General features: G+C 43.6%; 1 protein-coding gene across 2 annotated transcripts; it reads left to right on the forward strand.

Annotated features, from left to right (window-relative positions):
- The first annotated feature begins 20,444 nt into the window (after window positions 1-20,444).
- On the forward strand, window positions 20,445-54,495 carry LOC148027503 (uncharacterized). Of its 2 annotated transcripts, none has more exons than XM_087689233.1 (9): window positions 20,445-20,673; window positions 21,184-21,618; window positions 42,815-42,986; window positions 43,070-43,249; window positions 50,248-50,328; window positions 50,440-50,603; window positions 53,173-53,309; window positions 53,532-53,647; window positions 53,950-54,495. In XM_087689233.1, the coding sequence occupies exons 2-9, from the start codon at window positions 21,260-21,262 to the stop codon at window positions 54,199-54,201; spliced, it is 1,461 nt and encodes a 486-aa protein (XP_087545359.1). In that variant the 5' UTR covers window positions 20,445-20,673; window positions 21,184-21,259; the 3' UTR covers window positions 54,202-54,495. The 2 variants fall into 2 exon arrangements, with proteins under 2 accessions (XP_087545359.1, XP_087545358.1); XM_087689232.1 differs by having other exon boundaries at window positions 20,446-20,679.
- Window positions 54,496-72,089: the final 17,594 nt, after the last annotated feature.

Genomic DNA, 72,089 nt, shown 5'->3' on the forward strand with positions numbered 1-72,089 from the left:
GGGAAGGAGGATAGTATTTTTTAATGTGGCTGCCATTGAAAAAGCTGATTCCTTCGCCTTCGAGCGTCTCTAATTCAACGTTGCCCGTTTGACTAATTGCACGTACTCGGAAAGGTCCCAGTCCACGGAATTTCATTTTCTGTTTGTGACCCTTCACAAAGTATAGCAGAACGAGATCCCCCTAATCAAAGTCGTATTGTTTGACATGCTTGTCAAACCACATTTTCCTCTGTGATTTCTCACAAATCAGCGCATGGGTGGCTAAGAGGTGGGTTTCCGTGAGATATTCTAGCTCTATTGGTGAACATTCTAGCACAAGAAAAAAAAAAGCATCAAAAGACATTGACTAGGATTTTATTGGTGGATTCTGCTTGTCCGTTAGCCTAAGGGTAATAGGGCGAGGATTTTCTGTGAATGATTAGAAAAGTAGAGAGCAGATGCGATATCACCTCATTAATGAAGTGTGTGCCCTGATCACTGACTAATTCTATTGGACACCCAAACCGTGAAATGATCTGCTTCCACAAGAACTTTTCTAGCATCATTCTTCCTTGTAGCTCTTGCCTCTGCCCACTTTGTTAGGTAATCGGTTACCACTATGATGTAGCGAGCCTGAGAGTACTGTGCTGCGGAACTGATAGGTCCAATGAAGTCGATGCCCCATTTTTCAAAGGGTTGTCGAGCTATGACAGGGGTCAACTCCATTTTATCTTTGTGCACGGGCACCTTGGTTCTTTGGCATTCGTCGCAGTGCTTCACAAATTTAGCAGCATCACGGAATAGGGTGGGCCACCATAGTTGGAATTGCAGCACCTTTCGGGCTGTTGTATCCTCGCTAAAGTGTCCTCCAACGATTCCGCCATGTGCTTCTTTCAATGCATCGTGCATCTCGTGCTCACACACGCATCTGCGCAACAAACCATCTTGTCCTAACCTATAGAGTTGGCCGGCTATCAATTGGTATGGTTGGATTTTCAAAATAAGTCTCCTGAGCCTGGCCTTCTCAATTGGTCTCTCAGGTAATCCGTTCTCCAGCACCACCTGAACTACATCATCGGCCCAATATGGCATCAAATCAACTTTAAACAATTCTCTCTCACTAGACAGGTTAAAGAGATAAGCATTCGGTAAATCGTCAGGTATGCCTTGTCCAGTGGCTTCTCCTGTGGGTATGCGGGACATATGGTCAATCATGTAATGCTACTTTCCTTTGCGTACAACCACAGAGAAGTAAAATTCCAATAGGAGAAGTAACCATCTAGCTATGAGTCCTGTAGCGCAAGGCTTGTTCACAAGATAGAGTAAGGCTTGATGGTCAACAAAGAAGACAAAGGGAGAGGCCAACAGATAATGTCTAAATTTCTTTACAACAAATACCATGGCCAACCCCTCCCTTTCTGTGGTGGAATAATTCATCTCGATCTCTGTAAGTTGCCTACTGGCAAAACCCACCGGATAGTCTAAGTTATGTTCACTAGACTGGCATAGCACGGCCCCAATAGCAAACTTAGAGGAGTCTATGTGCACATGAAATGTTATGTTCCAGTCTGGGGTTCGTAAGATTGGTGTAGTGGTAAGATCCTTCTTCAACTCTTCATATGCGCGCTGGCATTCCTCAGTCCACTCGAACACAATCAATAGCTTGTACAATGGTCTAGCAATCAGTGCATAATTTAGTACAAAGCGGCGATAATATCCAGTATGTCCTAAGAAACACAGAACTCCCTTGTAGTTATTGGGTGGCGGAAGGTCGACAATGACTCTGACTTTTGAAAAGTCCGTGGCGATGTCGTTCTTTGACACCACGTGCCCTAGGATACATCCATGGCACTTCAAGGGGTTCAACGAGAGGTTGTATAACCGACACCGTTCAAAGACAGCTCTCAATTTCTCTAAGTGTTCGGCCCAACTAGAGTGTACGCATAAGTCGTCTACAAACACCTCTAGTTCGTGCCTAAGCATATCTTTGAAGATAGTGCACATTAAGCATTGGAAAGTCGCAGGCGCATTCATCAGCCCAAAGGGCATGGCAATGTAGGCGAATGCACCCCATTCCGTGGCGAAGGCAGTCTTGTGCCTGTCATCGAGGTGCACTTGCACTTGATTGTAGCCCGAGAAGCCGTCTAGAAAACTGTAGGCCTCTTTACCTGCTACCCTCTCAAGCATGTGCTCGGTGTATGGCAAAGGGTAGTTATCCCTCTTCGTAGCGGCATTAACTTTCTTGTAATTAATGCACACTCGGATTTTTCCATTCTTCTTCATCACGATCACAATTGTGACCCAGTCCGTGTGCTCAATCTCATATATGAATCCCGCCTTCATGAGCTTATCAATCTCCTCTTTTACTGCATGGGCGTGTTTGGGATTCATGGGGTAAGGTCGTTGCTTTGTTGGCACTGCATCAGGGACCATTGGGATATTATGAGTCACAACCCTAGGGTTGACCCCTTTAAGTTCTTCCAATGTCCAGGCAAATACGTCAATATACTCTTGCAAGACTGCAACAAGTTTGGCCTCCTCATCCTCAGTCAAATCGTCTGCAATGAATACAGGTCTTGGCTTTTCGCCCTCCCCAACCAAGTTGACTTCCTTGACTTTGGCGGGTCCCTCAATCAGTTCACTAGTTTGGCCGTGCCTCTTCGCACCTAGCAAAATCACTACTCTGTCACCCTTTTTAAATTTTGTAAACCGTTTGGGTAGATCCTGCAGTTTCTTTTGCCTCTCTGCTTCTGAGTCCTTCGCTTGCGTCCTGGCCTCCTCTTTTAATCTCCTGTGCCTTAGGTGGACTGGCAAGTCCCCTTTTGTATGTTTGACCTTAGAGGGTTGGGGTATCTCGGGATCACTCTTAGTGCTGACTTCCGACTCCGAGTTAAACTCGCATCCCTCACTCGAGGAAGGAGTTTCCCTAGGGGGTCGTAGTTTAGTAGGTGCATCCGTTTTGAGCACTTGGGATCATCCATGGTCGTGCTACTCCGGCTTGCTTGTAATCCACGGCTCCTATGTGTTCAAGCCAGGATCTATCGCACTCCATCCGCATGACTCCTTTTTCACTCCGATTCATCTTTTCCTTCCTGGGTCTCGAGTCTGCCTTGATTTGTTCTATCGTTCTCCCTTCTATGTCATACTCTACTGTATCTATCCCTTCCTCACTTTCATCTCCTGTGGAGCGGCAGTCCTCATATTCCTCGTCGTCAGAGTCTTGCTCTTCAGACTGTTCATCATCGCCTAAGCTTTCCTCTTCAACCTCCTTGTCGTCAGTAAACTAAAGCCCAATTGTATAACAAATTCAGATCGTGGACCTTGGTCCATTTCCATTCTGGCTTAGTCAACAGATCACGTAGAGGCTTTAGGTTGGCAGCCAAGTTTCCCTTCAGTGTGTCTGTTAGATACTCCACGATTTCCTGAAGCTCTAGCTTATTGCTGGGGATATGGAACGAGACAGGTTTCCTTGGGTTGAGTGAGCTTCCTGCCATCATGCAAAGTGGCACAGTTGGCTCCTCTATTGGCATGGTTGTAGCAGCCTACCGATATAGTTCTTCCTCATCTGAGAATGGTAGGTCAATGGTTTCCAAGACGTGCATCCAATCCTTCTCATCCTCAAGGCAGGGAATATATTTAGTGAGTGATCCATAGGGTTTAGTCATTTGAGTATCACCTTTTAGCATGGCTGAGATGGCATTTCGGTCAACGGGGGTCGTTTTCCAATTGTCCATCTCTACCCTTACTGCTTCAGTTCTACTCCCTAGGAAGATCAAACCATTCCCCCAATCTTTAATGACTCGAGTGTTTCTCATCCAAGGTCGGCCTAGCAGTATGTCGTAGTCCACTCCTTTCATGACGATGAAGTTCACGGAAAACTACACACCTGCAATCTTTACTAGCCAGTTCTTTAAGACTCCGAATTACCTTACCTTCATTCCATTTGCTAACGTGACATTGAACCTGGCAGTCTCTACAGGAGGGTTTCCCCATGCCTCTAAAACTGCATGGCTCAGTACGCTAATACCGGCGCCTATGTCTACAATTCCTTTCCGCGTCATATCTCCTAAGGCTAGAACAGGTAGGACTGCATGCATTTCAGTGCCTTCCCAGAAAGCATTGATGTGCAATGGAGTTGAGTGTAGAGTTAGACTTGGGATTTACGTAACTGCATCATGATCTTGCTGATCAGCACCCGTAAGTCCTGTGTGTCCCTCCACCAAATCTTTTAACTCCTGCCATAAAGAAGGATTCTGCCTAAGCAGGTCTTCTACGCTTAGAGTTACTGGGGTGGACAACAAGGTTGCAAGGAGATTGCTGTGGGCTCTTGTCTTCCCCTAAGGCTAGCACTCCTGGGCCATGCATTCTGTCTGCCCTGGTAAGTCCCCCTTTGGCCTTGCTGCTGAGTTGCCCCCTGTGGCATGGATACACTTTTAGCTTGTGGTTTTGTGGGTGAGACTGGTGTGCTCACGCTAGAAAAATCGTCCATGGGATCTTCTAGTATGGGTTCAGCATCCTTGAGGTGCTCTTGGGAATCCTTGACCCACTCCTTGACTTTGGCTATAGCTTCGAGTTGCCGTTTGGGATGGGGATATTCCCCTACCTTGGCACTCCCTAGCTCAACTATCTTCGGGGCTCAAGTCTCTGCCTATGCATCCGTGACTTTCTTTCCTGTCACTAACGTCGTGGCTTCCTCGGTTTTAAGGGTTATCTTCGCGTCTGTTCTCTTTTTCCTTCTCCTTCGGCTTTTTTTTCCTATTGAGGCTGCGTCAAGGTTACTTGGTTCAGGCAAGGAGATACCTGCCTGCCTTGTTTGAGCTCGTGTCATAACCTGTAGTGGGATAGGTGTGTCCTCACTATCAAAGGTTTCCACTCCAAACAGCCCCAGAGGTACTGACGGTACGTTGGCAGAGCTAGCTGATGGTTTCCGCCTAAGACAATCAGGAAACAGGTGAGTGATCCCACATTCTGTGCATTGGAGATCCGCTTTGTCCTTGTTAGCGTGTTCCTTCTCTGGGAAACGTGATGAAATGTGGCCTAGATGGCCGACCGCAGGTCCAGCATGCAATCGGATCTTGGCTTGGCCCTCCAAAGCCTCTGCCTCTTCCTCTACCTAATGCCATCACCGGCACCGGCTGATAGTCCATCAGGACTGGGTTGCCCTCCTCGTCATAGGATATATACGGGTTGACATATGTCTCCTCTTCACTAGGCTCTTCCACATAGTGAACTGGAGCATCGCTCAGTGGGTGGGTTACAAAAGGCCCTGGTGGTCTTGGTATACCTGTTGGGTTCATCTCCAGCCTAGGTAGTATGGCAGGTCTTGAGTCATTTGATGCAGGGAGTGCCAATTGGGCTCCCCTCCCAGAGAGATTGGGTGGTCTATTACCTAAGTACGGAGGATTGTATTGTTGTGCGTATGGGAATCTCCTTGGCATCCAGCAATGCAATGCATCATGCCCGAATCTACCACAATTTGAGTATGGCCTAGATCTAGGATCTTGGCATTCAGCTGGGAGGTGATTGTTGCCACAGTATATACACTATACATGCGATCACGCAAGCTTCCTTATCAGTTCCTGCAGTCGTGCAATCTCCATTCTCATCTCCGCCATCTCGTGGCCTTGGTTCATACTCTTTCCCTTTTCCTGCACACTAGCGGTTGCTTTTTCTCCCGAAATAGTTGCTCTCTCTGGATCCCTTTGATTTACACTTTTTCGGCTGGTAGTCCTCATGCTTCGTTCCCTAAGCTAATCATCTACATGTATTGCCTCTTCGAAAACTCTAGCTAGCACGTCTTGTTGCAAGGTAGAGTTACTAGCCAAAGTCTTGTAGAGCTCCTCACTCCGAATTCCGTTCATGAATGCTGTAGACACTGCCCTCTCAGTAGGTCGTTCATTGGCAGGGATCCTTTTGAAGAGGCTACGCACATGAGTGACGTAGTCCCTGACGTCTTCCTTCTCCCTTTGGCTGATATTCATCAACCGGACGATGAGGTTGTCAGAATACCCTGTCTCTGAGAATCTCTTGATGAAGAGGCCCTTAAGGTGAGCAAAGTTTGTACGTTCTGCATCATCGAGGCTAGAATACCAGATCCTCCCCTTATCGCATAAGCACAGGCCAAAAGCTTGAGAGTGTTGCGCAAGGTCAGTAAGACCGTTTGCTTCGCATACTTGCTCGAACTACTCCATGAAGCTATATGGGTCACTGCTAGGCTCATACTTCGCTAGCTCTTTTGCTACGATAGGGATTCTAGCCTGCCCTTTAGCCCCTTGCGTGACTCGCTTACCGAGAGTAATGCGGTGGCTAGAGCTGTAGCACTCTGCTCATCAGACGTATTGTCCATGAGTCGCTTGGCTACAAGTTCGCTCAATGTCATGTCAGCCTCTGATGCCCATTCCCTCTCTTCATTTGGTCCAGATTTGGCTGCCCCAGCTAGGTCTAGCACCCTTCTAGCCTCGTACATATCTATGTCTTGCTGTAGCTTTCTAGCCCTTTGCTCGTGGTTGTAGGCAATTATGCCTTCTAGTGCTCTCCTGATTGTTTTTCTCTCTTCTTCGAGGCTTGCTACCACTTCTTCTACAGGTCTGCCCTAGATCACGGTCCTAGTAAGTAAATCATAGTCATGGACTAGTTCCTGTACTGAGACTAGGAATTCTCCTAGGTCTAGCTGGTCCTCTCCTCAGTTGCCTCTTGATCCTGACATTGTTTCTGCCTCCAATTCCACAAGGCCGTCGATCAATTCGAGTAGTTCTAGCAGCGCCCGATCCTCTATGTTGTCATCTTCTGGATCCTCGCATCCACTTAACGTCCTCCTGGGTCCTAACCCTGTTTGTTTGCTAATTCTTGGGGTTCACTCCTATTGGTGGGTTCCTTGAATGATTATGTTTGAGTGTATTCCTTGTTATTACAACCAATCCTCAAATTATGTACACTCAATGTGGTATCTGTGCGTTTGGTGCGAAATCAGGCTTTCTGCTCTTCTAGTGCACAACCAATGTGGCCTACTGTGTGTGCGGGGTTATGGCACTCAAGTGCGATGTCAATGCTACCTTTAGCTCTTGGCCACTAGGTATGGCACTCAAGTGCGATGTCAATGCTACCTTTAGCTCTTGGCCACTAGGTATGAGGTCAGCACACGGCTGCCTGGTTAAAATTTGGGTCTCTGCTACGTCTCTCAGGTATGTGGGGGTCTGATGTCTGGTTTGTTGTTGTGACTAGGTTGCGACAATACACTCTGCTAGGTTTCCTAGCCACACGGCCAAGTTTTCTATGATTTTCTCGCACCTACAGGGTCGCACTAGTATTGGCAACGCAAGTCTGGGATTAAATTATTAAAATAATGTCAAAAAATGCATTCGGCCAGAATTGGCCCGAATGGCAAGGTCCGAATCCCAGAATCGGTGTCCGAACCGCCGAAGTCCGAATGTCTCGTTCAGCCAGGCCGGGCCGAAGCCCGAATGTCTTGTTCGGCAGGGCCGAAGCCCGAATGGCCGAGTTCGAGGGTCGAACTCGAGTTGGGCCGAATGGCCAAGTTCGGGCGGGCCGATTCGACCGTCCGAACACCGAATGGCCGAATCCTGAATTCGAAGGGGCTGAACCACCGAAGCCCGAACGGCACGTGGCCGAATGCCCGAAGGCCGAACGCTGAACCCTAGGTTCGGGGCAGCCAACTGCCCAATTCTGGGTTTCAAACATCCGAACGTGTCGGGGTCGGTGCACTTTCGACAAGGAAAATGGTGACGAATCTAGTGTTGTGCTGATGATTAGCTATTCTAGGCTATTAAATACACACAAGGACATGCCAGGAAAGAGATTTATATACCTGTATCACCCCGGAAGTGTGATCAAAGGGCGTTCGCTCCTCTCCTGTGCCTGTAGCTCTCTCACTCTCTCTCAACTAAGTCAGAATGCAAATGAGCTCTTCTCCCCTTACCCTAGCCTTACATAGCATTGCCCAACCACTCTCTAACTTTAGAGCCTTTCCCTGTTGCGATTTTCCCCTTAAAAGACACGATTTTTGCCTTCTTTTTCTTATTGCAACCAGATTTACAACAGCAAAAACCCTACCATTTCAATTTCGAATCTTAATCCTATCCTACCTAATGCTACCAGAAAAATCGCAAAACCAAGAATGGGTTGTACTTATCTACTCAAGCACTCATCAAAAAACTCAAAATACTTACTTATTCCAATTATTAAACCTCCTAAATCTCCTATCTATCTCAAGCACCATTTCGGGCAAAGGCCCTACTCCTATGCTCGATTTGATGTGCGCAGTGCTCAAGGCTCGATTCCGTCGGTCTCGGCAACGGAACCAAAATGAAGGGGAGCTACGAGCTCTACCCCGAGACCTACGGACCGCTTATTGATCAAGCGTTTCAAGCCGGGTGGCCATGGCTACCTCTCACATAGCCCACGCGCCATGCCTACCTTACGAGTGTAGTGAGCTTACCTTGATGCTCGATCGAGTACCCTCCTCTCTCTTGCACACCGGTAGCTCCACGATCCTTGTGGCAAGCTCAAGCAACCTCAATCCCTCTCCCATGAGCTCCATCCTCCATAGCCACGCGCGAGACAAGGGAAGAGAAGAGAAGAGAAGAAGATGGAGAGAGGAGATGGAGAGCTTCTTCTCCACGATCCCTCACTCTCACACACTCACTCCCTCACCCTCTCACACTCCCTCACTCCCTTTCTCAAGCACAAGCAAGAAGGCAAGAAACAAGAGAAGAAGAAGAAGAAGCTTTAGCCACACACAAGAATGAACTTCTCATTCACTTTTGAACTTTATATACATGCCCTCCCTTCTTTGGGCAATCATCCCCTTTTTTACATGGCCGGCCATTGGCCTACTAAGCCCATTTCTCATTTCCCACCATTCTAATTTATCATATTCCCAACTAATGCATACAATTTGCACGAGAGCAAGCATGGCACTCTTTTACAAGGATTCGGGAGTGCTTCCACATTTAATGGTGCGCTTTTTACTCTTTTGCTTTCTCGGGGCGACACTAAGACTTTCTAGGGGTCATGCCCGAACATTTAAAATTTTCAGGGTCTGGTTGCTGGTCAAGGCGCCTTTTCCTTCTTTTATCCTACGCCTTTTTTGCTTTTTCCTTTTTTCCATTTTCCCGCTCCTCTGCTTCATTTTCCCGCTCCTCTGTGCTGCGATAAACACGGTAAACAGAATCATAAGCCATTGACTATCATTTATGGATAGACCAATTATTCATATTTTGGGACAATAAGCAATTAAATATTTATGCTCCATTGATGCTTATTTACAAAGATTTAATACTGTGGTGATGTATTGATGCTTGGGGATGCTCTACGAATTGATTAGAGCTCATGTTGCTGAACCATTTAAAGGATCTTTGCTATCATAAATAGTGGACAACAAGTATATGATTTGAATGTTAGTGCAATCTATCCTTTCATGCCATTTTGGGAATGCTCTTGGATCATATGTATGCTTGACATTGTTGGTAATGTATGGATATGCTCTCTTTTGAACCTTGAACTTTGATTCTAAGCTCTCTTATATCCATATTTGCAAAGGTTGCCTAATTCAATGATCTCATATTTACAAGCTTAGATGATTATGTTGTTTGTATGCTCTTGGATGTATTATTTCAGCTTCTAGATGTTATTTAGTACCTTTGGGCTTCTAAATGTTATGACATACATGAATTGATCTTTCTTTGTTCTTAGATACTTTGGTTGCTTCTAATGGGAGTACTTTCAATACTATTGAAGAGCTTGGCTTTTGGAGATTGTGGGATGTCGCATATATGATCATTGGTTTATGCAAACACTATCTTTGCAGTTATTCACCACTATGTGCTAATATTTATTTGATTTTTTAGTTACTCAATACTTCCTCCTGTCAATTATGGATACATGTTTTGTTATATACTGAGCTTCATTATTCATGAGCAGTGAGTTGGTTGCAACTTGATAGATCCCTCTATTGCTTGGAGATCTATTATGCATAATTATCTTATGTCCTTTGTTAGCCCTTGGTTCAAGATTCATCTATCTACCTAACACTTTTGGTTCTTTGACAATATTTGATACTTGGAGTTGTGTGCCCTTCATTGGTCAATCACTGCTGGCTGCATTGTAAACCCAATTGTGGACTTTCTTAGCAGCAGTGGGAGCATTTTGTTTTGGACATTTTCCTATAGTTGAATTCTCATTTACTATAGTTTTATGGATATCATTGATGTACTTCATCTGTGAGCTATTTTATTAAGGGTAGACAGTTGTTTCAGGTACTTTAGTGCTTTCATTTTGTGGATACTAGTACATTGCTTCATACTCTTCCTTTTGCATACACTTTTGCCTCCGTTTTGGGGTTTTTTATTGAAATTATAGCAAACCATACTCTCTTATTTTGTAGCCATTATGGTAGGCACTTCTAGTGCTTCTAGTGTTAATGCTATCGTTAACATTAATATGTTGAATGCCAATAACTTTAACTACTAGAAGACACAAATTTGGCAAGTATTGATACAAAGAAAGCACGTTAAGCCATTGAGATGCAAATCCAAAAAACAAGAAGACTTTGATATTAACACTTGGGATAACCTTGATGAGATATGGAAGTCCATGATTATTTTATCTTTGTCTAAGTAAGTCTATTTTAATGTCATTGAGACTCTTGGTGGTGGCAATTATGGGAAAAGGTATGTGATCTTTACAATAGGTAGAGTCTAGCTTCACAACTATACTAGCTCAAGAAGCTTGTGGACCTTTATATGAAGGAAGGCACTCCTATGTCTACTCATTTGAATGAGTTCCATTCTATTTACAACTAGCTTACAATACCACAAAATATTGTTTTTTATGACAATATTGAGTCTATGTTCTTGCTTGTTAATCTCCCCCAGTCATGGGACACATTTCATACTACCATTAGCGCTAATGCTTCTGAGAGTGGTTTACATGCTTAGATATAGAGGGAATTTTACTCACTAAAGAGATTAACAGAAGAATATTGATGTAGAATATATCTAAGTCTAGATATCATGAACATGTTTGTAGTAGATCTCTAGGTCTTGAGTTTTCACTTAAATGTCATTATTGTGGGTAGTAGGGACACATATGGCCACAATTCCATAAGATATGCTAGGATAGGTATGATAAAGGCAAAGCAAAAGTATGGGATAGTGCTAAATCAACATATTTCTCAATGCATCACTAAATCCACTGTCAATATTGAAGAGATTAATGTATTGGAGTATAGTTATAACATATTAGGTGCTTCTTCACTTGGTACTACACATTGACTAATGGTTAGTTGTCATTTTCTCATTGTTGATTACTTGATTTGAGGGCTTACTTTCATGTGACCCCACATCGTAGTTGGTTTTACATCTACCATATGGTTTCATATTCAATATGCCTAGGGAATGATCATATATGTGATATTATTGGTATTGATGATATTTGTTTGTAGTTTGCTATAGGTACTTCTTTTATTTTATATAGTGTACATCATATCTCAACTTTAACCAAAAGCCTTATCTATGTTGGACAATTGGATGACGCTGGCTCTATCATGTCTATCTTGGTGATTTTGCTTTGAGATTACTCATGGCAACCTCATTTTTGCTAGAGATGCCAAAGCTGGAAGACTTTATCTCTTACTTGTTTCACGATCTGCAGATCATATGTTGGCCTCACCGATCTTCATCATGTATCTCTATGGCATCATTACCTTGGTCACACTTAGTCCTTTTTGGCTCCTTACCCTCTAATGTAGATGTCACTTAAAGGAAATAAAGTTTTGACTCATTTGTAGTATCTTCCACCCCTAGACTATTCATGTTTTGATTATTGTGATCATGCTTATATAGCAGGTAGACTCATAATGCTCATTATACACTCATGGCTAAGTTGTTGGCTTTTGTGTGTTCTAATATATGCGGTCCCATGCCTTGTCAATTTTTGGGTGGTGCTAAGTATTTTGTTACAATCATTGATGATTTTTTACATAAAATCTTGGCCTATCCCATAAAGTAGAAATTAGAGGTTTTAGCTACATTTCAGTGCTTTGTTACTTTGGTTTAGAAGCAATATGGAAATAAGCTGAAATGCCTATGATCAAATAATGGGGGTGAGTATGTATCACATACTTTTGAGTAGTTTTATAATGAACAAGACATTAAGTGTCTATTGACCGCTTCTTATATCCCACCCTACAATGGTGTTGTTCAATGCATACATAGGGTCATTCAAGAGAGGGTCTATAGTATGATTAGTTATGCAAGATTACCTATACATTTTGGGCAGAGGAAACTAGTACTACTATTCATTTGATTAACAAATCACCTCTTGGTTTTAGAGTTGCAAAGAAGGTATGATATGGTAAATCTTCTTTACATGCACTCTTGAGAGTCTTTGGATATGAGGCATTTTGCTATATTTCCAAAGACAAGCACAACAAGTTAGATTCAAAGTTTGTCAAATCTATATTTCTTGGATATGGTAATGCAAGTGAGATGGGCTATCATCTTTAGGATCCATAGGCTAGGAAAGTTATTCTGCAGCCATGATGTCGTGTTCCATGAGAATACGATGCATTAAAAACTTGAGCATATGATTGAGGTGCGCAAGGCAATCATTCAAGAGGAACCTCTTGTTACCAACCAACTAGCCCTTGTTAGTGAGCTTGCACTTGTTGTTGTTGCTCTAATGGCCTAGGATCCACTTATTATGTAGGACTGCATTGATGTTGGATAGAGAGGACACAATGCACTAGCTCCCAAGCTAGTTTTGCAATGCTCTACTAGAGCCTTGCATCCTTCTTGATCATTGTGAGCCCTCTATGGATTATGTCATGGAGATAAGATTCTAATAAGCCCCTTACTTATGAAGAGTCTATGCACAGAGGTGATAGTTCTCCTTGGGAGAGGGGTATGCGGTCTAAGTTTAACTTATTACAAAAAACCATATGTGGGATTTGGTTTCCTTACCTTGCAAAAAACATGCATTGCCATGCAAGTGGGTATATAAGTTGAAGAACATTCGTGGTCACCCTAAGCCAGCATATGTAAGGCCCATTTGATGTTGGATAGAGAGGACACGATGCATTGGCTCCTGAGCCAATTGTACGATGCTCTACTAGAGCCTAAATCCTCCTAATGGTTATGAGCCCTCTATGGATTATGTCATGGCGACAGATTCTACTAAGCTCATTACTTATAAAGAGGCTATGCATAGAGGTGACAATTCTCCTTGGGATAGGGGTATGCAATCTGAGTTTAACTCATTATAGAAAACCATATATGGGATTTGGTTTCCTCACCTACTAGAAAACATGCATTGCCATGCAAGTGGGTAGTTGAAGAGCACCCAAAGCCAAGCCTATATAAGGTCCATTTAGTTGCAAAGGGTTTCAAATAGGAAAAAGGAATTGACTTTGATGAGATATTTTCTCGCATGTTGAAAATGACTATCCTTTGCTTGGTTTTGGTTGCGCAATTAGATGTAAACTTGTATCATATGGATGTTAAGATGACTTTTCTACATGGGGACCTACATGAGGACATTTATATGTAGCAACCTAATGGCTTTGGAAAAGGGTAGGGAACACTTAGTGTACAAGTTGAGAAAGAGTCTCTATGGACTTAACTAGGCACCTAAGGAATAGTATCATGAGTTTGATGCCTTTATGCATTCATAGTCTTGCTCCCACAATGCTATTGATCTATGTCTCTACACAAAGAAGGCATGTAATGATAGCCTTATTACTTTGTTGATGATGTTTTGATTAATGGGAGTGTTTATAATGAACTAGATGCTTTAAAGACTTAGCTCAAGAGAAGCTTTGAGACCTCATATACTTGGTATGTGTATTATGCATGATCGCTCTAAGGAACTCCTCCACTTGACGTAAGAGAAGTACATTCACAAATACTTGAGCTGTTCCATATGCAAGGTGGTAAGCCCATTGACACCCCTTTACCTTCTCAAATGAAGGTCAATCATGCAGAGATGATGAGAAGACGGAGATGGCCAAGATTCTACATGCATCTACAGTGCAGCTTAATGTATTACATGAGAGCCACTAGACATGACATAACATTTGTAGTGGGAGTTGTGGCTTGTTGTAGGTAACATGGTTGTTGACATTCGGATAGCATGAAGGGGCATCATGAGATACCTTAAGGGCACCATAGAGTTGTGCCTTTTTTATGGAAACCAAGACTAGAGTTGTGGTTTATATTGAATCAAATTATGCAAGATATAAAAATAGTAGGAAGTCCATCTCTGATTATGTCATTCCCTTTGTTGGAGGTTTTGTTTCTTGGATGTCTAGGGTGAAGAAGTGCACTATCTTGTCTATTATTGAAATTGAGTATATTGTAGCTATTAAGGCTTGCAAGGAGGCCCTATGGTCAGGTTGTCTAGTTTTAAACCTCGGTATTACTTCTACGAGTCCTACCTTGTATTCGCATTCTGTGAGTGCCATCTAGTTGGCTTGCAAAAAAATCTTTCACGTGAAGGCCAAGCACATTGAGGTGCATTATCACTTCATCGGAGAGGCAATTGAGAACAAGCACATAAATCTTGTCAAGCTCTCTACAGATCTGCTCACTAAAAGTCTCCCAGTAGAATGTTATGCCTTTCTTAGAAAGATTAATGGGGTGTAGGACGAGATTACATTTTTCCTCATCGAATTGTACTCATATGTACAATTTGTATTTTTCTCCTCATTTCTATCACACTCACCTTTAAGTGGGAGGTTATTAGGGGTTGAAGCTCCCTAGCGCTTAGCCACTTATATTTACCTTGCACTCAATGCTCGCACATTTGTATATTGTAGGTGACAACCATCCATCATTGTCATCTTTATTCTTTATTGTTAAATGTACCAAAATATAATAAAGGGAGAGCATGTCACACATTGTGACTGTTGGAGCTTCCCCCACACTACTCTTGCTCTCTTGAGTTCAAACCTCCATAGCTCTTGCTTCTTTCTTCTGCTTGTGCTCTTCTCTCTCACTCCTACTCAACCTCTCACCTATTGTTGCATAAGTAGATGAGTTTGTTGACCAACCTCATGTACCTCCCAGTGTTTACAATTGCTAATGTATCCTTGATGGATAACTTCAGATTGACCTCCATAAGTGCATCTATCGCCTTGTAATTAGTCATGCCAAATGCTTTCAAGATCTTCCCACTCCCCTCCCCTCAGAAGAAAAACTCTACCCCATTCTAGTGACCCCAAAAACCCCACTTCACCCCTCAAACAAGATGATGGAGATGATCAATCACATCCTTGTAGTTGCCATGTTGTCTATGCCCTTTGACTTCTATGATTGTTTTGATTTCACTCTTGATTTGGAAGTAGTTGCCACTAGTTCAGTGGGTGATGAGTAGTGTTAGTAATCAAGGATGATTGCTTACTCAGATCCTTGCATGTATTGAATGTAGTTGTTTGTTTAGAAGTCTCAGATGTGGATTTGATAGCAATCTTGAATTCCTTTTATTGAATTTTTGGTATTTCCATTGCTTTCCCTTTGAAATTTGATGTCTTGTTTTAAGCAATAGTGTAGAGCTATCATTGTTGCATTTTCTACTTTTGCTTTGGCATTGCAAGTTCTTCAGATACCTTTGGTTGTTCACATGAACTTGCAATTGTCGTGGGCTATTTCACTTTTGTGTTGGATGGGCCTATTGTCTTCCCCCTAGAATCTAGCCTTTTGGATTGAGTAGCAGGATGATGTTCCTATTGTTCTATTTTCTACTTCAAGGGTGATGGTGGAAGCGTTTGAGATACTTTTGTCTGTCTATTTGAACAAGTGACTACCTTAGGATGCTGTGCTTCGATGTTGGGTGGTTCTACTGTCTCCTTCTAATAGAGAAGCACAAGCTTTTTGGCTTCTAGCTTGCCTAATTCTTGCAATGTTGGTTCTTGAGTTAGCTTAGTCATTGGTGTCAATACACATTTAGATTTAACTTTCTTGCTCTTTGATTTTGAAGGATCTTATGTTGATGTGGAGAGATTAGAATGAGCATGGATATGGGAGAAGTCAACATAGATAATCTAGGCAACCAAATATGTTGTTTACCAACATAAAAGCCTTGAGTGCGAGATAAGGTATTGGGAACCAATTGCAATGTCAAAGTTAACCCTCCCTAAACACTTATAGTGAAAAGAGAAAAGCTCTAGGTCTTGCCAATTTCATAAGTGGGGCCATTTGGTATTTTCCTTTGATAGGCTTGGGAGCCATCACATCATTGTTAGTGGCCTTAGGCACCCACTTAGTGCTCACATATTTCTTATCCAAGAGAGCTTGATTGAGTAGCTTCCTTTTCTCGCTTTGAGCCTCAACCACTTTCTTATTTGCCTCAATTAGAGGTTGTGGTCAATCCTCATTCAATTCCCTTTCCTTTCCCTGGAGGATAAACAAGGTTGCCTTTATTGAAAGCCAAATGATTTTAACATTTGGAAGGCTAAAGTGCATGCATTGTGTATCAAAATTGATGTCACACTCGACCACCCTCTTGAAAGTCCTTCCAAGTAGGATTTCCTTCCAAGATGCTCGTGGTTTGGGAGGAGATCAGTGGCATGCTTTGAATTTCTATTGACATATCTTGCTAAGAAGTATGGAGCTCCCTCATATGGGTTTGATAGGTGCATTTACTAGCACAAGTTCAGGTTGTCCAATTTGAGTCCATACATGAATATTGAAATCGGAATCTTCATGTCGATGAGAGCATTTGTGATATGCTCCCGTTTTGCTATTAGTTTGATCCTAAGATATGTAGGTGGTACTAGCTTATCATCATTAGGGTCAATTCCAATGGCCTTGACCTTTCTTGTCGAAATATTAGGGCGTATAGACCCAATGATGCTGTTATTGGATGCCTTACATTTGGGAAAATCTTGACATATAATAGTGAAATCACACCCATTGCATCTTTGGTTAGCCTTCTCTTCTTGGATGGATTCTTGCTTTTGAGAACATTTTGCTTGCATGCACCGAGGTTGACCGTAGTTCTAGCATTCTACTATTGCAGGGTTTGCATCACTCCTCTTCCTTGACCGTGTCCTAACATCATTACTTGAATGGGGTGGTAGTCCATAAGGAAAAAATTTTCCTTTGTCACATTTAACACCTGGGTTTGTGCACTCTTCTTCTTCTAGTGGTTCTTCAATATAATGGATAGGAGCATTGCTTGATGGATGTGAGTCATGATTGGACGCAGAGGTCTTGGTATCCTTGAAAAATTGATGTCTGCTTTAGGTATAATTGGTCTTTGGTCAAGGGTGTGGTTGGTAAGACCCATTGTTGAGGTCTTCTATGGAAGGGCCCTCCATTTTGTTGTTGGTATCCAACATGAGAGTACAATGTAGCAGCTTCGTGGCCAAAGCAATCACAAATAGTGCAAGCTTGACTCAGATGGTATCTATCACATTATATACACTACATATTTTGTCTAAAGGTGCTTGGTTGCTTTACGGTTTCCATGAGCCATGAGAGCTCTTGATGTTGTTGCTTAAAGGTAGCTAGAAAGGCTTGGGTAGTGCTGAGCTCTGGATTGCTTTTGCTCGGCTTAGAATCTCCCTCCCCCCTGCCCGCCTTATCTTTGCTCCTTTCCCTATGGAGTTTGTCTACTCTAGCAACCAATGCCTTTAACATTGCTTTAAGATAGTCTTTGCTAAGAAAGTACATAGCATTAATGCTAAATAAATAAGAGACTTGCCGACATGAAGACCATAGCTTGTGCCCTTTATTGCACAAAATTGTGGGTTAAAGTGGTCCAAGTTTACCATAGTAGTGGTCTTCTATGGCAGTGGTTTACCATTATAGAAGTCCACCATGGTAGCAATCTTAATCTACCATAGTTTTGGTTTGCCATGTTAGTAGCCTACCACGATAATGGTCTTAGTCTACTATAATATGGGTGGTGGACACATTGTGATCCCCTTTCCTTAATTTGTGAGAGAGAGAGAGAGAGAGAGAGAGAGAGAGAGAGAGAGAGAGAGCTAACCAAGAAAATGAATCCAAAGGAATGTAGGTCCTACACCTTTGGATTCTCAAGATGTGGAAATACAACTTGCATAATCCTTTTTGGAAGTGTGGGAGAGGAAGGGTGGCAGCCTAGATGGAGCACGTAAGTTATTTTGTGCACTAGGGCAGCCATCCTATCTTACCAAGTGGGATACGTTTCACTCAAACCTTTCTTTCTCCTCTCTTTGCCATGTTAATCAAAAACTTGAGAGCACTTTTATGTAGCCCTTTGTCCCAATGGCACGACACATGCTACCCACATGTTCCCAGTCATCAAATGATGCCAAGATGTGAAAGGAGCGGGAATAGTGGGGTAACTTTTGCAAATAAATTGCAATAGAGTTTCGCACACAGAAAGCTAGGCCGCTTCGTGGTAGCTTCGTGCCCTAAAGCGGCAAGCAAAGTTGCTGTGTTATCGCACGACAACTTTGCTCAACAATCCATTTTTCATCTTTCTTTCTCCTCTTTTCCCTCTTCGTTTCTATTTTTTTTACCCCCTCTCTCTCTCTCTCTCCCCCAATTCCCTATGTCTGATTCTCTCTCTCTCTCTGTCTCTCTTTCTTTGCCTTCTATTTTAGTTTATTTTTTCTCCTCTCCTAGTTATCTCTCTCTCCCCCTCTCTCCTCTCTTTTCCTTCTCTCTCCCTCTCCTCTTTTTTCTTTTTTTAAATTATTATTATTATCTCTCTCTCTTCTTTTCTTCTCTTTACACTTTTCTTCTCTCTCTCTCTCTCTCTCTCTCTCTTTCCTTTTTCTTCTTCTTTCACTTTCTTCCCCCTGTAAATTTACTTTTTCCTATATATAATTCTCCGTCTTTTTCTCCTCCCCTTTCTTCTGATTTTTTTAATTCTCTCTCTCTCTCTCTTTTAAATTTTATCTTTCCTCTCTCCATGTTCTCTCTCTCTGTCTCTCTGTCTCTCTCTTCTTATTTTTCTTCTCCTCCTTCTTCTTTCACTTTCTCCCCCTCCTCCCTCAATCTCTCTTAAAGTATGTAAATTTTATCTTTTTCCTATATATAATTATCTCTTTATGTTCATATTCTCTCTCTTCTTCTCATCTCTTTCCTTTTATTCTCTCTCTCTACTCCCTTTTCTTCTCCTCCCCTTTCTCTAAATTTCCTTTTTTTATTCTCTCCCTCTCTTTTAAATTTTATATTCTCTCTCTCTCTCTCTCTCTCTCTCTCTCTTTCCCTTGTTTCCTTTTCTCTCCCTTCCCACCTCTCTCAAAAAATATTTAAATAAAAAACTTTTCTTTTTTTTCCCATCGCTCTTCCTATTTTCCTCTCTCTCCGTCCTCCGTCCTCTCTTCTTTGTTTATTTTTTTCTTCTCTCTCTTCATTCTCTCTCTCTCTTTAATTTTTTTATTTTCTAATTCTTTTAAAATTTATATTTTCTCTCTCTATAATTCTCTTTGTGTGTTCAAATTCTCTATTCTTCTTTTCCTTTTTTCTCTCTATCTCTCCCCCTCCCTTTTCTTCTCCCTGTTCTCCCCCAGAGAGGGGGGGAAGGGAAAAAAAATGTTTAATAAAAAAACTCTCTTTTCTCTTTCCTTCCTCTTCGTCTTTTTCTTCTTCTCCCTCCCTCTCTCTCTCTTTCTTCTCCTTTTATCTCCCTCTCAAAATGCGTAAAAAACTATGTTTGAAAAAATTTAAATTAAAAATATTTAATTAAAATAATTAAAATTAAAAAGTTTAATTTGAGAGAGAGAGAAAAAGAAAGTTTTAATTTAAAAGGGGGGAAGAGAAAGGGGGAGAGACTTTTAATTTAAAAGGGGGGAAGAGAAAAGGAGAGATTACAAGTGAGAGAGAGAAGAGGAGAGAGGATTTTAATTAAAAAAGGAGGTTTGGTAAAAGGATAGTAGGTTCTGAAAGCCTTTTAGAGGTTCGGGGCTTTTTGCATATTGCATTTGATACACGGGCTTAGCTTTAGATCATTTCGCAATAGAAAATTGACCAAATATCTCATTGGAGAACCAGCTAAGAAGAGAATTTCTAAAGATTCTAAATAAAATTCTGGTGGTAGAAGAACCCGCACGGCGCTAAGAATATTTCCAAAAATTAATCAAAAGCCAATTCTGGTGGCAGACGACCCGCAAGCGTAAGTATAGTTTTTTGTGATATTTTTTTATTTGTTATTTTTCTCCCCGTGCGGTAAAAGAAGAAAGGCGCTACAAAACGTGTATTCCGTTTTCTTGATTTATGGAGGGAAACAAGTCTAGCATTTCGAGCGGAGTATAAATATTTGTTTGTGAATTGCTTCTGAAATTGAATAAATGGAAAAGCTTTGGACGGACTCTTTCTTGCTGGAGGAACGATGAATGAGAGGAGCTGGTCACCAAAACTCAGCTGCTCTCATTATTAATAATTACACAAAAAACGCAGTACCCATCACCCCCTCTCTCGTCCGTATCTCTCTCTCTCTCTCTCTCTCTCTCTCTCTCTTTCTCTCTCGTCCGTGACATATACGTGCCACACACAGCCTTGACTGTTCTCACCTTCTCTCTATTGCGGAAGAGAGCTTTGATCGCGGTTGCAAGCGACCAAAGCTCTCTCTCTCTCTCTCTCTCTCTCTCTCTAGCGTTCGTTTGTAACACAGTTGCCAAACAGAGCTCTGTCTGTTCTCATAAGCTCGGTCGCTTAGTTCGTTTGATTACGATATCCCCGCTTGGTATTGGTAATCCATTGCTCTCTGTCAGTCACACACACACACACACACACACACACACACACACACACAGACAGATTCCGTGTAGAAAATGATCGTGAACTTCACAAATCGCCGATGAATCCTACACGTAAAAGAAAGAGGAACCTACAGAGAGAGAGAGAGAGAGAGAGAGAGAGAGAGAGAGAGAGAGAGAGAGAGAGATTCTTGATTCCTCACAGATATTATCGAGAAGATGAATGGAATTTACCTGTTATCACGATACTATTCTCTCTTAAATCACAGATGAATTTTCACAAATGATAAGAGGAATCTACTCTCTTTCTTTCCCTCCTCCTCTCTCAATCAGGGAATTTCACCCATCTGTTCTTCCAGTTCGTGCTAGCCTATGATCTCATTTAACATCAATGCATAATAATCAATTCAGCACAGTTCATTAACAAGCTTTCTTCATTTAACGTTGTCATCATACGTGATAGAGGATTTACTAGCCGTGTGATGATTGTGCAACAGAACCCATTGGCAGCAGCCCCTGGTCCGAAGGTAAACCGGCTCTGATAAACAAAAAACCGTGCAGTTCCCGAAGTGAATGCTGGTTTCCAAGGGTGGGCTAAGGTTGTTCAGGCCACAGCTTTGCTGCTCTGACCCAGTTTTTAAGGTCCAGAGCATTGTGCAGAGATCCAAGATGTCTAGCCTCGAGGAGCCTATGATTTTTGAGCGCATTGGAAGAGATTCACGCATTGGAAAGGCGATGACACGCCGTCATACTGTGGACAGATCGAGCTTCCTCGATAATGGGATTATGGATGCTTCTACAAGAAGAGCAGATGTTGATAGGCTTATGTCTTCTCCTGTTGACAGGTGTACTCCGAGTTATGACGACAGAGAACACAGTAGATTTTCAATTTCTGGAAAGGCATGTAACCCTTGTGAGGGATTGGGTGATAGGTCAGTAAAACTTACGGGTTTGTTAGCTTTTGTGGCTAGTTCATTATGTTTTTGCTGTCCTACTTAAATTTAAATCTTGAATAACAATTGCTATTTGCTTTCATTTGTAATGCTGTGCTGTACCCTTTGATGGCGCTGTGTAGAACTATGGCATACTTTTTACAGATTAGAATTATGGGTTCGTTACACATAGTGGCTAGTTATACAGGATTGAAATTGTAGAATCATGGCATCCCATTGGATATAGTTAAATTTGGCATTATTGGTGCCAGAAAGAAAAAATATATGTGTGCTAACACAAATTATATAATGATGGCAGACAAGCTAAGTTTCGTACCATTTTGCTTGTGGCCTTCTCCCTCTTGTTAGGCCCAAAAGAACTCCAGTTTGCGCTGCCCAGGAAAGCAGCTATCCCAATTTTCATGTTTTCAATGTAAGTATCAGCTCTCAGACTGCAAGGCTTTAGTGTCATGTAAGGTTGGCGCTTCACCCTCTTGTGCTTCTACACTGTTGAAATTTCATCCGAGTACAACAAAAATCCAAGAGGTCATGCCAATATGCTGCAAAGTCAGTTTTTACTAATCTCTAGTGTGATAGCCCCCAAATCGTCTGCCTTTTCCTTTTTAATGATATTTTCTATGTTTAACAATGTTCCAAACATTCTAGAGTCCTAGGCACAGGTGCCAGATCAGAGAATATACGTGGAAGTGTATATTATCTTTGTTCCACCCAAGTGCACGTGTCCACCATGATACGTGAGCCTACTTTTTGGATGCCAGTTTTTAATGCAGCATCCTACATGAACATTTTTCAAGCCCAAAGGAAATCAGGCTCAATCAATTAAACAAGTATCCGATTTTTATCGAAGGCTACAACAATTTCTTTAATTGAGTTGTGATAGCCCTTGGGTTTTTATACTGTTTTCCTCAGCTGAAGAGCTTATTTATATTACTGAAGGTTATTGCAGGAAGCCCTTATTTTCCTTATTGTATCACTTGGCATTGAACAAGGTAAATCTTTAGAAAGAAAGTTTGAAGGGCCACTTTTTGAGGTTTATCCTTGTGAAGCAAAATCTGATTTAGCTCAAATACTCATTCCATTTTTTACCCTCACATTGGGATCTTAATAGTCATCTCTATACATGGTCTTATGTTGGGTTTTGTTCCACAATATTCATATTCCTTGTTAGTAATATGATCACCACTAATAAAATAATATCAAGGGAAATCTTTTATGGGGACTGGGGCTAGATTGCATCACCTCCAAATTGAATTCCATGTCATTTGTATGCTACAGCCTCCCCACCAATCGTTTTTCTTGAGAAAAGAAAATTCTATTAGTGACTCCTCCAACAAATTCCCCCTGAGGTAAATAACAAAGTACAAAGAATGCCAGAATTACAATATGAGGGCTAGGTGTGAGAGGAGTCCGTTCCTTATCTATATGAAAGCACCTGTCCTCCTCCTCCTCCTCCTCTTCCTCCTCTCAAAATTGCCTTGCTAGGTGTCAGGATTTCATATCCACATGAATCTTTGTAGTGGGAATATCTTGGAGGTCAATGGCATGCCTGCATCTTGTAGTTGAAATGTATCAAATGATGATACTAGCAATTTGCTCCCATCTAGGATTGCCTCAAAGACCATTGTGCTCGCTAGCAATTTGGAGAGGGGATTATCCTCAATTGCTAGCTAATGATGAGAAAAGAGTGGCTTCCTTGAAAATCCTCAGAGTTTCATACTAGACCATTGCATGTGACAAAAGCTATTGTAAGATTTCCTAGTAAAAAGGATAGTGAACATGGAGTGAATAGAGAAGAAGACAAGAGAGATGTAGTGAAATGAAGAAACACAATCGATAATAGATCAAATGATACAAGATTGCAACAATCAACCCCCATATGCAACTTGGAGCTTTAGTGTGGGCGTGAGACGGTTGTAGGAGGATGGGATAGAAGGATGAGGAGGGCTGGCTGGAAATGAATAGAGGTGAGGATTATTATTTAGGTGATGATGTGGATGTGAACTCATTAACTTGATTTTCTAAACTTAATATTTGAAATTGAAATTTGGACGATGATGGAAAAGAAGAATGAGATGTTTCACCATCTTCAAATTGACCTTGAGAAACAATACTACAAGGAAACGAAGGAGAAGGAAAACTTACAAAAGGTCTTAAAGAGTTTTTCAATAGGTATACTTGACACAAGAGTAGATGGAGAAAAAAAGATGGGTTTACACTTTGTGCTAGTTTCTCCAATAGAATGGCAAGTCCAATGTGGTGTACTCGTTCTTCTTGCAAGAACCATAGATTTGTGCACCAAATCTAAAGGGGATAAAACATGTTTACCTTTTAGTAATTGCTAAGTCTGCTGCATAGGAATAAGTTAGTACTCGGTTATGCGATCTCATAAGGTCAATGGGCTCCATGGTAGTCCGATTTCTCTCCACCTATGTAGGATCCTTGCAGAGCAAGTTGTGAGGCCCACTCTTGTTTGGGTCTTTTCATGGTGAGTTCAAGAGACTCGAGTGGTGAGGAAGTGTTTGAAGTCATCTTTCTTCCGTGAACTTATTTCTAATGACAAGCTTTTTGATCAAAAGCCTAGGTTTCTCGAGTGAGTACCTCACTCTAATATCATGTAAAGTAATACTCATCTATAGATAATAAACACAATTGTACGATGAAGGAGAGATTGATAAAAACCACAGTTAGGGTTAGGGTAACTCATAGAGAAAATGAATGTTGAAGATGAGTAATGTGAATGCTGAATATATACGATGCTCAATGCAGCAAACATACTATGCACAATGAATATTGACCCCAAACTCTGTGTCTAGTACTAGGGTAGAGATTATGAGGTAGAGAATGACATGTATGGTAAGAGCAAACAGAGCCCTGAGGAGGCTGGATTAGTGTTTGAGTAGGTGAATGGAAGCAAAAATAGTAAAATGCTTGCTGAGTGATGATGTGGTACACTAGCGATGATCGTAGATAGCGAAATGCAATGTATTTACATACATTGCAATATAAGGGACAATAGGACTAAATGAACATAGGTCTGTAGATGATGTCAACAGTTGGAGGCTGAAGTGGAAGACCAAACGCAGGCTGGAATAGAGTGTATAGTAATGAGTGCAGCAGTCCAAGTGATGGCAGTAAGATGGAATTGATCGCCAACAAGTGGAAGAGGTTGGGCAGTAGAAAACGACAGCTTGAATTGAGATATCCTCTTTAAATTGGGTGTGGACAATAGAGACATCACAACCATTTGCAACACAAGATTACGGCTATGTAACGTGCCCGCCTATTGGTTGTCCAGGCACGTTTTTAGTAGTTCATCGAGAGACAAATTTAAGCGACGCTGCTCGGCACTCCCATGGAATGTTACGGGGTTTGTTGCCTAGGGTTTCTCGAGTCCGTCTCGCAATGGAATGTTTGCGGCCGAACCCAACAGGATCGACCTGAAATCTGGGTTCGTAGTAGTCAAGGTCTCCTGATAGCATTCTAGCATCGGGTCGAGGACATCCTACTTTACGCAAAGATATCCAAGCCGAACCAGATCCATGCCGTACTTGGTTCAAAGAGAATGGGAAATGGGAGGGATGCACCACTCAACCTCCCTACCCATAGGTCATAGTCCCATTCCGGTCCCCTAAAACAGCATGACTCGGGGTTCTAACCTAACAATACCTCACAGTCGGACGTTGGTAAAACCTTGTAAAAAGCCTCCCAGTTCTCTGGGACCACCCTATCGCAGGACGGACCTGTTGGGGGTCCCGCCCACCCGCTTTCCTCAATAGGTGTTCTTTAGTTATCTAATTAGGTCCTATCATATTTATGTGTGACATTTAAAATTAGGTTCCTTAATTAAGCCTTTTAGGGAACAGGGTTCATTCACATAATTTGTAGTACAGACACGAAAACAGAGCAAGCAATCTTTTTGACAAATAAGTTCCTTAACTTATCTTCAAGTTAATCTTTATCTTTTGTCCATACAGAAGAAATTATATTTTTTTCCTGTAAAATGTGGCTGATTATATTTCTCAAAAAAATTGATTACAATAGAGTACTCATGCTCAACAGACCAAGCTGGAGCTGATGAAAGTCACAGATACATCATATATATAAGCCTCTCAAGGTTGTCTGGGGGAGATAGGGGTAAGAAGCCATGGATGGGGGGAGGGGTGTATTGCCATCTGGGGCTGCCTGCCTGCATCACGAAGAACAGGTCCTGGCCGCCCCAAGTGCGCATGAAATGACATCGGAGCTCCTGACGAGCCTTGGACTTGCCCTTCACTTGATCGCATCGGCCTCGAAGGGAGTGGATGATGGAGCTCTAGAGCTCTGCTAAGGTCGCCTGTACTGAAAGTCTCTTCGCCGAAAGCCACCTGACACCGTGCCTTTTAGATATGCCAACCAATAAGACTCCCTATGATTTCCCATACCTTAGAGCTGTCTGTTGTGGGCTCCAATACCTGGCGGATGGGTAGAGTCTCTAAACCCACCACTGCGCACGACCCTGCCTCGATAATGAATATCGTATCTTGTATCCAGGTCTCATACAGAAGGTGACGGCCTTGGCTGACTGCCTGCTAGCAGAAAGCTCCCCAAGAGATACATCCAAGGCTGGGTGCCATGCGGTGAAGGATGCGGCATACTCCTCTCCACACGAGTTGTGCCGCCTCACACGACCAAATGCAGTGCTTTGGGGTTTCCATAGATTGCTGTGTGCAACGCTTACAAACTTCCTCCTTCTGCATCTTGACAAGCTAGCTTCCCACTGCCAAGCCTCCATGTGCCACCAATCATAAAAAATATGATATCCTCCTCGGCCTCCAATTGTCCCATAGGCCAAGCCTCCAGCTTCCCACCGCCAAGCCTCCATGTGCCACCAATCATAAAAAATATGATATTCTCCTCGGCCTCCAATTGTCCCATAGGCGGTGCTAGAAGGTCCGTCGGAACGGTTCCGTGATACTGTGCTCCGCCCAGTGCCTGCTACGTGACGGCACCCAATCCATATCCTCCTGTATCAATACATGTTTGCCAATCCTGGGGGTGTACTCCAGGAACCTCGGTGGCTTCTTGGCGACCACAGTGGCCGGCCAAAGCCACTCTCCCGGATCCCACTCCAGCTCATCAAGTGGCCTTCCTTCCCCGAGTCAGAGGTGCCACTCCCTGAGCTCTTGCTAAAAGACCAAAGGGTCCAACCGCCATGTTTTCCCCTGAAGGACAACCACCCGGATCCTCTTCCATGAAAGGACATCTATCCGCTCGTCTTGGTGTCCTTTGTCAAGAGCTAGACGCCCCCCCTCTTGCACTATGAAAAAAATCCCAGGTGGAGCGCCATCCACTCTTCCTGCCACCTGTAAGGGGATGCCTGCTGGTGAAAACCTAGCGGCCCATACCTCCCCGGGCTCTATCGGCTCTCGTATTGGGGGAGCCTAAGGTATTGTTGCGTCTATCTCCCTTCTCCTCGGCTCCACTTCTCACTGGCAGCCTGATACTTGCTGCATACCTCCTCGTCCGCCATCCTGTACACCTCCCGCCATGTCCTGATGGTACAAGTCGGGCCAGCCTCCTAACCAGCCCATTGGATGTGGGGGCACTCGCCGATCTGTGCCCCTTCTCGATCCCTGACCTGGGGGTTCCAAATCACCGACTAACGGTCTATCTCCTCTTGGCAGCCTAGGGGGCTCTGGATTAGGACCTTACGAAGGCCTTGCCACACGCGGAGCAAGCTGTGTAGGAAGGGTGATGTGGGGGGGGGGGGGTGATTTGGATTGACGTGAAGATCCATCTCAGGGACGGCCTCCACTCACTGCCAAGCCTCGGTTTACAGTCCTGAAGACCCTCCTGCAATAGGACCTTCCAGGTCTGCCCTCTCGGTGTGAGGCCGCGTACAACTAGCTTGCCCAGGAGGGCCATACTCTGATACTCTAGGTCTATGATACCAAGCCCTCCCTCTGACCGATGTCATATGATGGTTGCCCACTCCACCTTGGCCCTAGAATCCCTGGAGCCGTATTACCCGGACCAAAGGAAATTCCGTACTAGGCGGTGAAGTTGCATTACGTAGGAAGTGGAGAAGCACCAACACGAGGTGATGTACTAGGCCGTCACTAGGAGGACCTGGTTAACCACCAGAGCTCGGCTAGCTAGTGAGAGGCGAGCCATGCTCCAATAGGTCAGCTTCCCCCGAATAGAATCGAGGATTGGAAGAAATTGCTGGGCGGGAGTGATGTCGAGTCCCACCTGGAACCCTAGGTACCGGACGGTTTGTCCTCTGCTTACCCATCTAAATTCTAGGTGAACGTCCCACTCCGTGCTAGAGTCCGGGTCCGTGAGGAAACCAACCAACTTTCGCCAGTTGATTTTTGCTCCCGCTGCAGAACAAAACACCTCAAGAGCCAACCTCACTCTCTCCAGCATCAACTCGTTGTCCTCTATATAGAGCGCTGTATCATTAGCATACTCTGAGTCTAACAACTTGGTCTCCTCTCTTATTGGAAGTCGGAGGCCATGTAATCCGCTCACACGTGACCCCATGAAGTGAGACATCGCCTCTGCAAAGAGTAGAAATAGGTACGGGGCCAGGGGGCAGTCCTGTCGGACCGGTCTCTCCAGCCGAAACTCCTCCCCTCACCTCCCTCCTATGAGAACCCTGCTGGTGGCCGATCTGTAAAGTGCGGAGACCCTAGAGATCCAAGCCTGGGGGAAACCCAACCTCACCATGGTGCCCTCTAGGAAATCCCAGTCCACCCTGTCATAGGCTTTCTCAAAATCCAAGAGTAGTACGACGAGTCTTTGCCCACTGTGTTGGGCCTACTCTGTCGCCTCAAAGGAGATGAATACATTGTCCAGGATACTCCTATCCTGGACAAATCCTTTCTGTGTGTCATGGATGATGTCTAGAAGCAAGGGGCGTAGTCGCCTACCAATCATCTTTGCCAGCGCCTTATAGGCCACTGACAATAAGGTGATCGGTCTCCACTGGAAAAGCTCCAATTGGTCTCTCCCTTTGGGGAGAAGACTGATAAGGCTTGCCGAAAGACTTCTTGGCATCTGTCTTGAAGTGAAAATCTCTTGAAAGGCCATTAGTAGGGGGTCCTTCACCACTTCCCAGAAGCTAGTGAAGAGAGTTCTTAGAGAGGCCATCCTCTCCTGGGCATTTTTGCCCGTCTTGTGTATGGAAAGCCTCCTCTATTTCCTTCTCTGTGAAGGGGGCTAGGAGGGAGCGTCCCATCTCCTGGGACGAGGGACGGGATGTTATCCCAGACCTGCTCTCTACATCGCTATCCTCTAGTTGAGGCTGTCTCCTGCTGGAACAAGCGACTATAGTAGTTGGTTGCAATCTCCATCACCTTGTCTAGGCTAGAACGGGTCCTTCCATACTGATCTCAGAAGTTGCGTATTTGCGCTTGTGAGGTGCGAGGCTGGTGCACCTGGAAAAACTCCCTGCACATCGTGTCCCCTTTCCGCGCCCAGAAAGCTGCTGAGGTGCGGAAAGAGAACTCTGAGTGCCTATCCTCTAGGCCAGCAATGGCTACTCGCGCACACACCTCCTGTGCGTGGAGAGTGGGATCCCCTGGTGCCTCTTGTAATAATCTCTGTGTGGTTGCAAGGTACCGTCAGAGTGCTCTCTCCTCCTCCCAGCTCTGCTACCTGGCATGTATGGCTGCCTCTTGGCAGATTCTGCTCGACTCAGCTAGGACCTCTGCAACCTCCTCTGCGATATGGCCTCTCCTGCCCCACTCTATGGTTCAAATTTGCTCTATATGTCTCGCCACCTCCTCCCTCCTATAGATCGAGTCAGGGATCCGACAAGATCGTGTATCTAGGGCAGATGTTGGGGGATCTAGTGTCAGGAGAACCGGGCAATGATCAGACAACGTGGTGCCGGCCAATTGCCGCCAATTGCCTGATCTGGCCTCCCTAAGAGCCTTCTCACTAACTGCTCCAGCAGGACTCCACCTAGCCGCCTGTATCTCCAAGAGAAGTCTAGCGACCTCTCTCTCCTGTGGAAGGCAGGGTCTCTCCAGGCATCGCGTGCTCCTACTGCCAGTAGAAAGACCTCCCATGCCTCCTGCTTCTCCCTAGCCATGCCCTGGTAGTTTCTCCCTCTGCCCTGTTGGTCCTTCAAAGCCTCCAAGTTGTTGAAGTCTCCTTCAACAATCCAGGAGTCCATCTCTGGGAGTCCTTCCGCGATCTCCACCCAGAACTTGCTGCGTGCCCTAACCTCTGTAGGGGCATAGATATTAAGGACCCCAAGGTACGATTTCCCAATATCCAATCTGATCCATAGCACCCTCCCTGCTACTATCGTCCCGTGGTCTCATACACAAACGGTAAGACTCGGACCAATAGAGGTGCATGGCCTCCACTCCTGCCGTGGGCACCTATGGCGTGCTTCCAGTAAGTGTGCGAGCTGCCTGGGAGTACACCTATGGCGAGCTTCCAGTAAGTGTGCGAGCTGCCTGGGAGTACCTTCCCTATCCGTTGGGCCTGGGTGAGGGTGAGCTTGTGCTCCTGTAGAAGTAGAATGTCGATCCGTCCGGCAAGGTCAGGCTGCAACTCCTGCTGAACAATCAATTTCTTGGAACCACGTGCCCCACTGTAGTGGAGGCTATTCACATTCCAGGATGCAAGGTGTAAGCTCATGGGGAAACCTGTGACTGACCGAACATGCATCTGTTCGGTGTGGAGGCTGCTGATGAAGAGGAGGAGCTATGAGGCATGCAGGGATGCTTTGCCGCCGGTTTGGACGACGAACTTCAATCCCCCATGGTGGCCCTTGGCCTGACTATAGAGGTAATAGAAGTTCCAGGTGGTACTATCAATGTATCTATCAGCCATGCTGAGAGTCGAGACTCTGTGCACTGGTAGAAATGGGCCGCCTGTGCCAAGGGCCACTCGATCACATTCCTCGGAGCTCTCCACTGTGGAGGGGCTCGAAAGATAATGCCTAGGTAAGGGACCTCGGGACTAGCCCACCAGTTAATATCCATCATGTAACCAAGTCACTGTTGTGCAAACAATGCTACCCTATAGAAGTAGCTGGTCCAAATCACATGGCATTACAATTTTCATCCTTTATCTAGAATAGGATCTTCCAACGCCACAGATGTTGGGGCCATGGACGTCCTCAACTTTGTTCCGGACTTGGCAAGGGGCGTCCTGAGCTCCACATGATCCACAAGCTACCTAGGAGTGAAACATCATTCCCATTGTTGGCCTTTTCATCACTCGACCTTCGGCCCATGAATCGAGCAGTGTCCTCGAGTTAATCCGGGGTGCGATCTTGGAGGTGATCCACCCATGCAAAGAACCTTTTCTTTATTAATTTCTTTAAGAATCAACCACAAACAAGGCATTCAACCCTAATATCGTCTTTTAAAAAGCATTTATTTATTCCCATGGCAACTTGTCATCACAAACCCTTGCCATGCATTCACTATCAATTTACAAGCACTTGGAATGCTCACCTAAAACCACAATCCAACAATCGGTGGAATGTAAAAGCATTTAGGGTGTTGTTCGATCAACCAACAAAAACCAATTGTATTTTTTTCAAACAATACAAGAATAGACTCGATAACAATTCCATTGCATATTCGCTCTTCCCCTTGGGATCAAAGAGCGATTCTATGCAAAATTTACTTAACACTTGTATGCACAATTCTTAATGTCATTTCTTTTACGATTATCCCGTTCATAACTCTTGACCTATTCTTCCTTGTAATTGCTCTAGCAATGAATAAGCCATATGCAACTAGGTACAATTAACTTCCCTTGATACATGCACTTCGCAAACTCCATCTTTCGAATATTTGCGATGAATTTATCATTTTCAATGACCCATTCTCGTGCGGCATAGTACAGGCATGATGTGTCTCATGTGAAACTAAAGCAAGCAGCTTAACAACTTAGAAATGTATTATTTATATCTAGTACCGTAGTTGTATTGGTGGTGATACCCTCGGCCGAAGCTTTGTTGTTGGTTGTGGGATTGCCATTTGCACGTGACATTCTTCGCTTGGGGGCCATTGTCCATAAGTAGATTCGAGAGATAAAGGAGGAATGCATTTGAGATGGAAGAGCGTAAGAGAAGATGGCTTAGTCGAAGACGAGATAGGGAGAATTGAGCTAGTTCTCTCCCTCGCAACCTCTTGGGGTAACTTCTCTCTCTCTCTCTCTCTCTCTCTCTCTCTCTCTCTCTCGCAATCTCTTGGAGGGGTATTCTTCTATGTCTCTCTCAAAGTCTCTCGAGGTCTCCTTATACTTCCTTGTGCCTCTCTAACTGCTCCCCATGAGTCATATTTATAGCTAAACAAGAGAATAGGAGTTGTGGTTGAGAAGAAGAGCTCTTTGTGGGGGGGATCTTGAAAAAATCATTGATCTGATGATTCCATTGGCTCTGGAAGGGAGGGTAAAACTCTAAGACACTTAGTTAGAAATCTTTAAGATGACCTTTTCTTTTTCTCTCTGTTCGAAGTGTTGTTTACTGCCTGTAGACTGCGATCGCGGTGCTTGTGATTTCGCCAATCCCTATTTTTTGTATTAAATCTCCAAAACTAGCCACAAAATCACTTGCTTTTTTTAAAAAACATGACATCTAGTTCTAGAAATTTTCATATCTTTTTAGGATATTTACAATAAGTAATATCTAAAATATGCTAGTTTTGTCCAAAAATCTAATATTTTTGGACCATCCATACTATACACATTAACACTAGTGATTAATATGGCTCATAACTCTCGTTCACGTTATAACTTCCGTGAAGGGTGGCTATAGCCCTAATCAATCCAAGAAAAATGTCAGATTACGACTCTCGGTTTAATTTTTTTTAAATTAAATAAAAATTGTTAGTTATTAATGTTAGTTTTTACCTTCGTTTTAGTTAGTAATCTAATTAACTTATTAATTGACTAACTAACTTTCGAACTAACCAACTATTTTTTAATTGCGTGGAAATATTACAGGTTAAGTGATGGGCAGTCTATCTATTTATAGATGGATTGGTCCTTTCAAATTAGGGATTGGCTTATGGGACATGGACTCTCTCTAGGAACACATATCTTTTTAAGGAAAGTCTGCCAATTTGAGATTTGGGGCTGTAATTAAGAGTTAATCAGTTTATAATGCATTTTTAGCTCAATAATGATGATGATGGAAATGATAATGCACCAACTTTGGACTAACTTTGAGAAACAATGCTTGAAGAAAAACTTGAAGAAGGAAAATCTGAGTTTTTCTCATAGCACCTCTTCTTTTGTTTATATAAAGGTATTTGTTCTCTTCAAGACTTAGATTGTTATGAATGGAGTGAAGCGTACCTTCTTCTAGAATGTCATGGATCTTGAAATGCAGCAATCAGCCAACGGAAGTGATTAGCAGTGCCAAATGCAAACTTGGAGAGATTTGATCATGCTGAACACGATAGGGACAGCTTGAACAATGGGCAGCAGGCTGAAAAGTGCCAGAAGGAAGCATGCAATAGCTGAGAAGTGAAGACACAGTAGTATGCAGTCATGCTGATGACGATGACAGAAAATATGCTGTAAAGGCAGGTTATAGCAGATTGTGCAATAAATGCAAACCATTATAAATGCAAAGCACAAAACACAAAATGCAAACAAAGAAGAAAGAGAAGTCTGAATTCCGCAAACGAGAGAACATATAGAATGCTCAAGAGCAGAGCTGCCCAACAATTGGTGGCTCTTGTGGGAGTGGGCTAAGGAAGGTGTCAATGTGTATTGTCCACCAGAGATGGATCTTGAGTGCAGTAACCATGAGTTGGAGTAGAAGTTGATGAAGAAAAGTGCTGAAAATGCAAAAGTAACTTGATGTTGATGATGGAAGCTAGTCACTGACAATAGTGGGAGGCTGGGTGATAGCTGTAGACCAATTAGCAGCAGTTGTTGGGGGTTGGATAGCTAGTGGAAGAGGGCTGATCGTTGAAACCTGCAAGACAAGGATGGGGCCGAATGATGGGCAGCTTGTCTATTTATAGACATGGAAGGATTCTCCCATATTAGGGTTTTGCATGTTTGACATAGAAATTCTCTAGAACCGCTCCTTGTTTAATTGAACTTTTTGTAATTGCTGTTTTGGGGCTATTTTAAAGAGTTAATCAAGATGTAATGAATTTTTAGCTCGACTAAGTGTTTTGGATGGTGGATAAAGGTTGGAAATCAGGCTACTCTTTGTTGGAGAGTAACGCTAATCAACAAATGTAAGGATGTAGGGGTGCTTCATCGTCAATAGCTAGAGGAGGCTGTTGCAGGCACTTGATGATGGATAACAACTTGAATTGTGATATTTGTTAGGAAGGAGTATGGACATTAGAGAATAGGGTGCTAGCAATTTGCCAACAAGGATAGGGATGAGTGTGTCAGAGTGCAGTGATGCGGAAGCGTGGGACCAAGACTGAGAGAGAGAAAGAAAGAAAGAAAGAAAGGAAGTTATATTAACGTCTTCTAAAGACCAAAACTGGCCTATGAGACAAACTGTGATACAACTGATGAGGTCCAGCTATCCAAAATAAAAGTGTTGAATGAAAAGCTAAAAACTGGAAACTGAAAATACGGTGCTGTGAGTGTGATAAGTGTCGTGTATGTGTATGTGCGTATGTAGCTCTGGTACTCCAGATAATGGCTACAAAAGGGGAACAAATGTCGGCTGTGATAGGGGAACAACTGTCGGCTGTGATAAAGTGGTGCGATGTGTATATGTAACAGATGCAGGGAGATATACTATCCTGGGATGTAGTAGCAGTCGTCGAAGTTGCTAATAGCAGGTGATCCCTCCTGGATGCAGGATGTGGTACATCGGTGGTGGAGAAAGAGCAAATTGGAGATCTGAGATCCAATGTGTCGAGTGTCGTCGGATCTCAGTCTGCTGTCGATGTAGATCAAGAATCCTCCGGATCTCCTGTCGGTGTGGCTGTGGGGTACGAAACCCACGGATCCTCGTGCGGCGTCGGGTACGTTGGTCCTCAGCCTGCTGTAGTGTGAGCCCGGAGGTCTGGTTGGAGGCTGGTACAGTAGCTCTCACTCTGTCTATCTGAAAGAACTGTGTAATAGTCGTCTGGGTGGGCCCCTCTCTGACTGGGTCCCGCTGTGTGCTCTGTTCTCTGATGTGCCATGCCTCTCCCAGAAAACGGCCAAATGATCTCTGATCCATATCAGTCATACATCCCTGAAGTGAGCTGCTCAATGTGTATCTAGATCTCAACTCTGAGTATGCCGGGCATCTGAGAACAAAATGCTCCTCACTCTCCACCTCTGATCTGCAAAGGGGGCATATCCTCTCCTCCCGTGGGATGCCACTGGCTCTGCCTCTCTCAATCATAAGCTGATGTGATGATATCCTGAGCTGTCCAATAAGAACTCTCAATCGATGTGGCATATAGATCTGCATATATCTCGGAATATCTATGAATCCCTGCTCTGATATGCTCAAGAACTGTGTATAATAATGTGCCATCTTCGGTGGCAGTGGCTGTGTAGGGCTGACCCATGTCCTCTGTATATAAATATGCCATATCTCCTGTCTGATGACTCTGTTCCTCTCAGAGAGAGAGAGAGGGTGTAAGTGGGAGCCTGAGTATCATATAGAAGAGGTGGGAGTCTATCAATGTCCAGCCCATGTCTGTCAAACCAAGCTCTAGTCTGTGCATACCATGATGTGGTATCCCCCGCTCAAGCCATCTCCTGAGATGCCATATATGCTCTGTATGCAATGCGATCTCTGTCAATATCCTGAAATCTGTGTAGGAAGCAGACTGTCTGAAATAATGCCTCTACTAGCATGGGCGGTGTGGCAAGCTCTGCTCGCACAATGTCATGTGGGACTGAGGCCTTGCTGTGAATCAATCTAGATATCATGATCACCTGAGGTCTCTCCATCAATGTCCATACATAATCGGCAAGGCCTGGCCCCCATATAGCTGCTCCATACATCAGTGCTGGAGTGACTAGAGTATCAAAGAGCCACCCCTTGGTGCGGGGCTCCTGGAAATGTGCCTGATGACACTGTCGCTCCATAAGAGCCAATGCTGAGTATCCTCTAGTGAGGCGGTCACGAGCTGCCTGTGTCATCGAGAAAATCCTTGAAGCTGCCTGTAAAGGTGACTCCCAAATATACATATGATCCAGTGACCTCAATACTCCCTCCTGCTACCATGAAAATACTCTGTCTGCGTATCTGAGCTGATGTATGGAATATAAGAACCTTGGTTTTACCAAGGTTCACTGTCATGCCTCTCTGTATACAAAAATCATCCAATGCTAATAAATGCTGCTGTAATCCCTGAGCTGAATCTGAGACCAACACAATGTCATCTACATATAGTAAGATATGAACTGTGGCTCCACTGAGATCTATACCTCCACCGGCTCGCTGTTGAATAAACTCTGCTATCTCATCAATGTATAGCCCAAATAGAGTCGGTGAGAGTGGGCATCCTTGTTTCACACCAATGGTGCTCACAAGGGGATCTGATATATCTCCCGGACATCTGACTCTGCCAGTAACCCGCTCATATAGTGCATAAATACCGCACATCATGTCATCATCCACCCCCAGATCAAGTAGGCGTCTCAAAAGCCTCTCTCTCGGGACCGTGTCAAAGGCTTTGCGGAAATCCACAAAGCAACAATACAATCTCTGTTTCTTCACTCGTGTCTGGTCGATCAGACAACGGAGAGTGAAGATGTGGTCTATGGTAGAAAATGCCCCGTCTGAACCCTGCCTGTCCGGCTGCGCGCATGCACTCTCTCTCTGCCAACGTGCTAAGCTCCTCCTCCATCACCGTGCCATAAAGTTTGGCCAAAACTGGCCCAATCATGATGGTCCTATATGAGCCAATGAGAGAAAGAGACAGTGGAAGATGAAGATCTGCTGTATAAAGTGTGCTGTATACAAAGATATGCAGATATGTACACGGGTGTAGTGCGCGGGACTGCGTGTCTCCACCTCGACGATGCAACCTGCTGTTCATCTCGAAGTCTGCTGCAATCTGTACGATCTCCAACCTGAAATCTGCAAACAGAGATGTAATCTGCACGAATCTCCAGCCTGAAACCTGCGATCAGAAGTGTAAGAAGATTGCAGAAGATCGGCTGTAAATAGCCAGAAAATAGGCGCCAGAAAAGATAGGTCGACTGGTGCAGTACAGTCGGACTGCCATGTGGCAGTCCGATTGGTCAGTCCGACCAGTCCAGACTAGATTCTGAATCGCTAACACCCCCTCTCAGAGCCTGGGCGGAGCAGAAGCCTGAGGGATCTGGCATGTCTCCGAAGTAGAGCCTGGGGAAGCGCCTTCGTAAACAAATCTGCAAGATTGTCCTCCATCTTGCAGTACTCCACAGCGATGGTCTCATCCAGAAGCTTCTCTCTGATGAAGTGGTACTGGATCTCTATGTGCTTCGTCCGGGCATGGAAAACAGGATTCCGTGCCAAGGCAATGCAACTCTCATTGTTGCATTACAGCAAAGTAGGACGAGTCTGGGGGCAGCCAAGCTCCTCCAACAATCTCTGAAGCCACATAGCCTCACATGTGGTGGAAGACGCGGCTCGATACTCCGCCTCAGTAGATAAAATGGCTACCGTGGGCTGCTTCTTGCTACTCCATGAGATAACACTTGCACCCAAGGTAAAACAGTAACCTGTAGTAGACCGCCTGTGGTCCACATCACCAGCCCAATCTGAGTCGCTCCAACCTGCAAGTACAAGATCTGAACCACCAGTGCCTGCTGGATAATGAATCTCTAAATTAGATGTCCCCCTCAAATATCGAAGTATCCTCTGGGCAGCCTGCCAATGCACCGTCTGAGGTTCACTCATGAACCCCGCCAAGAGACCAACAGCAAAACAAAGATCAACAGTTGAGGAGCCAAATCAATGATCCAATCAACTGACGGTAGTGGGAAGCATCCGCCATGGGAGAATCTGAATGTGAAGTGGCCTTCCAGTTCGGATCCATAGGAGTAGAAATGGTCCGACAATCCTCCATCACAAAAGAAACCAAGAGCTCTTGTACATATCTCTGCTGAGAGATGAAAATCCCCCTCAGAGACTGATAAATCTTATGGCCCAAGAAGAAGTGGAGTAGATCCAAGTCCGCCATCTCGAACGTCTGATGTAAAGCTGCCTTTGTCTCTTTGACCTTCTGTGCATGATCATCTGTGACAATCAAGTCATCAACATACAACACAAAAAGCACACAACCAGCCTCGGAAGTGTGTACATAAAGCTGCGGATCGGCCTTGGAACGTCGATATCCCAACTATGATTGAAGGAACGAATCAATCTTTTCGTTCCATGCACGCGGAGCCTGCTTGAGGCCATACAAGGCCTTCTTTAACCTGTAGACTTTTCCATTTGAAGATCCAAAGCCAGTAGGCTACTCTACATAGATCTCCTCCTTCAAATCACCATTGAGGAAGGCCGACTTCACATCCAACTAGTAAACAGGCCATCTCCTATGGCCAGCCAAGGCAAGAACAACTCGAATAGTCGCCATACGAGCAGTGGGGGCAAAAGTATCATGACAATCAATCCCTGGGCGCTGTGCAAAACCTTTAGCAACAAGGCGAGCCTTGTGCTTGTCCAAAGAACCATCGCTAAGGTACTTGGTCTTGAAGACCCATTTGACGCCAATCACCTTCTTATTCGAGGGGCGAGGCACGAGATACCAAGTGCCATTCCTCTCAATAGCCTCCAACTCGGCTTCCATAACTTTCTTCCATGGTGCGGACTGTAAAGCCTCCTTCATGGAGGTGGGCTCTTGATCCCGCATAACATGGGTCATCAAATAATAGTTAGAGCAAATAAGCTCCGTAGAATGTGCCTGGTGCCTCCGTGATCGCCACGGACCATCTTGCGGTCCCCACTTCTCAAGGACCTCCTCGATCCCTGAATCACGAAGTGTGTCACGGGCCCAACGAGGAGGAGGCCGGACCTCTCCTCGTCTCTCTCCATTAGCTGAAGACTGTGGGATATCCATCGGTGGTAACTCCTCGGGGGTGACCGGTGGAATAGTAGACTCTGTATCGGAAACAGAATCGGAATCAAAAGGCGTTGGCTCCAAAGGAACTGTCTCGGGAGCCCAACTCTCCCATGGATCTCCAAGAACGGGATGCTCCTCACCCGCTGCTATGGCCGGAACCTCTACGAACCGCACATCTCGACTGGTGTACACATCCCGCTTGACGGGATCATACAAACGATAGTCTTGGGATTGAGAGCTGTAGCTAACAAACACCTGTCTTCGGGAAGCTGCTTCAAATTTATCACGATAAGTCTTGGGAATGTGAACATAGGCATCACATCCAAAAATCCTAAAATAAGAAACATCGGGCTTAGTTCCAAAGTAAGCCTCAAAAGGTGTCATCCCATCAACGGCCAAAGTGGGGGATCGGTTAAGGATGTGAACTGCAGTAGCCACAGCCTCGGCCCACAGAAATTGAGGTGTCTGTCGGTGCTCCATCATGGTGTGCGCCATCTTGATCACACTTCGGTTCTTCCGTTCAAGAATCCCATTTTCTTGAGGAGTGTTGGTGTTAGCAAACTCCTGGTGAATACCTTTATCTGCATACAAACGAGCAAACTCATTAGAAATAAATTCACCACCCTTGTCGGATCGCAAGGTCTTCAATCGCCGGCCGGAGCGGTTCTCCTCAAAGAGAAGCCAATCCTTGAAGTGGGAGAAAGCCTTCGACTTCAACGCCAAGAAATAGGCCCAAGTCATCCTGCTATAGTCATCTACGATCAACATGAAGTACGAGCTCCCTTTCGCCACAAAGATCCGTAGATACAAGCTCCATCGGTGAAGTAGACCGCCGCGAAGCTTTGTTGGGAATCGCATCCCTATGCTGCTTTCCACGAATGCAGGAGACGCATGGCTGCTGGCTCACCACTATGTCCGGCAACCCTCGAACAAGCTGTCCATGTGACGCCCTCCGAAGATAATCATAGTTGAGGTGACCAAACCGAGCATGCCATAGTTCTGACTGTGTTTGAGAGGTAAGAAGAAGAGTAGGGAGGGCGGTAGTAGACGTCAATTCGTAGATGCTGTTCTCCTTATATCCTAATGAGAGAATCTTCCTTGACCCACGATCAAGGACTCGCACCGAATCATTGTCAAACTCCACCAAAGGAAACAAATCTTATGAACCGAAAGTAGATGATACTCCAAACTTGGCACATGCAAGACCTCTGAGGTATGAGTACCACCACGTCCATCTGGAATAAGCTGCATCTCACCCTGTCCTGCAATAAACACCGAAGAGCTATCTCCAATGAGAATCTGCCCACGCGAAGGTTGCAACTGGGCAACACCAACTAATGAAGGAGTCATGTGCCGGAAGGCACCACTGTCAACGATCCACTCTCGAGCCTGGGGAGTTGTCATCGCAGCATCAGAAGCATTCGGTGTAGAGTTCTCAATGACAGCTAGATGAAGAAACACAGCTGATGAGGGTGCAGCCACCGCTCCAGAATCCTTCGTGTCCTTCTTGTTGGTGTCCTTATTGTCTTTGTCAGGGCAATCCTTCTTCCAATGGCCGGTCTTTCCACAAATATGGCATGTGGATTCTTTGTCCTTGTCCTTCTTTGACTTGTTGTCCTCCTTCTTCTTCTTTTGGTCCTTCCTCTTCTTCTGAGAGACTTGACCTGTCAAGGCTTCCGACTTGGAAGCATGCTGTCCCTTCAGTTGTTCCTCTTGGTCCAAGACCATAGGAACCAACTCTTCCCACCGAAGAGTAGACTCACGCCCCGAAGCAATAAGGGCAGAGTAAAAAGCACCGAATCGTGGCGGCAACTGGGACAGTAGTGTGATCGCCATGTCTTCGGAGAAAATCGGTTTCCCCGCATTCTGAACCTGCATCTGAAGCTGTCTAAGCTTGTTGATGTGCTCCCGCAACGAAGAAGACTTGTTCACAGACAAGATCCGTATCTGCACCTCCAAAGAAACCCGCTTCATAAGGGTCATCCGGTTATACATGTGATCAAGCTCCAGCCATATCTCCTGAGCCACCGTCAAGTGCTCGATGTGGGCTATCACAGCTGTAGTACAAGACAGAAAAAGAAAAGAACGAATCCGGGCATTTAGTTTGTCCCAATGAGACTGTGCCTTGGCCAACTCCGCACGAGCATCGGAAGAGAGTTTGGACTCATCTCTCACCGAGGGCCGGTCGATCTCCTCCTGTACAAGCTCCGCCAAATCGTAGGACTCAAGGATGGCCAATATCATCACGCGCTAGATGCGGTAATTGTCACCATCAAGCTTTTGATCTGCGGGAAGAGCCGGTAAGACAGGCACCTTCCGGTCCATGATCGGCTGGAACTCCAAGTCAATCTCTGTGTGTCTTCACTTGTAATGCCTTCACAAACGCAAAAGCAGCCCCCTTTGACTGTGAAAACGCAGCCTGCTAGGGCTCGTTCTTCCGCGTCCCGAACCTTCTTCACCCGCCGGAGGCGATGAAAAAGCAAAACCTGCTCTTGAAAGCTGAAAACTCAGCCTTCCTCCTCTTCAAACAGCAGTAAACAGTAGCAAATCCACCAACTGGACTCCTTTCCCGCGCGCCCACGCTCGCTTCAGCCTTGTTCCGATGCGCAGCCCTCCCGCTCGCCCTCGAACGCTGGAAACGCAGCCTTGTGTCACGATGGAATCTCCTCTTCAGGTAGGTTCTTCACTCAGTCAGCCCTTCTTCACTTCTCTGATACCATGTCAGAGTGCAGCGATGCGGAAGCGTGGGACCAAGACTGAGAGAGAGAGAGAACGCAGAGAGAAGAGAGAGAGAGAAAGAGACAGTGGAAGATGAAGATCTGCTGTATAAAGTGTGTTGTATACAAAGATATGCAGATATGTACACGGCGCAGTGCGCGGGACTGCGTGTCTCCACCTCGATGATGCAACCTGCTGTTCACCTCGAAGTCCGCTGCAGTCTGCACGATCTCCAACCTGAAATCTGCAAACAGAGATGTAATCTGCACGAATCTCCAGCCTGAAACCTGCGATCAGAAGTGTGAGAAGACTGCAGAAGATCGGCTATAAATAGCCAGAAAATAGGCGCTAGAAAAGACAGGTCGGATGTAGCCGACTGGTGCAGTACAGTCGGACTGCCACGTGGCAGTCCGACTGGTCAGTCCGACCAGTCCAGACCAGACTCTGAATCGCTAACAGAGTGATGGTGGAGCTTGTCTATTTATGGGTGAGTGGATTCTCCCAAGTTAGGGTCTGACATATAGGACATAAACATTCGCTAAAACCAAGTACGTTAAAACCAAGTACATTGAAAGGTGATTTTTCATTACTTTAGAAATGGAAGCAGCCAATATAAATAGGGACAAAATTCCCTTTCGATTGTACATCTAAGGTATGGGCCTTGCCCTTATGTTGAATAGTGATTACTTTAGCATGTGAATCAATCACTGCATGCGCATGATGATGCCAAGGCATACCTAAGCAATACATCACAACCCTCAATTGGTGCAATGAAAAACTCATTGTTGTCCACATATCCTTGAACGTGAAAGTGAAGCTTCCTAATGAGTAGTATGATAGCCTTTTGCATGGCCCTTGCATGCCATACAAGCTTCTCCCATGGGTCCCATGTCATCCTCTATGATGCATAGAGATGAAGTTGGCTTGTGAGATTAATGTATGCCGATCTTTGATTTTGCTCTACACTTTGCATAACTTAGTAGCATCATTATTGGGCTGATCACTAACAACATTAGGCACCAAACCAATGTATGTTTTGGGCTTTTTTTTCTTAGGATCTCCGTGATTTTCTAATTCTGTAGCTTATTGCCTTTTGGGATAGTCCTTAGCCATGCAACCCTCCTGTTCCTAAACAAAGCATTTATTTGCAGCTCTTAACTCTCTACATTGTGCTCTCCCCCCCTCCCCCATATTCTGAATATGTTTGTTGCTTATATCGTAGAGATGGTAGAAGGTTTTCATGCATGCATGCTAATGTAGGTATTTTAGAAGGGTGAAACATCGTGTTCCAAGATGTTTTCATTTTTGGGTTTTGTATAAGACATAATCCAGGATGGTCTTGTGAATCAGGGCCAGACATTTTTCAAAAGAATTTTTGCTACAAGTTTCTTTGCAGTAATACTATGGGTGATTGTATTCTTGTTGTATTCTGGGTAATGAGGTGTTCCATATTTTTATGTGAACAGGTTGGTGGAAAGTGCTTGGATGATCCCTTCAATCTGTACTACAAATGTAAGAAGAACACACCGAATTCAAAAGTCTTCTTGGGAGCTAAACACACAATCTCAGCAAAATAACTCAAATACGCAAACAGTGATACCGGCTAGAGATATTGGGATAAACTGTCCTAGTCAAAAGGTTTTCGGTGAATTTCAAAATTGCATCTGATTACGGTTGCTGTTGTGTGGTGCAACTGTCTGATTTCTCTGAATTTTTTGCAGATGCTAAGGGGTATTCCTAAGTTTGTAAAACTTGTGGAAGTTGGGCCAAGGGATGGCTTGCAAAATGAAAACGTGACAGTTCCTACTCATGTGAAGGTTGAGCTCGTCAGACAATTAGCAGATGCAGGATTAAGTGTTGTAGAAGCCACAAGTTTTGTTTCACCCAAATGGGTTCCTCAGGTGCTGCAACTTTTATCTTGATCGAAGTGCAACTTTTTTCCAGTGTTTTTAAACAATGAATGATGTGCAGGTTGGTGTTTTTTGCAAACTGACATATGTTCTCTGCAAAAGTCCTTTTTTTGGGGGGTTTTGTTGGGTTAAGTTCCAACTACAATCTCACGGCGCATAGTTGGAAAGGTGAAGAGGCTTCTCCAAGCAACTTTACTGGAGTGCAAGGGGATAGTGGGTTCAATGAGATGAAGGAGAAGGAATTCTGCCTGGTTGACCAAGGCTGATTAAGGGTGAAACGTAGCAGCAGGAGAAAAGGCAACACTCGTTCTGGCTATGATACCATACTAGGTTGTACATGAGATGAAGGAATGAAGACCTGGGCACATGAAGTCATGGAACTACCTAGATGCAAAACAGTGATACAACATGGCAGTCCTGAGCGCATCCAGCCTGCACATGTGAATGCGTGCTGGAGAGTGGTTGTTATAGACCCACCATGTCATTCTGGGCCAAAGGTGGCAAGGCGAAAGACAAGGACACAGTCATAGTAGGGTGCATATATAGAGAAACCTTTTAAGTGCAGATTACAAAGAGTCACACCATAATATAACTGGGTGCTAAAAGGGACTAAAGTTACCAACCTATTGAAAAGAGAGGGAGAAAGACGCACAACGGAGAGTGGACAGCATGGGATATGGAGGCTCAACCATTCTTCATACTCCTCTTCTTCAATATTCTCCCACACTTATCTCCAACAACAGTCCACTCACTAAAGTGGTATCCTCAAAAGATAGATGCCCCCAAACTTAAGGACACTTTACATACAACAATATGATAAGGCTTAGACTATACCTTAGACTTTTGGCTTATTTCTCAACACTCCCCCTCAAGCTCAGAATGAGCTGCACACATAAGACTCCAAGTGCACTCCTGAAGTACTCAAACTTATCTTTACCTAATGCTTTGGTAAAGATATCAACAACTTGATCATTGGTCTTCACATGGACCAAGTCAATCTCTCCATCAATGACTTTTTCTCTAATGAAATGATAGTGCACTTCTATATGTTTTGTCCTTGCATGATAGACTGGGTTCTTTGCCAACATAATGCTGCTAACATTGTCACAATACAGAATAACTCCACCATCAATCTCTATCCCCATGTCATATAGGATTAATCTCAACCATGTCTGCTCACATGCTGCCAATGCAATGCCTCTATATTCTGCTTCAGTGCTTGATAAAGCAACTGTAGGTTGCTTCTTGCTGCTCCAACTTACCATGGCTGATCCAAATGAGAATGCATAGCCACTAGTAGATCTTGTATCCATAGAGCTACTTGCCCAGTCTGCATCTGAGTATCCAAACAGTGTAGGCTTGATTCCTTTTCCATAAAACAACCCAAATCTAGCTGTCTTTTTCACATATCTAAGAACTCTTCTTACTACATCCAAATGTGATTTGCATGGTTTCTGCATAAACTGACTTACCAATCCAACAACGTAACTCAAGTCTGGTCTTGTAATGGTTAAGTAGATAAGACTACCAACCATCTTTCTGAACATAGTAACATCCTCAACATAAGATCCATCATCCATCAACTTAGCATTTTGATCCAATGGTGTATCAACCGGTTTGCATCCTGTCATGCCATATTTTTCCAACATCTCCAATGCATATTGCCTTTGTATCAGCCATATACTATGAGGTGTATCAATAATCTCAATACCCAAGAAGTATCTCAACAACCCAAGATCCTTTATATCAAACTCTTTATGTAACCCATACTTGACTTCAGTAATCTCCTTCTCAAGTGTACCTGTAATAATGAGATCATCAACATAGATAACCACAACAACTATACCATCTTCTGTATGCCTCACATAAAGTGAATAATCAGCTTTGCTCTGCTGAAATCCCATACTGCATAAGAATTTGCTGATTCTATCACACCATGCTCTTGGTGCTTGCTTCAGTCCATATAAAGCCTTCTTCAACTTGCATACATAATGTGGGTATTCTGGATCTACATAGCCCTCTGGTTGATCCATGTACACTTTCTCTTCTAAATTGCCATTCAAAAATGCATTTTTCACATCCATTTGATAAAGCCTCCAACCATAGATAGAAGCCAAAGCAATTACTGATCTTACTGTCGTCATTTTAGCTACTGGACTGAATGTTTCTTCATAGTCCAAACCATAAGTTTGTGCATATCCTTTTGCAACTAGCCTTGCTTTATACCTTTCAAGAGAACCATCCGACTTACATTTGACCTTATAAACCCATTTACATCTAATGGACTTCTTGCCATAAGGTAGTTTCACCAAATCCCAAGTCTTGTTTTTCCTTAGTGCATCCATCTCTTCATCCATTGCTTGTCTCCACTCTTTGCTCTCTACTGCTTCTTCAAAGCAAGTAGGTTCCACATATTGTACATAAGAAACCATGTATGCATAATGCATCTTCATGAACCCATTATAAGTCAATCTATCAACTGGATACCTTACTCTTTCTGGCCTTCTCAATTGAGGCGCACTACCGTGTGTCTCATCTGATCTAGCATGTGGTGGCACATACTTTCTTGCACTTCTAGTGCCAGGTGTTTTAACATGCGGAATGCCATACTCATCATCTATAGATTCATCTTCTGAACTTTCAATCATTGGTCTCTTACCTTTTGCAACTTCTGCACTCCTTTGTGCATTTCTCAATCTACCACTTCATGGGCTGTAGCTACCACTGCTTTCCACATTCTCTTGAGGTCCTGAAGCATCTTCCACATGCTGATTTTCAGCCTTGCTGTTTGCTGAAATTTTCCTTCCATAGCCATTATCATCATTGCTTTCATAAGAATCAACATCCACTACAATTTTGGGCTTGTACCATGATTCAACTGAATTTGACATCCCTGCTTATGTATACTTCCTTACTCACTGGATCATAGCATTTGTATCCCTTCTTCTCATCAGGATATCCAAGGAAAATGCATTTTATAGCCTTAGGTTCCATCTTCTTCCTCAAATCATCCGGAACATGAACATAACAGACACATCCAAAGACTCTAAAGTATGCAACAGTAGGTTTCATGCCATACATTCTCTCATATGGTGACATATTATGAATCAAGGCTGTAGGTGTTCTATTCATAATGTGAACTGCAGTATGCACTGCTTCTGTCCAATATGACAATGGCATATTCATTTGGTTCATCATTGCCCTTGCAACCTCTGCAATAATCCGATTCTTCCTTTCAGCCACACCATTTTGTTGAGGTGTATATCTGTATGTCAATTGCCTTTTGATACCATGATCTCTCAAGAAGTCACAAAACTCATATGACATGTACTCTCCACCATTATCTGACCTCAAACATTTTATGTAGCATCCAAATTGCTTTTCCGCCATAGATTTAAATTCCAAGAACTTTTCAAACGCTTCACTTTTATGCTGCATAAAGTATACCCAAGTCATCCTACTGAAATTATCAATGAAAGTGATATAGAATCTACATCTTCCGCTCATGGAAACATTCTGACATGGGCCCCAAATATCTGAGTGTATTATTTCCAAAGGATAGCTGCTTATTCTCCCCCTCTTTGGAAATGGCAATCTGTACTGCTTGCCAAATTGACAAGCCTCACATACATGATCAAAATTTACATATCCTAAATGCGGTAGACCACGGACTATCTGTTTTGATTGCATTTGCTTCAATCTTTGCAAATTAACATGACCAATCTGTCTATGCCATAATTCCACATCCTTATCTTGCCCATGTCCTCTCTCAACATACATAGAGTTTTGAATCACTGGAGTACCTGCATCCAAGGCAAACAATCTCCCTTTCTTTCTACCATGAACAATCACCCTGCCAGTTCTCCCATTATGGAACTCTTCAATGAAACATCCAAACTTATTGAATCTCACCTGCAATCTTTGATCTGTCATTTGACCAACCGATGCTAGATTCTTAGTTATTGTGGGCACATAAAGTACATCACCAAGCTTGTTCTCAATCCCATCTTTAGTAACAAGTGGCACACTACCAATATGAGTAATTTTGTGTAAAGTATCATCACCAGTGGCAACATATTCATCATTTTGCACTTGCTCCTTGTTGCTGTTAAACCACTCAACATGATGAGTCATGTGGTTTGTAGCTCCTGAATCCAAAAACCAGTCATTCTCACGAGGAGGATGAGTCATGCTCCCAAGCACATGCTCCATAGCAAATAAATGTCCTCTAGGCGATCCACCTCTAGGTCCATAACCTGTACCACCATAAGTGCTTGCATAGTGGCCATATTGGGTCCTTCCACGACCCCTAGACATAGGATTCTGTTTTTGATAACAATCCCCTCTCAAAGTGACCAAAATGCCCACAATAATGACAAGTGCCATCTCTCTGTGAAGAAGGACTAGACCGTCCTCTACCTCTAGGGAAAGATCTCCCCCTGCCTCTATGCATGAAGTCACCACGACTAAAGTTGCCTCTTCCATGAGCAAAACCATAATTACTACGACCAGGTGAAGAGCCTCTAGCTCTAGATGAGCTGCCACGACCTCTCTGGTGATAGAAAACACTATCTCCACCTGCATTTTTGCCACTGCTAGATGCATTCAATCCCAACTTGATTTCTTCTGTAAGTAGCAATCCAATAAGCTCCTCAAAGTCAGGCATAGAGCCTCCCCTAACAGAAATAGAGGTATCCAAAGATTTAGAAGCTGGTCCAAGCCCATTTAATGTTACTGACACTAAATCATCATCATCAACATGTGCATTAATGGATGCAAGGTCTTCTGCAATTTGCTTGATTTCTGCCACATAGTCACTGATACTGCGATTGCCTCTCCATGCACCATGTAATCTCTGCTTAAGTTGTATCTTACGAGCCTCTGTACATATTCCATACATTTTTTCTATGATTTCCCATGCCTCGTTACAAGTACTTGCCTTTTTGATATGAGGAATCAATGTTTCTGAAATACATATGGAGATCCAATGCAAAACCTTCCTATTCTTCCCAGTCCAATCCTTGTACGCTTTCTTTTGCTCTTCAGTTGGATGTTCGGGAACTTCTGGACATTCATCATCACCTGTTATGAGATCCCATAGACCTCTACCCATCAAAAACTTCTCCATCTTGTAGGACCAAACACTATAGTTGTCTTTGGTCAATTTGTCCCCCACGATCTGAGTGATTTGTGCCGTGTCGGACATTATGACTGCTGCAAATTTAGAAGAATACAATAATACAATCTGTCCAGAAATGGTATTCAGCAATATGATTGTCATACATGTGTCCAAAAACGGTTATATACATCCATCCATGATGCCAACATGTCATACATTCAATTCCCAACAAGAAACATCCAAATCGGTGTCCGTATGACCCAAAATGCATCAAAACACGGGCTTAAAATTGACCATTTTTCCTGCATTTTTTCTGTAGTTTTTCATGCCAGACTGGAAGTGCATATCAAGAGGAAGCTGCAGAAATTTTCCTGGAATTTTTTGAGCAAAAATTGGCCTTCAAATGGCCTCCCGTAAATTGCATAGAAACTGTCCTTCTCAGCTCCAAAACAACTAGTTCAAGTTCTTCTGTAGTGTGAAATCCTTTGACTGTGAACCAGTTTACCAGTTAACTAGTTCCATCTTCCTCCAGTATGAACATGGGTTCCAAAATATCTAGTTCAATGCATACAAGTGTGAACAGGGGTAATTTAAGAGGGCCTTAAGCCTTTGTAATAAGGCTAATAAGGTTTAAAAAAAAAACCTTATCCATCACGCCAGGTCGCCGCCTTCAGAGAACGGCGCACTCCCAGGCATCCTGCGGCCTGTTTTTGACGCCGCCGAATGATTCAAGAGCATACTCCCGCCGCAGACGATCAACTTTGTGAGCCCAAAGCTCTTCCTTAAGCACCATCAAATCTTCTCAAACTCAACACTCTTCCCTGTCTGTTAAAGATAAGCTCTCTACTTCAAACAAGCTGGCCCTGTGTTTCTTGCAAGTAGGCCCCCTGCTTCTTTCTTGCAAGCAGACCCTGTGCTTAAGCTGGGGTTGAGCTCAAGCAGCCCCCAAGCTTCCGGCATCGATCCATGACTCGATTTTGAACCAAAAACAAACCGATTCCTTGCTGTCATACATGATTTCCAGCATGCTTTCTCTTCCCGTATGCATCCGATGCGAACTCAATAGCTCAAAATCTGAGCCTCAATGGCTTCCTCAAGCCTGGTACTTGCTTTGAGTGGTTTAAATCGAGATTAGTATACCTGATTTCAATGGTGGACAGTTAGCTCCCAAGTCGATGTAGACCTCGATTCGACGCGCTCCTCACTCCAATTTGAGCTCCTGCACTCGTGCTCTGATACCAACTGAAAAGAGAGGGAGAAAAGACGCGCAATGGAGAGTGGACAGCATGGGATATGGAGGCTCAACCATTCTTCATACTCCTCTTCTTCAATATTCTCCCACACTTATCTCCAACAACAGTCCACTCACTAAAGTGGTATCCTCAAAAGATAGATGCTCCCAAACTTAAGGACACTTTACATACAACAATATGATAAGGCTTAGACTATGCCTTAGACTTTTGGCTTATTTCTCAACACCTATCTATAAATGGACTTAAACTGTCAGAGCTTGAAAATGTCCCCCAGTAACTCATTGATAGGGTTCACAACCAAGAGATCACATAAGCGCACACAGCTCTCATTACTTTCCTCGCAGTCCCAATGAGGCTAATGAGTCTTGATTCAATGATGTTAAGTTTTCATTCACAATCCCAAAAGCAGTTTGTTTTTTGAAAGAAAATGCATTTTAGCTGACTGCATTAACCATCTGAAGGAGCACATGGAGTTTCAGAGGGTTCTGTTTTATCCATGGGCTAAGCTTGAGTGGTTTGACAATAAGACCCCTGTTTATTTATGTCTAACATTGTTTGCTGCTCGGCAGTAACAGGAGAATTGACTGTTGGCTTTTTACTTTACATTTGCAACACAGCTTGCAGATGCTAAGGAGGTCATGGCCAGTGTCGGGTCTTTCAAGGGTGCCCGATTCCCTGTTCTGACTCCTAATCTCAGAGTATTTATCTGCCCTCTGAGTTCTTCTCCGAGAGGCATAATTGTGACTCATTTGATTTCAGATGCAATTTACTGAGATACCTTTGTGCTTATATAATGAATTTCCTTTCAGGGATTTGAAGCTGCTGTGGCTGCTGGAGCAAAGGAAGTAGCAATTTTTGCTTCAGCATCTGAATCCTTTTCAAGGGCAAATATAAACTGTAGCATTCAAGACAGCTTGAAACGTTATGAAGATGTCATGAATGCTGCAAAAAGGCACTACCTGCCTGTCAGAGGGTAAACTAACATCCCTTGAAGGATATTTTTATGTTCTTTCAATTTGAAATAAGTGAAGGGGTTTTCTCTCATCATGTCAATATCCGATCACAAATAAATCAAAAGGTTGTTTAGGTTGTGCCACTGGATAGAAGTCTGAAGGTTAAGCAAAGCTATTGGTGATCTTGTGGGAGTTCTAAAGCACAACTGTGAAGTAGTCTTTTCTAGTCCTGTCTGACTGATCCGAGTCATTTAATGTTGCAAAGAAGGAATTGGCATGGTCTTTGGAGCAGATTGTAAAGATGTTTTGGGTGTGCCTAATGCAAAACTTGGCTGAGTGGCTGATTTATTGCCAAACAGAACTACAATCTGCAAATGGTAACTGAGATGCAATTGTAGAGATTGCAACTTAGTTGTGAAGTTAATTGAGGCTGTGCTTTGCAAAGGAAATTGTGCTGATGGTTGTGCCTTCATATGGCACTGCTGATATGAAGTTGGATCTTGTTATATTCTTTAAAAACAAATGATTATTACTTAAATGAAAACATTTGGCCACTTATTGTTAATGAATACTGATTCTTTGTATAATGATATGATAAACACCCATCTTCAGAACTCATGTTCTGCTTGGAATTTGGCTGGTTGCGGTTGTTCATGGCAGAAGCTCTGCTGGCGAGCTTTCTTGCACCCAGGCATTGTGCGCATCACAGCCTAACCAAAGAGCAGGGCTGTTTTCCTTACTGTTGTGGTTGTGCATGTAGGCCGAAAATTCAAAGAGATTGCCTGTGCATATGCCATGGGAGTGGTGGTGTGGCTGTGCGATCTGCTTTGGCATCAAATTAGGTTGCTGGCCAAAAGCAGACATCTTGTGGCTTACATGTCTTGTTTGGTTACATAGTGGGCTTATTTCATCTGGTTGCAATCGGGAGCAATAGATTCAGTAGCCTGGGGTGTTTGCTTTGGTAGTGGACAAAATGTGTCATGAATAACGATGTCTCAGGGATGTGAGTAACCCAGGTTCACAAGTACTAACATTCTCAACCCTTCAAAGCCATCAAGACCCTAGCTCTGTCATCAATCTACCATAGGTTCTGAACAGATTGCCATAGGCTTTGCACATTATGCTGCTATTAGCTTCTGATAGGTTAGGTTGCCTTCACTCCTCAGTGATGAGCTAGGGTCTTGATGGCTTCCTTGAACCTACAGTGTCCCATACCATTTGCACATCTGATTGGACCCATTGCTAGCTATTGGCTTCTAAAACGTTTGCCTTCACTCCTCAGTGATGAGCTAGGGTCTTGATGGCTTCCTTGAACCTACAGTGCCCCATACCATTTGCACATCTGATTGGACCCATTGCTAGCTATTGGCTTCTAAAACGTTTGCCTTCACTAAGCCATAAGCTAGGATCTTGATGGCTCCCCACAGCCTGGAAGCATAGGATAGTAAAAGTAGAAAGCTAGTAGATAGAACGGCTGAGGTGCAGTGCTTGGTTAAAAGCCCTACTTCCTAGTTGCTGGCAGTGGCAGAGTTTCCAGAAGTCATGTCTATTTGGTTTCTGCATATTTTAGCCATCTCATTCTTTGGAAAAGCAATTTGTCATGTGAAAATTGAGAAGCACCAGAGATGATTTTGACCTGCCTTCTTTAGGCTTTCCTTATTTCAACTCAAGAGTATTTTTGATGCACAAGGGATGGCAGTATTGCAATTAGTGGTTATGAACTGTGAAAGTAAAAGAATTCACTGACCAAACATACATGACCCTTTAAATAGACTTCTGGCTGAACACAACATGAATTTTGGAAGCATTATTGGGGCTAGTTGTGGCCCAAAGGGTGGAGTGTGAAGCAAAGAGGGAGTGTTACAAATGATGTAACAGTTTATCTCTGCCTTCTAGTTATTTTGCTGGGAAGTCATATGCATGATTAATACACTAGTTTATGGCTGTGCAGATACTTGTGAACTATATGATGCATTTGTGAGTCATGCAATGTCTTTTACTCTCTGCCTGCTAGTTATTTTGCAGGGGAATCGTATGCATGATTAATACTCTAGTTTATGGCTGCTGACCCATGCAGATATTTGTGAACTACATGATGCATCATACTGTCTGCTCACTAGTTTATGGGAATTTTGCTGTGCTCGTATTATGTCTGTGAATCATGTAAAGTCTGTTACTGTCTGCCCACTTCGAACTGTTATTATTCTTATTCTAATCCCTTTCTGTATGTGAGTTTTGTGTTTTAGGAGAATTTTGTCTCTTTCTGATCAGGTAGTAATACCAAGTTTCTATGTGTCTATTGTCATCTTTTCTTGTCTATTTTTCCTTTTGATTGTGTCTGCTTTGCCTTATTGTAGTTAACCTAGTTACCACACTGCTCAGGAGTTTGGACTCATTGTTGGTCTCCCAATTCTCTTGTTGTTAAAATTCAGTAAACACTTTATGAGACATTTTTTGGTGGGAGACAAAATGAACGCGAATAAGAGTAAAACTTGCAACTAGCATCATTGTTAGCTTCCTGCCCGTTTCATATCACAGCTAACTCAACAAAATCCACTGACACAACCAAGTATCATCTTTATGTAACAGGTATGTTTCTTGCGTTGTGGCTTGCCCAGACGAAGGGCCCATTGCTCCCTCAAAAGTTGCATTTGTTGCAAGGAGGTTGTGGGAGATGGGATGTTATGAGATCTCACTGGGTGATACAATTGGTGCAGGAACTCCTGGTAATTTGTTTTATGGCTGTTGAACGTAGATTTCTGAAATACCATGTGAAACATCTGCATTAAGAGGACTTTCTTACTATTCTTACGACTTGTCATGATAGTCAACTATGTTTCTATGTTCTGTTCTGGAGAAACAAATTGGTTTATGCTTTCAATGGACATGTAGGCTCTCTAATCTTTGATGAGACTTCGAAGGCTTGACTATAAAGTGCTGTGCTTCAGGTAATGTGCTGCCAATGCTGGAAGCAGTGATGGAAAGTGTTCCAGCAGAGAGAATAGCTGTTCATTTTCATGATACATATGGTCAAGCATTGGCCAATATATTTCTGGCTCTTCAGGTTTGCTGTGACTTTGGTTTTTTGGAATATCAATTTAACCAAAACCTAAACCAGTCATCTACTAAATGAGTGGTATCCACGTTACTCAGTATATGTTATATGTTTGAAACATACAATCAGAGTTCTGGATGCCATAAGTGCACTTCTCTGCAAGATTTATGTCTTTTGGTTTTCAAGTTCTATCTTTTGCATGCGATCCAGGTTGCTATGCATCAAAGCTCATATCTATGTATGTACATCATTGCCTTTGTGCATGTATGTGGGTAGGCCTCTCTTAAGTAAATCAATTTTTGGATTTGCAGCTAGGTATTGGGGTTGTAGATTCATCTGTTGCTGGTCTCGGTGGATGCCCCTATGCCAAAGGTGCAACAGGTAATGTAGCCACGGAAGATGTTCTGTACATGCTGCATGGCCTCGGTGTGCAGACACATGTGGACATCAACAAAGTGATTCAGACTGGAGATTATATTTGTCAGCAATTAGGACGACAGAACAACTCTAAGGCAGCTGTTGCTTTGAAGAACAAAGCTCTGAAAGAGCAGTCAAAAATGTAACCTAAGGGCTGACATCTATTCTAGAAGACATTGCTTTCAGTTAGTCTCATGGTTAGGTCATCAAACTCACTTATTATTTCAGAACTTCATGCTTGTGGCCAACAAGTAAAAGGGATGGTGTCCACCTTCATCACCTTGCTGTTGTGCCCTGCATTGAAGGACATTATTTTCAGAAGGCCTTATTGGGCAATCATTGTACTAAAAGAGATCGTCGACGAGTGATAAAACTTGTCACATGGAACAATTTATCAGGCAATTTCTCTTCCTCTGACTATAAAGTCACTTTTTAATACATATTTGCACACTTGCGAATGGTGGGTGAACATCACATGTGCACATGTATAGATCATAGTATTGAAATGATATTTCATATTTTCTAACATGTGGGGAAATCTCAATGTGATTGATGTGAAAAGGGGGTGCGGTAGTTGTCATCTATCATCGCCCAAGTTTTGGTAGTAGAAAACACACCATAAGAATATTTTTTGCTTAAGGTGTAGCTTATTTTGAGGGTTTACACTCATGCGACATGTGAGTTGCATAGCATCTAGTGAGGGTGGAAAATGTAGATGAAGTACCTATTTTTGATATATCAATGAATAATTTACCATTATCTCTAATGTTTATCTAATGTGCAACATTTCAAATACGAACTAGCTCAAAAAGTTGAACCGAGTTCTAAAGTAATACACCAAGATTACATACACATGTAGACAATGTCCTTCAGAAGCTTTGCATTCAATTGGATGAACTAAGCTAGCTTGCTTAATTGAGTCTACATTTGTCCATTTGAGCTGTTGCTTCTCTTCTTTGCTTGGTAGTTCTCTTCTTTTGCCTCTCCTGCCAGTCGCCCATGCCTTGATGCTCCCGACGTGGCTGTTGGCCCCATCATTAACGCATCACGCTGCCACCTTTCAGAGATCTGCATCCCTGTTCACCTGTGCTACCAGCCTTGACGCTGCTGAACTTGTCGCTTGCCTGCTTTCCCACGTGCTGCCTTGCACAAACACAGAGAGAGAGAGAGAGAGAGAGAGAGAGAGAGGCTAGAGCGCTTGCGTCAGTCCACTGTTCAGAACAATCCACTCTCAAATCGAAGCCACGAATATGAGAGAGAGAGAGAGACAGAGAGGCCGGTTGTTTTCTTGGGGGAGGGGGAGAAGACACGGTTTAGATTGATGCTTCCCCACCTATTGGAGGCATGCATTTTTTGAAATTGGGCTCAAACGTGAGGATCATACCTTTACATACCAAATAAATATAGTTTGTAGAAAAAAAAAAACTTAAAACTTTTTGATTGGTTGCAAATACAAAAAGTGCACCCTTGTCTGTCACTCTACAAAGTGGGCAAGGAAGACTCCTCGTCCAAAAGTGGGCGGGAAGCTCACCTGCTTAGCAAGTAAATAACAAGTCATGTCCTCTCCACTGTGTAAAGGATTGTGGACGCCCAACCCTTAAATAAGGGTTTTGATTGGTTAAAGCTTACAAAGTGGACGTTCGTCATTTGGTGCGTAACCAACCTTAGTATTCCCCCTCTTTTTGTCTCTCCCATAACTCTCTCTCTCTCTTTCTCTCTCTCTCTCATATAGGGTAAAGGGGCCGATAAAATGATAGCCCTTGATTTAGGGTGGGTTCACATTTTCACGGTGGACAAAAGGGTGAAAAATCCCCTTTTCCACCCATCCACAAGGATTTCCCAAGAGTTGTCCACCATCCCATTCACATTAGTGGTGGACAAGGAAAGGAGCGAAAGGAGCTCGGGGGAGCTTGAGTGATCGGTGATGCTGCCGTCGATATTGACCTTGGCTCCACCCATTACTCCATTGCTGTTTGCCGCAACTCATAGGGCATGCACTTGCTCCCACTGTTGATAGTAGTGGCTTGGACAACCAATGGGAAAATCATTGGATGCCCTCAATTTGAACGTAGTTGGGCTGTATGGTGATAAGCTCATGATCACTCGAATTCTCAATAGAGAGGGAGCCTTGATCTCTTGGATGCTTGAGAGTCTGTCAAATGACTCCCCTAAAGCCCAACTTGTAAGCATGCCTGAGGGAGAACCTTTTCTTTTACCTCATTTAATGGTCCAGATGTAAGCAATGGCAGCTTGATAATGGCCAAGCAAGCAGAAAGGATGTAGCGTGCAACTTCATAAGGTATCTTATGGTGTTTGTGTATGCCTTGAAGGGGAAAGTATAGTCTATGATGTTGTGCTAAGTGATTGGAAAGGGAATGTGAAGGTTATATCTTCCATGGGTAAACAGAGCAGTGCAAATCTTGAGGGAGTGTGGATGACCATTTCATTGCAAAGTTACAAAGTCCACATCGGTGAGTCTCGGCAAGTCCAATATCCCATGGTAATTCACCTAAAAGCTGATTATTCTTGAGGTAAAGATGAGTTCTTGCAATCTTCCAGGTTATCAAGAATAAGGCCAGTGAAGTGGTTTTGGGAGAGGTCCAGGCTCGTTAAGAACCGCATTTGCTTTCAAACATCACTTGGAATTGGACCAGACAACTTGTTCCTTGAAAAATCTAAGCTTGTGAGAGACAAACAAAGGCTCAGTCCAGATGAGAAGGGCCCAGAGAGACCTGCATATTGGGCAGTTTCAAGCTCAAGACTGTTCTCTACAGTAGGGATTGCCTTCGAGGTTGCATCTACAGGGGTAGATGGGCTGCTCAAATTGCATTTTAGAGAGGAGCCAAGTGAAATGTAGCCTTGATTGAGAGCCTTTGATCTTCTTCTGTGGGAAGATAAAGAACAGGGGACAATACATGAGGGAAGTACAAGGACCTCTTCTCTGTTAGATAGACTCTTCAAAGACTGCATTCTTGTAGCAAAGGAGTAAAGCTTGAGGCACATCAAGGGTCTCTTCTTTGTCAAATGGGATCCTCATAAACTACATATTGTGATAGAGGAGTAAAGCCTAGAGGCTAGAACACATTAAACTTGCATTCAACTAAGAGACCTGCAAGCCTTCACTTGTTCTTCTCTTCTGGCAAATCAGCTCTCAACTTGCATGTATTTGAAGCAATTGGCTACTTTCTCATCAAACCTATCTTCAACATACCCTGCAAAGAGTGCAGTCCAAGATCGTGTATTGCAAAATGGTAGCCAGTCAAACACCTTTTCTCCTTCTACAATAGAGTCACATTTGACATGCATATCTACAATATAGCCCTGTTTGACATACATATCGAGTTGCATTTGCTGAAAACAATTGTCAACTTCCTTATAGAACCCATGTTCAATATATCTTGCAATTAAACCATTCCATGAGACTGTATAAAAAAATGACAAAAAACTTCATGTGCTTCCACATTTGAGCCACATTTTAATGTGTTGCCCAGAAAAAGATCTATCTCTACTCCCGATTTCCAAATTTCAGCATGCATCTCTTGGCCAGAGAAATAAGAATAGTAGCACAAGCAAATGGAAGAGTCCCATATAACAAAAGTGTTATTATGTTATGGACTAAATACCCTTCAAAATAGAAGGGAGACTTTACTACATTGCAAAATTTGCTACTGATATACCATTAAATTTGATCAAAATAATAGAGTACAGAGAAAAGAACATATAAGAACATCTAATAGAGTACATAGAAAAGAAGAGAAATAAACATCTAACAGAGTGTACAGAAAAGAAACTTTGAGTATAAATTTTAGCATGCATCTCTTGGCTAGAGAAATAAGAATAACATTACAAGCAAATGCAGGAGTTCCATATAACAAAAGTGTTATTGTGTTATGGACAACATACCCTTCAAAAAATAGAAGGGAGACATTACTACACTAAAAATTTACTATCGATATACCATTAATTTTGATTAGAATAATAGAAATCAACATCTAAGAACATCTAACAAAGTGTACAAAAAAGTAAATGCGAGTATAAATTTCATAGAATATTTTAAAAAATTCATGAGCAAATTTGTACAAAGTTGAATCTGAATCTATAGATTTATATTGTAGGTTACTCGTCTTCACCTAGATGCTCATTTTCACTATCACCAAAAACCACTTGGATGTTTCTATGACAATGCTCCTTATACATTAGTCGAGCCAAATTGCCCTTGCGTTCAGTACCTCTACCCATACTGTTGGTCTCTATATCATCCGTTTCAATTTGTGCTCGATTGACTACCTTTGCTTTTGACATTGGTAGAATTGCAGGAACTTCAAATAAGGTGGATGTTGATGTCCTTGCAGTCCCTACCTCAAGGTTTACTAATTGCCTAAGGGTTGTTTCATCATCCCTTACCCAATCCATGTCAAACATGTCACCATGTAGTATGCAAATGTTATACAACACAAGACATGCATTGACAATGTCGGGAACATTAAGTAGATCCATGTGTATGCATTTTAGGAGAATCTGAAACCTTGCCTTCAGCAATCCAAAAGCCCTCTCAATGGCCATCCCTGTACTTGATTGGATGAAATTCCAATAGTACTTCATCTTAGACAAGCCTTCCTTGCTTCCTTTAAAAGGAACTAGCATGTACAAATTTGCAGTGTATGCACAATCACCTACTAAGCAATACTCGCCAAGGTCACATTTGTTGCATCGGATCCCAAGTGCATTGTGTGTGGACCCGCACCAACCTACATCATAGTCCCAAGCAGTGCAATAAGGTGCAATTGTCAACTATAACAAAATAGAGTGAAAACCTTTTGTGTTATAGTAGTTTGTTGCATTGTCCTTAGGTACTATGATGGGGATATGTGTTTCATCAATGGCATCAATCGCAAAGGGATGATAGCTTCAAATTGTTTGGAAAGCTTTTGCATTCGAAATAGTGTTGGCCAATGTATATATGTATCCTTCGATCTTGATGCTACCAATGTTGCACAAAATTGTAGCACTATGTGACATGTTGTACCTTTCCCACATCCATAGAGATCTACAAGAACTTTGAGCGAAGTTCCACTTGCCAACCTATGTATAAAAAAATGACAAAAAACTTCATGTGCTTCCACATTTGAGCCACATTTTAATGTGTTGCCCAGAAAAAGATCTATCTCTACTCATGATTTCCAAATTTCAGCATGCATCTCTTGGCCAGAGAAATAAGAATAGTAGCACAAGCAAATGGAAGAGCCCCATATAACAAAAGTGTTATTGTGTTATGGACTAAATACCCTTCAAAATAGGAGGGAGACATTACTACATTGCAAAATTTGCTACTGATATACCATTAAATTTGATCAAAATAATAGAGTACAGCGAAAAGAACATATAAGAACATCTAATAGAGTACATAGAAAAGAAGAGAAATGAATATCTAATAGAGTGTATAGAAAAGAAACTTTGAGTATAAATTTCAGCATGCATCTCTTGGCTAGAGAAATAAGAATAGCATTACAAGCAAATGCAGGAGTTCCATATAACAAAAGTGTTATTGTGTTATGGACAACATACCCTTCAAATAATAGAAGGGAGACATTACTACACTAAAAATTTACTAGCGATATACCATTAATTTTGATCAGAATAACATAGTACACATAAAAGAATAGAAATCAACATCTAAGAACATCTAACAAAGTGTACAAAAAAGTAAATGTGAGTATAAATTTCATAGAATATTTTAAAAAATTCATGAGCAAATTTGTACAAAGTTGAATCTGAATCTATATATTTATATTGTAGGTTACTCATCTTCACCTAGATGCTCATTTTCACTATCACCAAAAACCACTTGGATGTTTCTATGACAATGCTCCTTATACATTAGTCGAGCCAAATTGCCCTTGCGTTCAGTATCTCTACCCATACTGTTGGTCTCTATATCATCCGTTTCAATTTGTGCTCGATTGACCACCTTTGCTTTTGACATTGGTAGAATTGCAGGACCTTCAAATAAGGTGGATGTTGACGTCCTTGCAGTCCCTACCTCAAGGTTTACTAATTGCCTAAGGGTTGTTTCATCATCCCTTACCCAATCCATGTCAAACGTGTCACCATGTAGTATGCAAATGTTATACAACACAAGACATGCATTGACAATGTCGGGAACATTAAGTAGATCCATGTGTATGCATTTTAGGAGAATCTGAAACCTTGCCTTCAGCAATCCAAAAGCCCTCTCAATGGCCATCCCTGTATTTGATTGGATGAAATTCCAATAATACTTCATCTTAGACAAGCCTTCCTTGCTTCCTTTAAAAAGAACTAGCATGTACAAATTTGCAGTGTATGCACAATCACCTACTAAGCAATACTCGCCAAGGCCACCTTTGTTGCATTGGATCCCAAGTACATTGCGTGTGGACCCGCACCAACCTACATCATAGTCCCAAGCAATGCAATAAGGTGCAATTGCCAACTATAACAAAATAGAGTGAAAACCTTTTGTGTTATAGTAGTTTGTTGCATTGTCCTTAGGTACTATGATGGGGATATGTGTTTCATCAATGGCATCAATCACAAAGGGATGATAGCTTCAAATTGTTTGGAAAGCTTTTGCATTCGAAATAGTGTTGGCCAACGTATATATGTATCCTTCAATCTTGATGCTACCAATATTGCACAAAATTGTAGCACTATGTGACATGTTGTACCTTTCCCACATCCATAGAGATCTGCAAGAACTTTGAGCGAAGTTCCACTTGCCAACCTATGTATAAAAAAATGACAAAAAACTTCACGTGCTTCCACATTTGAGCCACATTTTAATGTGTTGCCCAGAAAAAGATCTATCTCTACTCATGATTTCCAAATTTCAGCATGCATCTCTTGGCCAGAGAAATAAGAATAGTAGCACAAGCAAATGGAAGAGTCCCATATAACAAAAGTGTTATTGTGTTATGGACTAAATACCCTTCAAAATAGAAGGGAGACATTACTACATTGCAAAATTTGCTACTGATATACCATTAAATTTGATCAAAATAATAGAGTACAGAGATAAGAACATATAAGAACATCTAATAGAGTACATAGAAAAGAAGAGAAATGAACATCTAATAGAGTGTATAGAAAAGAAACCTTGAGTATAAATTTCAGCATGCATCTCTTGGCTAGAGAAATAAGAATAGCAGCAAAAGCAAATGCAGGAGTCCCACATAAAAAAAGTGTTATTGTGTTATGGACTACATACCCTTCAAAAAGAGAAGGGAGACATTACTACACTACAAAATTTACTATCTATATACCATTAATTTTGATCAGAATAACATAGTACACATAAAAGAATAGAAATGAACATCTAAGAACATCTAACAAAGTGTACAAAAAAGTAATTGTGAGTATAAATTTCAGAGAATGTTTTAAAAAATCCATGAGAAAATTTGTACAAAGTTGAATCTGAATCTATAGATTTATATTGTAGGTTACTCATCTTCACCTAGATGCTCATTTTCACTATCACCAAAAACCACTTAGATGTTTCTATGTGTTAACCCTTGAACGAACAAGGTGGAAATTTGAAAAAATCTAAAAGCAGGAGATAGAGTCAAGGCAAAAGCGGAATGAAGAATGAAGGCATGCCAAGAAAAATCGGGAAACACAAGAAGTGTGAAAAAGTTCTAAATCAAGGAGAGGCCCTCAAGAAAAAGCACAAGTCAATACTATTGTAAAAGAGCGCAAGGTGCACAATGATTTATTTTAAGAACGACGGGCTTTGACCTGTGCAAATTGTAAATGTAGATGGGTGGTTGGAAGGAAGATAGGAAGATAGGAGAATAATTAAAAAAAGGGCCTAGGCTATGGCTAGCCATGTAAAAAGAGGATGACCACCCAAATGGAATTTAGGGCTTTGCATATAAAGTTCAAAAGAGGAATGAGAGCTCATTCTTTGGTGTGTGGCAAAGTGGAATCTTCTTCTTCTCTCTTTCTCTTCTCTTTGCTTGCTTGTGTGTGCTTGAGGGAGGGAGCGTGAGATGTTAGATATGATCAATGCCCCACCCTCATTAGGTGCTACCAATGATCCATGGTGCTCAAAGTTGTAAGGCCCCCATTATGAGGAGAAGCCAAATGTGAGCCCGGACATTGGTTGAGTCCTGACTTGTATATCAGATGAGGTCTATGTGACCGGATGGCAAAAAAGGTGACTGTTGTGGGTCTAATCTTTGGGTTAGACGGAGTGGTTAAGCTGGTAGCAACTCGAGGCACATTGCATTGAGTTGCGTGGTAAGGGAGTTAAAAGGGGCCCCTATTGTGGGGTCCGGGGGCCGCGGAAGCGGCCCCTGGCTGGGGGGTCCCAGGGGGGCCAGCGGCCCCCCTGGCGGGGGTCCGGGGGCAGCGCCCCCGGCCCGATGGTAAAGGGAATATTCCCTGGAATATTCCCTGGCCGACTAGTGGAGGCTCATATGGTAGGTCGGTCAGCAGGCCGACCTAACGACCTTCGCGGGCTATAAAAGCTAAACCCCTTCGCAGCCATCTTACACTAATCTTTCACCCAGTCAGAGTTGTTGTTCCAGCTAGCCTTAAACTCTTCACCTATCTTCTGTCTAGATCGCCATCTAAGCTTCACTCAGTGGAAGCGCACGGGTGGACAGAGCCATCTTTGTATCAGTTGTTTGAAGTTAAAGAATTTACTGATTCTCCTCTTATCTGTTGTGTACTCTCTATCTCTTTCTCAGATTCTGTTCGCTGCGCCGTGTAATATTTTACATGGTATCAGAGCCCAGGGGGCTCTAGAGATCGGAGAGCGTGCAAGAGGCAAAGGCTTCAACAGCAAAGAGAAACGATGTCGACTCCGGGAAGCAGTTCTGGCGCATCCGGAAGCGGTGCAGGAGGTGGTGCTGCTGTACCGGCTATTCAAACACTGAGGATTCGTCCACCAACCTTCAGCGAAGGCAAGTTAGATGGTACAAACTACACCTTGTGGAAGTTCAAAATTACTACTATCCTTGATTCTTATGAGCTTCTGGAGACTGTGCTGGGGACTGACGCAGAACCACAGCCTACCCCCGACCCATCAAATCCTAGTGTGATGATTCCTCCGAATGCAGATCTTCTACGAGCTTGGAAACGAAGGAATGCAGATGCATTGTGTGCCTTAGTTACAAGCTGTTCTGACAGTGTTTTGACTCTGATTCAGCATACAACCAAAGCGTCGGAGGCTTGGAATGTACTAAGGAGTCAGTATGAAACACGAAACCAAACAAGGATTCAAAACTTGGAGAATCAACTAGCAGCGGAGAAGTTTGCTGAAGGAGAGACGGTTGAAGCATTCATCACTCGGATTAAGAATCTACGCGACCAGATGGCTGGCGCTGGGATACAAAAGACTAGCGAAGAGCTAGCTCGGAGGTGTCTTCGGATTTGTCCACAAAAGTTTGATGGACTAGTAACTGCCCTTAATACTCAGGTGAGACCTCAAGTTTTGACTTTTGAGGAGTTTTGTGCATTATTAATGGAGGAGGAGTTGAGGCTGAAAGCCCGAGAAGGAAGCAACAATGGAGATGCTGCATTCTCTGCCAATGCAAAAGGCAAAGGTGTTTCCTCCACCAAAAATGATGGTGACAAAAAGAAGAAGGGCGGCAAGAAGAAGTTTCAAGGAGAGTGCTTCTACTGTAAGAAGAAAGGACATGCAATTGCAGATTGTCGTGTCAAGAAGGCAGATGAAAAGAATGGTACCCTTAAAAGTAAAGGGAAAGAGACAGCCAATACGGCTGAAGCAGAGTTGGAATTATTCATGGCGACCATTGAGGAAGTGTGCTCCTCGGCGCAAGAAGAATCTACCACTGACTCTTGGGTGTTGGATAGTGGGGCCTCCCGTCACATGACCAACAAGAAAGGTCTATACAGTTCTATGCAGCCTCTACAAGAATCCATCACTGTGACGGTTGGAAATGATGCTAAATGCCCTGCTGCGGGCACAGGTACTATTTCTTTTGTTGCTGCAAATGGTGAAGTCAAAAAGCTTTCAAATGTGTTGTATGTTCCCGAAATCAGAAGAAATCTCTTATCAGTTGCTGCCATAACTGATCTTGGTCATGAAGTAAGGTTCAAGAAGACAGGTGCAGAAATTATTGATAGTGCTGGCACAATTGTTGGCAAAGGAGAAAGGAGGAACAACCTGTATGAGCTAAGTGCTCTTACAGCCACCGCTGGAGTGGGCACAAGTAAGCTTTGGCATGAAAGGTTTGGACACATCGGATTTGCAGTATTGAAGGAGATGCAAAAGCAAGGTATGGTTGCTCACCTACCTACAATAACTGAATTGGAGGAACCATGTGAAGCTTGTATGATGGGCAAGCAACAGAGAAAGGCATTTCCACAAGAAAGCAAGAATAGAGCACATGCTCCTCTAGAGTTGGTGCATGCTGACTTGTGTGGTAAGATGCCTACACAGGCCTTGGGGGGATCTTCTTATTTTATGTTGATTGTCGACGACTACAGTAGGAAGATGTGGGTGTACTTCCTTCGTGATAAGGCTCAAGCTTTTGGTAAGTTTAAAGAATGGCTAATACTTGTTGAGAATGAAACAGGGAAAAGTGTGAAGAAATTTAGAACAGATGGTGGTGGTGAGTTCAACTCAAAGGAGTTTGAAGGCTTTTGCAAGAGCAAAGGGATCAAGCGTCAATTGACGACGCCTCACACACCTCAGCAGAATGGTGTTGTGGAACGCAGGAATCGTACCATTGTGGAGATGGCAAGATGCATGCTAAAGGGCAAGGGATTGCCTAACCATTTTTGGGCTGAAGCTGTTAATACTGCAGTCTACATTCTAAATCGGAGCTACACAAAGGCTCTCAAGGGAAAAACACCTCATGAGGCTTACACTGGTAAGAAACCATCTGTTTCACATTTCAGAATTTTTGGATGTGAATGTTATGCACATGTTCCAGATGAGAAGAGAAACAAGTTACAACCAAAAAGCAGAAAATGTATCTTCTTGGGTTATAGTGATGAGCAGAAGGCTTACAAGTTATATGACCAAGAGGCAAAGAAGATCATCGCGAGCCGTGATGTGGTGTTCAAGGAGGAGCCGCATACAGTGGAGGAGGAGAAGGCAAGGTCTTCCACTTTATCATCAAGCGAAGAAGTAGTCCACTATGAACCTGTCCCGAGAGCTATCCCTATCCTTAAGGAGGAGGAAGCATCATCTTCAGATGATGAGGAAAAAGTTCACCAACCTGACATCACCCCACCGGAAAAGCCATTGCCGCGCTGGGTGAAGCAGCTCTATGACCACAATAATCCTATGCCTGCATCTGTTGAGGAGAAGGCAGACGGACCAAGGAGGTCTCAGAGAATAGAGGAGCAAAGGAGGGCTTCTGCTCACATAGTCAACATGGCCTTGATGGTTGAGATTATGAGAGAAGTAAAGGAGCCAACTGACTTAGAAGAAGCACTTGCAGATCCATCATGGAAGGCTGCTATGCAGGCGGAGTATGACAGCATAATGAAGAATGACACTTGGGAGCTAGTGGATCGGCCAGCAAAGCGGAAGATTATTGGCACCAAGTGGATCTGGAAGGTAAAGTACAAGGCTGATGGTACCTTAGAAAAGTACAAAGCTAGACTGGTTGCCCAAGGATTTTCACAAGTTGAAGGGTTTGATTTTCAAGAGTCATTTGCCCCAACTGCCAGAATGACCACTATTCGCACGGTACTTGCAGTGGCTGCCCACAAGAAGTGGCCAGTGTACCAAATGGATGTTAAGTCAGCGTTCTTAAATGGTGACCTCAAGGAGGAGGTGTACGTGGCTCAGCCACCAGGGTTTGAGGCCCCCCATTCTGAGAACAAAGTGTGTAAACTGAAGAAGGCATTGTATGGGCTGAAACAAGCCCCCAGAGCATGGTACCAACGGATAGATAGGTTCTTTTTAAACCTAAACTTCAAAAGATGTGCCTCAGATGCTAACTTGTATGTTTACAGGGATGGTAAAAAGTCTGTAGTGATTGTCCTATATGTGGACGACCTTCTTATTACAGGTGACTATGAAGATATGATCAACCAAACTCGAAAGGCTTTGAGTTTTGAGTTTGAAATGACAGACTTGGGCTTGCTGCACTATTGTTTGGGGATTGAAGTCTGGCAAGAGCCAGGAAAGATCTTCATCTCTCAGAAGAAGTATGCATGGGAGATCTTGAAGGCATTTGGCATGACCGAGTGCAAGGAGATAGCTACACCTATGGAGGTGAATGTAAAGTTATCCGTTGAGGATACATCAGCACTAGCAGACATTGGGAGGTATAGGAGGTTGGTCGGCAGTCTAATCTACTTGTGTAACACCAGACCAGATATCAGTTTTGCTGTTGGTGTTTTGAGCAGGTTCTCAAACAAACCTCATGAGAGTCATTGGAAAGCTGGGATGCGGGTGCTCAGATACTTGAAGAAAACTCTTGACTATGGTATCACATACAGTTTCGGAACTTCTCTTGTGGGGAACTGTGACTCAGATTGGGCAGGAGACATTGATTCCAGGAAGTCAGTTTCTGGTTATTGTTTCTCTTTGGGTTCAGGAATTTTCTCTTGGATTAGTAAGAAGCAACCAACAGTGGCATTGTCTTCTACCGAAGCAGAGTACAAGGCAGCTTGTTTTGCTGCATGTGAGGCCGTATGGTTGAGAAGGATTCTATGGCATATGGGAGTGCAGGATGAAGAACCAACTGTGCTGAGATGTGACAATCAGAGTTGCATCGCCATTGCCAAAAATCCAGTGTTTCATGCACGCACCAAACATATAGAGATCCAGTATCACTATGTGCGTGATTTGATGGAGGATGGGATAGTGGAATTGGTCTACTGTCCAACAGAGGAGAATGGAGCAGATATCTTCACCAAAGCACTTACGAAGGATCTGCTTCAAGTTCATCTTCAGAGACTCGGCATTGGGCCGAGGAGATAGTTCACCTATGGGTGGACATTGAGGGGGGGTGTTAGATATGATCAATGCCCCACCCTCATTAGGTGCTACCAATGATCCATGGTGCTCAAAGTTGTAAGGCCCCCATTATGAGGAGAAGCCAAATGTGAGCCCGGACATTGGTTGAGTCCTGACTTGTATATCAGATGAGGTCTATGTGACCGGATGGCAAAAAAGGTGACTGTTGTGGGTCTAATCTTTGGGTTAGACGGAGTGGTTAAGCTGGTAGCAACTCGAGGCACATTGCATTGAGTTGCGTGGTAAGGGAGTTAAAAGGGGCCCCTATTGTGGGGTCCGGGGGCCGCGGAAGCGGCCCCTGGCTGGGGGGTCCCAGGGGGGCCAGCGGCCCCCCTGGCGGGGGTCCGGGGGCAGCGCCCCCGGCCCGATGGTAAAGGGAATATTCCCTGGAATATTCCCTGGCCGACTAGTGGAGGCTCATATGGTAGGTCGGTCAGCAGGCCGACCTAACGACCTTCGCGGGCTATAAAAGCTAAACCCCTTCGCAGCCATCTTACACTAATCTTTCACCCAGTCAGAGTTGTTGTTCCAGCTAGCCTTAAACTCTTCACCTATCTTCTGTCTAGATCGCCATCTAAGCTTCACTCAGTGGAAGCGCACGGGTGGACAGAGCCATCTTTGTATCAGTTGTTTGAAGTTAAAGAATTTACTGATTCTCCTCTTATCTGTTGTGTACTCTCTATCTCTTTCTCAGATTCTGTTCGCTGCGCCGTGTAATATTTTACATGAGAGTGTGAGGGAGTGAGTGTGTGAGGGTGAGGGATCAAGGAGGTGAAACTCTCCACCGTCCTCTCTCTTCTCTTCTCTTCTCTTGTTTCTCACGTGGCTATGGAGGATGGATCTTGGAGGTGGAGGCTTGAGGATGCTTGAGCTTGCATCAAGAATCGTGAAGCTATGGGAGTGCTTGAGAGAGGAAGCAACTCAATCAGGCATCAAGGTAAGCTCACTACACTCATGGAGAGGGATAGTGCGTCGACTATGTGAGATGTAGCCATTAGTGCTCGCTTGGAACACTTGAACAATAAGCGGTCCATGGGTCTTGGCGGTTGAGCTAGAGAGCTCCCAACATTTTGGTTCCGTTGTTGGGACCATAGATTCAAGCTTGAGTGCTTGTGCGCTTCAAAATTGAGCGTCGAAGTAAGGGTTTCACCCTTGAATTAGAGCTTGAGATAGATGGGAGGTTTTGGGTTCTGTGCTACAAGTAAGTATTTCTAGTTTTTGATGATTGGTCAAGTAGGAGAAATCCATTCAGTACCTTGCTTTTGATTGTTGTCACATTTAGAGTAGGATAGGTATAGGAGAAAATAGAGAGGGAAGCTTGAAGTTCACTGCAGTAAAACAGTCCTAAATAGGGCAATAATAGGGAAAAATGAAAACAAAAGAGTGCTCAGAGGTGTCGGAGTCGAAGGTCGAGTGATTGGGAAGGCTAAGGTGTAGGCCAATGAGGGCTTAAGGTCCTGGTGGGTGACCAGGGAAAACCTTATTTATAGTTGTGGCTTTGTGAGAGAGAGAGAGAGAGAGCTTCTAGGTCCAGGTCTGCATCAGATTGATCGGAGTGTATCGGGACCTTTTGCGACATTCAGGTATGGAAGGCCTTTGGCCCACACTCCTCCTTGATTCCTGAAAGTTCTGGTAGCTATTAGCAACATCTACATTTAGAATTTTGGACAAATAAGTGATCGACATGCGTTTTGAGCGGCGGAATCGAACACCCCCCGTAGTGTCCGATTCCCAAAGTCAGACCGAGCGATTTGTCCGAGTTCCAGAGTTGGACCACTCCGACAACTCTACCTGGTCTGATCGGACACCCTGTCTGATTTTGAAAATTAGACAACCCATAAACGGAGACACAAACCGTCCGATCGGGCGCTCGACCCATCCAATCGTGACGCTCGGATCCCAGAATTGGACCAACAGCCTTGTCCCACATCGGACACTTGCAAATCGGACACACAAAAATCGGACCACTTGGACTCGGACCGTCCAATCGTGATGATTGGACTATAGAGTCGGACCAACTGATCTTGTCTGATTCCATAATCGGACCATCCAGAATTAGACGAGCTTCAGTTGTCCGATCGGAGACACACCTGTCCGATTGTGACAATCGGATCCGAATTTGTCCAATTTTCAAAATCGGACACTGGTAATTTCGACACAGTATTAGTGAGAGAATCTGGGAAATTGACAAACCCAGGCTAACGAGAAGCGTGATCCACACTGAAAGAACCCACCGAGAGCCTCACACATAGTTACAAACCTAGAGATTGTGGTGGAACGGTCTAAAAGGGTGTTTGGTGTTGTGGGCTAAGCATCGGAGTTATGCACACTTTGTTTTTTCACTCACTTTGAATTCCACTATTTGAAGCTCAATTAAGGAAAGCTAAAAGACTGATTTTGCATAGTGCACAGAAAAGAGCACACACGCACAGAGTGAGGGTACGTTAAGGGCTGATTGTAAGTAACAAGGAACACACCTGGACTTAATGACTTGAAGGAACCCACCAATAAAAGATGACTCAAGGTTGATATCGAATCCCCAAAGGTAGGACCAAGCGGAGAACACAGCCAAAAATTTGAACACAACAAGGACAGACAACATCGCGGAAGTGGATCTACCCAGCCTTATCAACTTGATCGACAACTTGGGAGAACAGGAAGTCCTAGACATGGAAGGAGGTAGCTCAGGTGGTAGAGGCAGCGAGGAGCTTAACCTAGGAGACTTTCTTGTGGTTGTCAAACATTTAGTGAACCAATATGATGCTCAAACCTAGTTAGAAACTAGAGGAAGAGAGAAAACTAGCCCGTAGGGCTCTGCAAGCTCTGGTTGCATACAACCAGCAATAGTAAACCAGGAACTTGCGCCTGAGCTTAGAAATGCGAGAGATCCAGAGAGTACTAGCCTTAGCGGGCACGAATCAAACAGAGAGCGAGAGAGTGCTAGAAGGAGATCTCACACTTTGTGAGCTCTTGACAAAGCGGCTGCTAGATAACACGACCGCAGAACATAGCGTTGAAGCATTGGCAACATCGCTACTGACGGGGTTGGGAGTCAACCAAGGCTCGAAAAGTCAATCAAAAATCCATGTGGTAGCAAAGCAATTGGAAAAATACCAAGCTACTGACGATCCATACAGCTACGTAGAGCAGTTTGAGTAGGTCTGCGAAGCCAACGGCCTCGCTGATCCTTATCAACGCTCCAAAGCCTTTGGACTCTGCTTAGGCAAGAAGGGTTAGACTTGGTACACAAGTCTGGATGCTGCGGAGCATGCCGATTTCAATGGCCTGAAAATCTCTTCATTAAGAGATTTTTTGAACCTGGATACTCCGAGAATGTGTTAGTGCAGCTTATGAATGTCAAGTAGAAAGAGGGAGAAGACATTCGAGATTATGTGACCCACGTAAAGAGCCTCTTCAAGAGAATTCCCATGGGTGAGAGACCAACCGAAAGGGCGGTGTTTATGGTATTCATCAAGGGAATATGGGGCGAGGAGCTCTACAAAGCCTTGGCCAGCAACTCAAGCTTGTAGCGAGATGTACTCGTAAGGGTCTTTGAAGAAGCTATTAGAGTGGCTGACCAGATCAAGGAAAGAGGCTCCAGAGGCTCAAATCAGGAAGAGTCGAGTGCCAGGAGTTCCGAGAGAGCCTCAACACCGAGTGAGAGAATAAACTCAAGCACTCAGGAAAAAGGGAAGGGCACTGAGTCGGGACAAGAGTTAGTAGAGATTAGGATGGTCATAGCCAAATTACAAGAGGAGATGATGAGACGACCAATGCGCCCACATGTCCAATGTGTGTATTGTGGTGGAAACCACTTGCTAGTTGATTTTCAAGACCCTAGGTCACGACCTTGCGCTAATTTTGGTAGGTTCGGACATGACACCATGCAGTGTCGATCACCTCGGAGGCTCCCATACCCACAGCTTTACGGTCAACCTTCCCTTGCGAACAGGCCACTGAACATCTTTGGAAGGCAAGTCCCCTTGGCTCTTTCTGCACCAAATGACGCTTAATCGACAATCCCTAGGATAGAAATAAATCCTACAGGTATCCCTAGACCACCTGGACCCTACGTGACCCATTCACCAAGTGATACTCGAGTCCACTATGTGGACAAGCCTAGCAACGATGAGCCTTATGTAAACCCGTACGTGTCATACGATGAGGATAGAAACGCTATCCTCATGGACTATCGACCAATACCAGTGATGGCGTTGGGTAGAGGAAGAGGCAAAGGCCTAGGAGGGCAAACCCAAGAACTAATCGTGTGTTGGAGTTGTGGTCACCCATGACATTTTTCTTTATGTTGCCCCCTTGAGAGGGAACAAGCGAACATAGATAAGGCTAACTAGAGATGCGCTGAGTGTGGAATCTCTTATCTCTTTGTCAACTGCCCTAGGCGGAGAACATCCTCTAGTTTGGTAAATGAGCCAACGATTCCATTGGGGTTGTCCGGTGTCGAGACACTCGACGGGGAGGCCACACCTATCCTATTGCATGTCATGACGCGTGTGCAAATGAAGCAGGCTGGCATATCACTACTAGGGCCTAGCAACCTTGATGCAACCTCAGTTGGAAAGAGGATACGAAAATGAAGGAAGAGGAGACCATATGCTAAGGTCACCCTCAAAACCGAAAGTGCCACAACTCTGCCGGTCGGAGAGAAAGCCATTGATGCAAAAGAAGAGATGTCGTTGCCTTAGACGGCTGAAAAGGAAAGTGCTAAGGTTGGGGAGTACCCCAACCCGAAGCGCCAACTTGAAGCCATCAAGAAGGTGAAAGAATGGGTAAGGGCGGCCTAGGAGCACCTAAAGGACATTGAGCCCATACATTGGAGAAGGAGATCGACGATCTCTCAAGCATAGGCGCCCCAATCTCTCCCCCACAATCAAAACCAAGGGAAGCAATGGAACCACAAGTTGTACTGCCTGGAAAAAGTCTCTAACCGCCTCAAGCTGGCAAAATAATCAAGGCCATTGGCCGAGAACCATAGACCTAGAAGAGAGCCGAGTGACTAGCAACCTTCTCAATACACTAGTGACCACTTCG

The sequence above is a fragment of the Lygodium microphyllum genome, chromosome 12 (assembly GCF_053477565.2).
Source record: "Lygodium microphyllum isolate KBCC chromosome 12, Lygodium_microphyllum_v1.1.10, whole genome shotgun sequence".
Lineage (NCBI taxonomy): Eukaryota > Viridiplantae > Streptophyta > Polypodiopsida > Schizaeales > Lygodiaceae > Lygodium > Lygodium microphyllum.

Coding starts and splice junctions, on each gene's coding strand:
- LOC148027503 (XM_087689233.1), top strand. CDS start 21,260: ATGCTGGTTTCCAAGGGTGGGCTAAGGTTGTTCAGGCCACAGCTTTGC. Junction 50,329..50,439: donor TTCTGACTCCTAATCTCAGA/GTATTTATCTGC, acceptor ATTTCCTTTCAG/GGATTTGAAGCTGCTGTGGC. Junction 50,604..53,172: donor CACTACCTGCCTGTCAGAGG/GTAAACTAACAT, acceptor TTTATGTAACAG/GTATGTTTCTTGCGTTGTGG.